The sequence below is a fragment of the Sylvia atricapilla genome, chromosome 16 (assembly GCF_009819655.1).
Source record: "Sylvia atricapilla isolate bSylAtr1 chromosome 16, bSylAtr1.pri, whole genome shotgun sequence".
NCBI classification, from domain to species: Eukaryota; Metazoa; Chordata; class Aves; order Passeriformes; family Sylviidae; genus Sylvia; species Sylvia atricapilla.
Genome location: NC_089155.1, coordinates 7,747,209 through 7,808,156, shown reverse-complemented (window position 1 = coordinate 7,808,156; position 60,948 = coordinate 7,747,209). Strand labels below are relative to the sequence as shown.

Below are 60,948 nucleotides of genomic sequence, written 5' to 3'. Positions count from 1 at the left end.
CGGTACCCCGTGCTCGGTGGCCGGTACCCCGTGCTCGGTACCCCGTGCTCGGTACCCCGTGCTCGGTACCCCGTGCTCGGTACCTCGTACCCGGTGCCCGGCGCTCACTCCGGGGCCGGGCGTAGTGCAGTGCCACCTCCTGGCCGGCAGGGGCCGCTGTGCGCGGGCCGGGCGCCGCGCGTCCCTCCGCGTGTTTCCGGCCGGGCGGGTTTGGCGGCGCACGCGGGGGCGGGGCGGGGCGGCCCGGCGGGGTTTGCGCGCTGCACCGCGGCAAGATGGCGGACAGGGAGGAGGCGCTGAGGGAGTTCGTGGCCGTGACCGGAGCTGAGGAGGAGCGAGCGCGGTTCTTCCTCGAGTCCGCTGGCTGGGACCTCCAGGTACCGTTGCTGCTGCCCTCCGATCTCCCCGGCCCGGTGCGGGGATCGGCGGGGCGGTGGCTCAGGAGGCGGTGGCGCTGGCGGGGGGCAGCGCTGGGCCGGAGGTCGGTGTCCTGCAGGCTCAGGCCTCACCCCCGTCCGTCGCCGGGCTCAGCCCTTGCAGCGGGGCCGCGGGCTGGGTGAGACTGAGGCTCCCCCTGGTTCTGTCGTTCACTTTCTAGCGCGAGGTGAGGATGGTGGGTCTGGAGTTTGCCGAGGTTATGTAGGTTTCCCTGGAATGCTGGTGAGCTTGTCAGTGTTGTGCTGTTAGCGCTGTCAGCAAACAAACTTAGGGGGAGTCAGTCACCATTCCGACCTGCTCCTGTCCCTGCTTCTCAAACTAGCTGTGTTAAATTTCATGTCTGCTCATGGATGGCACAAAAGCTGCTGTTTCAGAGCATAATTTTGGCATAATTCCCGTATAAGTGTTGCAGAAAAAGGACCTGACATTCCCTGACAGGGAGGGTGACATCCCTGCAGCAGTGAGTGTCCTGCCATGACACAGCCAAATAGCACAATCTGCTAAGGCCTTGTCTTTGCCAGGACCTGCAGCAGGGGAAATGACATGAAGTGTCTTTAGTGTGAGGTGTCTTTAGGAGGTCCAACGTAACAGATGCTTCAGCTGGGTTGTTTGTGCATGTTTTTCCTGAGGAGCTTTGGTGGTTTTCCTTTCCAGATTGCACTTGCCAGTTTCTATGAGGACGGGGGTGATGAGGACATCCTGACCCTTCCCCAGCCCACACCCAGCTCCATATCCAGAGGCACTGGAGCCAGGTGAGGAGGGAGCTTCAACTTCATGCTGGAAAGCTGACAAAACACACACTCTCTAAAGCACTGATTGTGTTAATTTTCAGGAGAAGTAGCTCTGTGTTTAGGTTTGCTTCACCTTGGGTTGCTCTCTAGAAATTGTGAAAACCTGAGCATTTGTACATCACAGGCATGGGTGTTATTGCACAGCTAAGCCAGAAGATCAGTTAGGACAACTTGCCTCATTGCTCAGGAAAAGCTTGATTTATCTTTTGACATTAAAACCAGTTTGGTGGTGACCTTTCATTTAAGCAGATCATATCTCTGCAGGCGAGATATATAGATATATAAAATATCTCTGCATATTTTCTCATCTTGTGTGACACCTGAGCTGATCAAGCCGAGCATTTTACAAAACAAAAAAGTGAATTGTACCTTACCAAATCCCTTTGAAGTAAGAGAATGCTGTCCAGTTCCAAAGAGGAGTTGCTGCCTTTGTCATGAAGGAAAAGTGCTCTCGGGTCAGGTGTTGTTGGGCAGAGCCCACCTTGCAGAAGGAGCCTGTTGCAGTGTGGAATGTTCCAGCTGGGAATGTGTCTTGAGGCTGACATCCTTCTTGCTGGATTTTTGCAGTGACCATCGAGTAACCTCATTCAGAGACCTTGTGCATGCACAGGAGGAGGATGATGAAGAGGAGGAGGGACAGAGGTAAGTTTGCAGCTGAAGGCTCAAACACTGGGTGTTTATCCCTTTCCTTCTGGGAGGACTTGCTGCTTGTGTACAGCTTCTTTAACAAAAACAGGTTCACACGGATATGGAGTTCCTGTAATGAAACATTTGAGGTTTGACAAGACAGGTTTGTCAGTGCAAAGCCTGTGCACAAGCACGTGCTCAGCTGTGTAAGCACCAGCTGTCAGCACTGAGAGAAAGCCTAAAGTGGGATGTGGAAACCTTAGGTTAAGAATAGAAAACAGCCCAGATCTTCCTTTGGGTCTGCAGGGATTGGTTTTCTTACTGCTTAGGGTTTAGAGGGTTTATTTTGGTTGAGGTTTTGGGTTCTTTTTTTTTTTCCCTTAAATGTTGCTTAAGGGTAAAGTAATGGAGTGTGGAGTCAGAAATAAAAACGTAGGGCCCCTTTCCAGGGGGAATGTGGAGTATTAGTAGGACAGTCTCCTGCAATGTCAGCTCTAAGTAGTTAAATACCCTTAAGGTTGACGGGCAAGGTAAATGGAATGGAACTGATGTATCTGAAGGGGTGGCTCAGCCTGGATGGGCCACAGTCTGCAGGCAGCTGGGAGCTCACTCTGTGTATTACAAGCCATCTGGAAGCTAATAAACCAAATCTTCCAGAAGTGCTTAATTGCACTTCACTGACTGTGCATCCATTGCTTCCAGTTGAGATCCATCCTTTGTGTGGCATGAACGTGTGCCTTCCCTCAGAATTCCAGCTGGATGTTGCTCTGAGGGGTCAGAGATTTTCTGGAAGCCTTGCTCAGCTGAGTAATCGAGCTGGTACTGGTGTTTAAAACTGGGCTTGTCCCTCTGGGCTGTTCTTCTTCTCAGGTCCGAGCATTGTTACCACTTGATTGCTGTTGATCCACGGGTAATTTACAGCAATTGACATAAAAATAAAGTCTCTGCAGCACATGCACGTGGCTGCAGTGGGAGACACACTGTTGGTAGCTGTGTTTGTGCATCCAAGGGGTTTCACTGAGCTGCACGAACAAGTGAGCCCTGATCCAACCCCTGGCTCCTGCAGAGGCATTGGGCAGGGCTGACAGGAGCTGGGTGCTTTCTGTCAGGTTTTATGCCGGCGGCTCAGAGAGAAGTGGGCAGCAGATCGTGGGTCCTCCGAGGAAGAAGAGTCCCAATGAGCTGGTGGAGGATCTGTTCAAGGGAGCCAAGGAACACGGCGCGGTGGCGGTCGATCGGACGGCCAAGAGCGGTGGTGAGACCAGCAAGCCAAAGGTGAGGAGGGAGGAGTTCTTTCTTCTGTTCCACATTTCAGTTAAGGTTCCCCTGTGCCAGCTGTTTGGTACTAAGGAGTCCTGGAATTATCTCAGCAGCTAAGTGTGGACTCCTTTCTTAGCGCAGCTCCATTTTGTGTGTGTCAGTGGCAAGAAAAGCCGTTCCGTTGTGCCACACTTACTAGCTTGCTGAAGCTGTCACTGCCTGCAGGGCAGGAGGTGCTGCTGATACTATGAAGCCCCTGCTCACATACAGGGCTGGTGGGGACAAGGAAGCAGCTTTTTGGATCTGTGTGGTTCTGTAACCCTGTGCCTGCTTCTCTCTCAGCCTTTTGCAGGGGGAGGATATCGCCTTGGGGCTACTCCAGAGGAGGAGTCGGCTTATGTGGCAGGAGAGAGGAGACCCAACTCTTCTCAGGATGTGAGTATCTCTGCTTGGGTTTGTAGCTGTCACTCCAGGGATTTCTCTGCTCCAGCTACTGAGCTTGCCAGCTCTGAGAGTTACAAAGCTTAATAGAAATTCACAAGGACAGAAATATGGTAAATCCTGCTTCCTGTGGGATTTCCAAGTAGAAAATAATACATGATTAGATCTCGGGTAAGCAGTTTCTAGTGATCTTTTAATTAAAATCTGAGCCTTTCTTAGAAGTGCAGATTGGCAAAAATAATGTGCAAAGAGCATTGGGAAATCAACTCTTCTTTATTCATTATTATATATATCTAATATATATCCATAGATGGGAGCTGACAGCATCAGTTCAAGATTCCCTTGTGTGTGGTTTGTGACCATACAAGGTCGTGGCTGTGGTGGGAGCCTGGTTTAGGCTCCTCACCCAGCACATTCCTGGATCTTCAGCCATATTTACCCAAAAGGGGACCATGGACCGTGGACCTTCTAGGAATTGACACCTGACCATTACATAAAAGCCAGTGCTTTGGGTTTTTCCCATAGCTCAGAGAAACCTGCCGGAATATTTCTGCACCTTGAAGCTCCTCTTCCCATCTGAAACTTTTCACTTTGCTTCAGTTTTTGTTGTCAGCAAGATGCTCACTGAGGCTGATTGTTCTTTTGGGGCTGCTGCAGGTGCATGTTGTACTGAAGCTGTGGAAGAGTGGTTTTAGTCTGGATAGCGGAGAGCTGAGGAGCTACCAGGATCCATCCAATGCCCAATTCCTCGATGATATCCGCAGAGGGTATGTAGTGAGAGGGGACAGAATGGACAACTGTTTCCTGAACCATGAGTGTTTGTGGAATCCAGGCTTCTGAATCCATGGCACATTTCACCTGAGCATTCTTGCAAGAAATTAGTTGCTCTTAATATGGAACATTTGGTTCAAGTAAACGGGGAGTGGGTTTGGTTTATTTGGGGCCTTGAGAGTTTGAAGTAAACAAACACGTTCATATTTTGTGTTTAGAATTTCTGATGCATTGTGTCACTGCAGGTGAGGGCCAGGGAGAAGTAACCTTTAATTTATGTCTGTCAGTGGGAAGGTGTGCATCTGCCCTGTCAGTTAAGCAAGGGCTGTCTGTGATTCCTGAAATTCCAGACATCCTGGGCTTTTTATCCATGCATTCCTTCCTTGCTGCTTCAGGCAGCTGCCTTAGAACACTGTCTTTGCAGGGAAGTCCCAGCTGAGCTGCGCAGGTTAGCACGGGGTGGACAGGTGAACTTGGACATGGAAGATCACCGTGATGAGGAGTATGTGAAACCTAAAAGTGTCTTCAGAGCTTTTACCGGAGAAGGACAGAAGCTGGGCAGGTGAGAAGATGGTGACACTGGTTTACTGCATGTAATGTGAGCGAGTCATTCGAGCTTTGCGAGGTGGAGCCTTCTGATTCATCTTTCTGAAAGAAAGGCATTGGCTGCCTGTGGGATGGGAGGTGCTCCTCTATGAAAACAAGGCTCACTGACATATACTGTGAGGTGGCCCAGCCAGAAGCTGGATCCCTTGTTTGGAACCTCCATGGGCGTGTTGTATGGGAGCAGTGTTTCCAAGTCACACTTTCCTCTGTAAACTAGTGGGTGTGAGGACCTGTGGCAGCAAAGGGGATGGTAGAGTTGAACTTCTAGACAACTTCCTACTGAGTGGCTGACAAAAAATCTGACTTCCAGCTTGCTTGTGGAAGAGCCCTGGTAGTTTGGCCTGGCAGGCAGTGAGCTCGCTGCCTCATCTGGTACCCTGCAGCCAGGTGAGTTTGGTTTCTAACAGCTCACCTTGCGTCTCCCTGTTGGCAGCAATGCACCCCAGGTGATGGGCACCAGCTCTCCGGCCCAGCAGGCAGAGAATGAAGCCAAAGCCAGTTCTGCCATTGTGATTGATGAGTCGGAGCCTGTCACCAACATCCAGATCCGGCTTGCTGACGGCGGGCGCCTGGTCCAGAAGTTCAACCACAGTCACAGGTATGAGCACAGCAGGGAACACAGGCAAGGCATAAATGGCCCTGCAAGACAGGGCACTGGTGGACCAAGTGTTAAAACCCTGGATAGACTGCCAAAAGGAGCTCTGGGCATCCTTCTATACAAGTGAAAGGGAATAAAATTGTTGTGGTGGTTTTAAGAGGGTTGCTAACTGTTGGATAGGATTTTCTTTCCAAACTGGGATAGATTATAGTCAGTGACCCACAACAACTTGGGAGTCTAAGTGTTATCAGCAGAACTTTCCTTGATGTCGCCTCTAAAAAACTGACTTTCTTCTAAAGGCTTTGGAAACTGGAAGATAATTAGGAACCTGGTTCATTTATTCTGACTCAATTTAGACTTTTCTATGGGGCTGTTCCCTGTGCTGAATGGAGCACCAAGGGATGCTCTTACCACAGTTCTGTTCCTTTTGGCAAGCAAAGTTGCCTTAGATACACCACTGCTTCTTTCAAAATCTCTTCAAATCCTTCTTACCTTCCTGATCTCATAATTTATACTCATTCCTCCAGTTTCTATAAGGGTCAAGCTCAGGGCAAAAAGTTACAAAAACCTCTGCCTGTGACTGAGTTCAGGAAATGGATCCTGTGTGGCTGTGTGACTGCTCACAGGAGCTGAAATCCTCTGGGTTTCAAGCTTAGAAAGTGTCAGTTTGTTAATTGTTCATCACTAAGGGTTTGGAGGCTTTTAGTTTCAGATAATCCCCTGACAGCACAAACAGAGAAGACTGAGCTGAGTCTGTAGCCCAGAAAGCAACTGGTGCTGTTTCACTAAATGGGAGCAGATTGAATCAGAATAGCCTAATGTGGCCTGTGGTGGGAGCTGGAATACAAATGCAGAGCTGCACACTCAGGGCAGAGCAGTCACTCATCCAGGCTGTGCAGTAACAGCATCACCCTGTGTGTTTGATCCCTTTGGACAGGATCCGTGACATCCGGCTCTTCATAGTAGATGCTCGGCCAGCGATGGCTGCCACCAGTTTCGTCCTCATGACCACCTTCCCCAATAAAGAGCTGACTGATGAGGACCAGACCCTGAAAGAAGCCAACCTGCTCAACGCTGTCATCGTTCAGAGGTTGACATAAAGGACCCCAGCTCTGGCCACACACGGGGTCGTCTCCTCGTGCGCCGGCGCTGTGCCACGCAGGCCCACATCTGCTCATAGCTCTGGGTTCTTAGGTCTTGGTTGGACTTTTTCTCTTTAGTTGCATTTCCCATGGGGTTTTTTTGTGATGATGATCAGTGGACTTCAAAATAAATAAACGAAAGTAATTCGTTTGGAAAGGAGCTGCAGCCTCTGGTGCCCCAGATTCCCCCAGGAGAGTTCAGTTACCTTGTGGATTGAGTTACTGCACTGGGAGAGGGGAGGAAGGCAAGGGGGAAGGGAACTCTAGGGAGCAGTTTCTGTCAGTGGACTGCTCACCACAGTCCTTTCTCTCCCCTCCAGGGACTGCTGTAAAGTACTGCCTTTTTTTCCACACATTAAATATAAACTATCTGAGAACAGGTGATCTTATTGTCAGGATAATGGTTACACTCTTGTAAAAGCATTGTGGGGGAAGTCTTTGTGAAAGAGCTCAGTGTGGGGAAAACTCCAACTTGTGAGGTGCAAGGTTTAACACTTCCCGTGCTTTTCCAGAGAGAAATCCCTGACTTTCCTTTCCTCAGCAGAACTTTGGGGCATTCATTGAAGTCCCCACCTGCTCTGCCTTCGCTTTTTCCGACAGGCCAGACTGGCTGCAGGTTTAAATTGCTGTATTGCATTTCTCTGAGAAACCCTCTTGCTGACTTTTCTTTCCAAGAAGGCACAAAGCTGAAACAGCTTGAAGTGATTGGAAGTAAAGGGCAATCAGAGTCTGTCTTACTGGAAAGCAAGTTCTGTCCTGAGAGGTGAATTACCGAAATGATTGCAACAGCTTGGGTGGAAAAACTCAAGGCTATAGCACCCTTTGATGTATTTCCTCTCCTCTGCTGAGGACCAACATAGCTGAACTCCTGGAATTCTCCAGCGTTGATCTGTTCTGTTTGTGTTTTGGGCTCAGGTCTCCATCTCTTTCCCTCCTTTGAACAGAATCCTGTGGGTTAATTCCTTATGCCCAGACACGAGGCACTGGTAGCGCTGGCACAGCTGCCATGGAGTATTGTGCCACGGCACTTTGCATTGCATCTCAGCTGCTTCTGTCTCTGTTCAGGGCTTCCGAGCAGAGCCCAGAGCTGTGCTGGGTCGTGGGCTGCAGCCACTGGCTCCCTGGGAGCGGGTCCTTGGGAAAGGCTGGAATGCTCCCTCCTCATCCTGCCTTAGGCACACCCGTGCCCCGCGGCCGCTGCACTGTCACTCCACCCCGCTCAGCGCTCAGAAACTTCCAGGTCCTGCCCTTGGTGCGAGCAGAGGGAGCTCGGGAGCAGCCTGGGGAGGGCGGGCAGGTTGGGCAGGTTCAGCGTGAGGAACTCACTTGGCAGCCGCTGGAACACAAACCAGCAGGAGCAGAGAGCAGCCCTCAGCAAGGGCATTCTTACAGCAGTTTCTCAACTGAGAGCTGAATTAACTCATATTTTTCATTACTAAATGGACATAGAGTGTGTGCGTAACAACCAATTTGTAAATTATTGTGAAAATTGCCATTAAAAGCCCACAAACAGGAAAACAGCGTTCGACCCTTTCTGATAACAGCTGCCATCTGGTCTCAGATTTTGGATCATGTTCACTGAGGGTGTCTCCTCTTTGGGTTGCTCTGTGAACAGACTTCCTGTGCTGAGCTGTCCTCTACTAAATGAGATTCAACTTCTCAGCAGCATTTTTAAAGATTATTTTTTGTGACGGGAGAGCTTGGAGTTCCCCTGCCTGTGCATCACTTGCTGGTGCATTTATAACCAGTGAGTAACCTGTGTGAACCAGTGCAGGGAGAATTGAGAAAGAGAATTTTCCTTGGAGCTAGAGCCACAACTGCCTTGTGGAGTTTTTGAATCCTGATCTTCACATGTGCCATTTTGGGGACATGGGACAGCATCTTCCAGAGTGCTGGACAGGATGCACCCCTAGACCCAGAAAGAAAGTTTATCCAACAGAAAGGGTGCAAGTTACTTGTCTCCTGCTTCTGCATTTGTTGGCCAGGGGTATCAGAGCACCGAGGTGGTGCCCAGCTGCTGTCCGTGGTCTTTGGATGAAGTGGGCATGTTGCTGCCCCCAAATGCAGTGTTGGCAGCCAGACAGCAATTCCTCCAAGGTTCTGCTGTGCAGATTCTGCTCACCGATGGGAACTTTCACATCTGGCTTTGCTGCCAAGTCTCCCCTTGCCGGTGGGAGGGAAAGGGGATAAACCCAGGGGCTCAGGGACTTTTCCCTGGCAGGAAGAGGGAATTTTCCCTGGAGCCGGACGGTGGCAGTGCTGCAGAAAAGCCGCTCTCCCTCGAAGGCTTCTTTGAGGAGCTCTGCCGACTCCGGCTGGAAGCTGCACCTCGTGCTCTGGGGTGTCTGTGAGCACCCCCGGGGCACCGCTGCCAGCTCCTCCTGCCTCTGATTCTCTCCTCGGCTTTTGTAAGTAATGAGCAGTGCTTATCTCCTGGTGAGCAGGTCAGTTCTGCCCCACTGCCCGAGGGAGCGCTGAGCTGGGATCAGTGTCCAAGGTAGACCTGTCTTCTTCCAAACCTGACAAAAAAAGCCTGGGGAAATTGGAAGGGACACACATGCAATCTCCTATATTAAACTGTCTCCTGTGAGCTGGTGAAGTGTTTCGCTCTCAGATAAAATAAGCTATAAAGCAAAAATGATAAGCAAATTAACAAAAAGAGGTAATACACCAGAACAGGAAAAGAAAGAGAAGGAAAGAGACACCTTCTTTTGTCACGAAAATCACCTTGTTACTTGCACAGTCGAATCCCTGGAAGAGTTCAAGGGCAGGTTGGACAGGGCTTGGAGCAACCTGATCTAGTGGAGTGTCCCTGCCTGTGGCAGAGGGTTGGAACAAGATGAGCTTTCACATCCCTTCCAACCCAAAACACTCCTTGATTCCATGATTCTATTTGATGATGTGCCACTGCAGTAGACAAATTCTTATTTCTGACACTTCTGTAGCTTTTGATTATTAGTGAGTTTGACTTCCTCTTTAGTAAAATCTCTTGCCTTTGTTATTCCATTTCTGTGTTCAAAAAAGTCATAAGCCAAGACTGGGCTTTTCTAAAACTGATATTTATGGTCACAAAATTGTCTTTTTTTTTCTCCTTCTTTGCCTGAAAAGTTTTTCCCTGCAAAATTTTCCTTTTTTTTTCATTGATCATTCTCCCACAAGGAGGTCAGGCCTGTGTTCCTGGCCATTCACACCCCAATGTTAAGGCAGTGCTCCACATCTCACATAAAAACTTCTTTTCAGTTTCTGGGTTAGATACAGCTCAGTTTCAGGACTGTGCTGTTCTATCCGGGACTGATGTCTCACTGTATCCAACTGTTTTCTCCAAATGCTGCATTTTAACAGTTTTCCTCAGCTGAGTAATTGTAGGACTTCCTGGGATTTTTTTCCCTCATATGCAGTTCTTTGTTTTCTCTTCTTTCCTTTCACATGTCCTTGTTGCTAAGGTTTAGTTCCTGTGTTTTCTGATAGCATTTCACACCACTTCCTGGGAACTTTGCCTCCCCCTCTCTAATGCTGCTTTTGCTGTGGGATGTTTCCTGGTCTCTGTTTCTTACGTGCTCAGTGCTCTGCCTACCTCAGGAGGTTCTGCTATCCCAGGGCCTTGTAGTTTTTCAGTGATCCTGGTGTAGGAACACCCATTTCTAGGTGTAGCTGTACCTTCAGCTGCTTGTTCAGGCAAAACAAAATTAACAGCATGAAGCAGCAAGTTTTGATTGGCTTGTTTTGGCCACAGACTCAACTAGCTCAGCTGGCAGATAAATGGAAGCAGTGTAAAAGATATGGAGAAAGAAATCCCAGTATCCCAGTGAGCACAGCAGCACTACTAGAGGATGACTGGAAATGTAGGCTTTTTTTGCCTTTTTAATTTTATTTTTTTTCTTTTTTTGTTGCTTTTTGTTGAAACTGGTGATAATCAATTTAGGCTTTTCTTCTCATTTCTGAACAACCCTACATCCGTCCAGAAGGAAAAAGTGACCTTCTGCTTCTTGGGTAGGTCTTCAGCTCCCTGTGTCTTGACTTAGAGGAGTGATTAAAAGGATGTCAGTCTGCTCCTGAGAACTTATCTGGAAGTTCAGTCAGGAGGTTTTCTCTGAAAGCAGCTCTGCTTTACAGATCCTTTGTTACCAAGAAAAAGAACCTTGAATTGATGTTTCTTCTGATTCTGTAGTTGGATTGGAAAATGTGCTCAGGGGATTGATGTCAGTCACGTAAAACAAGATGCTGTGGTGTTCTTCAAAGCCCAGCACCACGAGGGGAGGAGCTGTGATACCTGTGTTAATCCTTGGGCAGGAGCTGCTGTCTGTGCAGGAGTTTGCTCTTCAAGGTACCTGCATGAAGCATTGCTGGGCTGTGAAAGCAAGAGAGGGCCAGCCCCATACTGCTTCTGAATGGCCTTGTTGGTGAACCAGATGGAGTCTGGTACTCTTAAATGAGCTGTAATTATGCAATGAAGTTGCTTTTCTTACCAAGTTGTGAGTTTCCATTGGTGTTTGCGTGGTAAACATGGCATCCTCCAGGGCAGGGTGTCTGACAGCTACTCCAGGCAGGGCTGGGAGATGGAGCCCACATTTCTCAGCTGTGCCTGCTGCCAGGAATGCTTTCCTGGCATCCCAGCTGCATCTCCATGAAAGAAAAGCCTGACAGCTCCTCTCATGCTGTGAGACTCAGACCAGACTTCTCTGAGCTGTGTTTCTGTACCTGACCTGCAGACACACGTACACAAACACTCACATCACTGCTCTGCCTGGTGTGAGGAGAATCAGCCATGGCACAGTCACTGAATCCTGCAGAGTGGGATCTCCTCACCTACATGCTTGTGAATGAGGTACCACTGCCCTGCCAGCTTTATGGTGTGCTTTGGGAAGTCTCATTTTACCTCAGGAAGGAAAAAAGACTGAAGTCATTTGATGTCTGCTGAGAGTTCAGCTGCAAGTCTCCTCCTCGCTCAGGTAAGTGGTGCACGTGCTGCCCCACATGGTGTGGCCACACAAGGCTGGCACTATGGCCCTGGGAGCTGGTGGAGTGTGTCACTGTGGATCACTTGGGGACTTCCGTGGGTTCCAGAGTGCTGAGTGCGTTCCTAGGGCAGCACTGATGGATAGCAAAGCAAACACACACCATGATACCAAGAGAGTAGCTCACTGCAGGTGCACGCCAGGTGATGGGGCTGCCAGAATCCTGCAGGATTCCACAGAAATGTGAGGTGAAATCCTTTCTAGTTACCTGTAAACAGTTTTTCCAAATGAGTCTCGTGTTTCCCAATTACGCAGCTCTACAGAGAGTAGTACAATACTAATGATGCCACAGGCCCTCATCTTTGGCAGTTGAACAGCTCCAGTGTCAAGCACCTCTCAGTTTACTAATTTATCATTTTGTGACTTATTTACAACATTCCTAAATGCTTATCTTATTTACTGTTCTGTCTTGTCTGTACTGAGCCTGTCAGTCCCAGTCCTGGGAGTTCCTGAATAGATTCCAGATGTTCTTATTTACTCAGGTACATTTCATGACTCCTCCTTAAATTAACTCTTTTAATGGCTTATGGGGCCTACTGTGGCAACAGGTTCTCTCCTGCCTCGTCCATCTTGGTGGCTGTTAAGTCCTGGCTCCTGTTCCACCAAGAGAAGGCAGCTGTGCTAAGGGGAACCCAAGAGCCTTTCGCTGTGCCTAAAGCAGTGAAGGAGAGATAAACCTTTGGTGGCCTTGTTGGTTGAACACATCTAAATGCTACCACTTGCTGCTGTGTCAAAAAAAAAAAATATCCTCATTTGCTGGCTTTAGACTATGTTTTACTTTATTTGTTTTCAGTGGGGCTTCCTTGCCTGAGCAGCCCATCTCTAGGTCACAGTACCCTGAGAAAGCCCTGTTCAGCCAGCGTGGCTTGGGTGGAAGCTGTTGGTATCACACATTCCTGGGCCCTGGGCTGAGTGGACAGGCATCTTATGGTTCTGCAGCAGAGGAGAGGGTTCTGGGGAAGTTCCTTTGCAGTGAGTAATTCCAACAGGACCTTGTTTCTCAAGCTGCAGAGCTTTGGTTTCTCTGAGCCTTTTGCTGAGTATCTGCATCAGAACATGCAGTGTAGCTGCTGTGTTGATGAGTATTTCCCTTTTCTTTCAAAACATATTTTTAAGCAACTGACAGAAAAAGATCAGTTAGTTATGGAAGAGGCATCATCCTTTCATTCTAGCCCCTTGGTGAGATTTCAGGCCTTGGCACAGAGTGTTACTGAAGAGCTCACTGCTTGCAGCCAGTGTAGAGCAGTGATTAACACTGGGACTGGTGCTTTTCACCAAAATCTGCCTTTCCAGCACCAAGCTGAGCCCTGCTGTCACACAGAGACGGGCTGTGAGCTCCCCATGCTGCTCTGGCAATCGTGACATCCTGTCGAGCTCCAGTGGGTGCCGCTGCCTCCTGTGAGGCACTGAGGGCACAACAGAGGCTTTGGGAGGAGCTGAGCAGGGCAGGAATAAAGCTTCCCTGTGTTTGGGGATAATTGTGCACTGACTTAGCCAGGAAGCAAGAGCTACTCAGCTACTTGGAGAGGTAACTCCTGGTCAGATCTTTGCTTTCTAGTCTGTGAGCAGCAAATGCATCTCTGTGCACCTGGGGAGTAAATGAGTGCCAAAGAGCCAGAGGATTAAGTGCTGAGTACAATTTCCAAAGTACCTTGTGTCTGTCCAAATGTAATTGTGTGGTGAGTGGGTAGAAAATGGCCTAGGAAAAAAAAATAAATCAGGATTTGATATTTCCTTTTGAGCTTCCTCTTGAATGGGGAGAGATGTATTTTGCTTTCTTACAGAGATGTATGCCAAGATATGCTGGTGGGAGATGGGGATTTGGATCCCACCACACTGGCTGTGGTCCAGCGTCAGTGATATTTGTTATTGGGGATGTCAGTAAAACAGCAGTGAGGAGAGATGCCACTGACTCACTTGTACTGTGCCTTATTAACCAAGTTCTGACTCAGCCTGTGAAATTCAGGTGGTTTAGATTAACCCCCACTGGACAAGGCAAGGCTAAGCTGAAGCAGACACATTGTAATGAACCTTGCAGAAAGGGTGCTCAGATCCCCTTGGATACAGGATGTGGTACAAAGACATTAACACAAATCTAATGCTTCCACTGGGAGCAGGGAGAGGGTTTTGCCTCTGTTCTTCTGCCTTGGCTGCTGCAGATAGGTCCAGTGTCAGGGACTGAGGCAGGATCTACTTTTAAGGAGCTGCCTGATGGGATTAGATGTGCCAAACAGACGATTAGCAGGCAGAGCGGTGGTGCCATCCCTCCCTGCCAGCCTTTTCCAGTACCTTCTGTCCTCTGAAGCCAATTTCTCCCTCTGCTTTGCTTTGCCCAGCACTTGCAGCAGTGCTGGCTGTGAGCTGTGAGCACAGCTGCCTTGGGAACGCTGCTGCTCCCACACACCCAGCGCCAAGGAACTGGGCTCCCACCGCTCTTCATGCAGGAGTAATTTTTGGTTTGTGGTGCAGAGGCTGGTGGATGCTCTGGGCTACAAAAGGACTGTGAAAGGGAACTGAAATGTACATTTCTTGTCACCAGGTTAAAACACTCTGTGACGTCTGCACTGTTATGGGAGATCTCTTGGGAGCTCACAGGCTGAAGGAGGCTGCAAATTGCAGATCTTCCAATATAAAGGAAAAACGTATCCATTTATCCATATGGATGTATCCACGCTTCCCATGCTCACTGACCTTGTCCTGGGACTTTGCACAAGTGCCTGGAGTGACAGGACAAGGGGTAATATCTTCACACTGACAGAGGGCAGGGTCAGATGGGATATTAGGAAAAACATCTTCCTTGTGAGGATGGTGAGTCTCTGGCACAGAGGAGCTGGGGCTGCCCCATCCCTGGAAGTGTCCAAAGGCAGGCTGGATGCAGCTTGGAGCAACTTGGAGCAACCTGTGGCGGGGGTTGGAACAAATGAGGTCTCTTCCAACCCAAAGCATTCTGTAATTCTGTGGATAAGGAGTCCAAGCTGGGTTCCAAGTTTTCTTTGGGAGAGAGGGGTTTTTGTTGTGGAGTGACCTGCAGCAAGGATCTGCCTGTTCCCACTGCCCTCTCCCTGCCTATTGCTGCTACTCTGCCTGCCTACTCTGGGTTTTACACACTGGTTCTTTGCAGCTGGTGGTTGCTGATGCTGAGGCCAGAGTGCTGGGCTGGCTCCAGTGTGTTTCTGTAGTGCTCTGGAGCTCAGGCAAAGGCCTTATTCCACACATCCCTGAGATCTCATTGTGGGAGCAGCCTGGGATGGGGAACATATGCTGGACACAGCTTGTCCTTTGGAGTGCAGTAGATTTCTCCACTTGATTGCAGAAAGCCTGGGAACTACTACCCCTAGTACATGCTGCACTGTGAGCCCTGACAGGGTTCCTGCCTCTGTGGGCAGGGTCCGGCCACACTCCTCCCGTAGGGCAGGTCATTTCCCCCATATCAGCTCCCCCTGGAGCCTCACAGATGCTCTACCTTCACTTGTCAAACCCCCAGCCAGCTCAGATGTGCATTTGCAGCAGCTACTTGATGTGCAAGGCAGAGTCTTCCTCACTCCAGACAAGGAAGGCTCTGCCTCCCGGCCACGTGCAGGATGCAGCCGTGTCTGCCGTCATGATTCTGGGCATCATGAAGATGCTAAGCTGCACAGGTCGACCCAAGGGAGCTCTCCCAGAGAGGAGAGTGGTCTGCAGTGAGGTAAGATCAGTGTCCCTGGGGGCTGCTTTCTCACATGCAGAGGCGCATTTTCACACGTGCAGCTCACCCTCGCGAGTGCGCTCGCCCACGCCGAGCCTGCCCGGCTGGAGCCACAGGCTGTGGGGGTGGTTTGAAGTGTTTATGACTCAGGCTCGAGAACACATTGTTAAAGCAAAGCTCTGCGTTGTGGTGTTGTTGCTGACTTTCAAGTGAAATGGGCAGAGCCGTGCAGAGCGCTGTCCTACCTGCTGAGAGCATCAAGGGAACAAAAGCTACCACAAAACCGTGCAGCCCTGAGAAATGCCTTTGTAATTTTAGAAACATAACTGCTGTGGAAATAAGATGTTGAATGAGTAAGTGCTCCTCGGTGGTGCAAGCCTAATGCCTCAGCCATCCCCGCGGGACAAAGCTTTTGAGATTGCAGGCTTGCAGTTTGGAATACAAGGGACCTGACTCTCGCTGCGGGTTGTTAAAGGCAGAAAGTAAACTGGGACCAGAAGCTGAGAGGCAGGAACAGGCTGGCACAGGGAAGGCAGATACTCTGCTCCCCTGGGTGTGCAGGGAGAAGCAGGGCCTTCCAGCCTGATGGGCAGAGCGGCATCAGTGCTTTTCCCATGGCAGGGGCTGTGGAGGAGTTATTGCTAATTGCTGCGTGAGAGAAATTCATTCAGTGCCTTCTGGAATGCTATTTTTTTGGGATTGTGCCCCTGATTTTGTACACTGCTCCCTAGTACCATAACCATGAGGGTCTGTCATCCCTGAAGGGCAGCTGTTACTTTGACTGATGTTAGCGGCACAGAAAGCTGTCCCCAGCCCAACCAGGTCAGAGAGCTGGCAGGTTTCCCCCTCACCCTAAAAGAGACAAGGGAAGTGGGAATTTGAAGCATTCCTTGACTCAGTTTCCTGGTTCCCCAGCTGTCCATGTGAACCTGCAGCCTGTCCCTCAGCCCAAACTCTTATACAGTAGTCCTGTGCCCAGTGTTCATCCCTCCTCATTCTCTGCAGGGCTTTTCTGGAGGAGCTCACAGCTCTCCCTGAACCAGGCCTGGTGCCTGAGATGGCCGTGTGCCCCACAGGACGAGGGAGCCTTCTGTGTCTTTCAAAAGGTGCTGTGGATTTTCTGAGTGCAGGACAGAGCCCACCTGCTGCACTGGAACTGCTCAGGGATCAGGAAAGATGAAACGTGGTGTGACCCAGAACCTGAAGTGCTCACAAGCTTGTTAGCCCTGAGCATCATCCAAGGTGACTGAGAGGGGAGATCAGCCCTGGTCTGCACTGTCCTGACAGAATGGCCTTGGGACAGGTTTGCTTGTAGGAGAGCGAGTGTCACCAAGGCCACACACTGCTCCAGCTGAGCCTGCATGAGCTGTCCACTCTCAGTGTGGCCTTACCCTGTATCCCACAGGATACTCCTGGTCTTGTTTGATGCTGAGGTGTATCACATTAGATAGCAAATTTGGTTTCAGGCTGGGGGGAAGTCAGTGCTGTAGGTTGTCTCTGGGAACTTGCCAGATACTTGAGATCAGTGTGGTGTTTACTGAAGTTAACCACATTCAAATAAAAGACAGGTTTTGCCATCAGCCCTTTTCCTGCTTGCACATTCCTTGTGCTTCCCCTGCTGATCTATAGAAATCCCCTGGGCTCTGGGCTCTGGTCTCTCTCCTCACTGCCTCTATTATAGTCACTTTAAGCCTGATGCAATTTGTACTTTTTAAATGTTACAGAACTTGAAGCTCTGGATTGTGGTTCAATAGAACAGGAAAGGACAATGTCAGAGCTCAGCAGAGCACTGTGTCTCAATTAGATCTGTGTCTCATTTGTTAGCAGCCTCTCATCTCCTGCAAAATATGCCTTGAGGAGAATCAGGGGAAACACCAGAGATGTGACCCTGTTGACAAGACAAGCCCAAGAGGAGCAAATGACACAGATGCTCACTGATCAGCTTTTGCCTTGGAGCTCGGGCTGGTGGAGGAGTGGGTGTGGGATCAGAGAAAGGTTTGGTTTGAAATGGACCTTAATGCTTATCTTATTCCAACCCCTGCCACAGGCAGGGACACCTTCCACTAGACCAGATTGTGCCAAACCCCACCCAACCTGGCCTTGAACAATTCCAGGGATGGGGCATCAACAGCTTCTCTGTGCCACTGCCACAAACAGTGGGTTGGAGCAGGAAAAGAAGCTGCCAGTGTGCCTGGTCCCTCCGATTTGCTCTGCAAGAGACTCTGAAGGCTCATGAACATGGAACACCACCAAGCAGGACATGGGGATCCAGGCTGACCCAAGGGAGGGTTGTGTGTTGGAAGCACTGCACCCTGACCACCGAGATTCCAGCAGCTAGGGAAGTGCCCCACAGCACCCCAGCTGCCACAAGCAGCTTGCCTGTGGGTGCTATGTGGAGCAATGGCCAGCCAAAAATAGGTCTGTTTGTCTTGGAAGGTTATGATGTCACTTGGGGTTTAAATCATTCTTGGAGACAAGCAGCAGCTGTGGTTTAGCTGTCAGCTAGAGGAGTGTATCATTTCTAAGGTGGGATTGTTCCCTGGAGTCTTGGCTGTGGGAGAAGCCAGGATTGCCCTCTGCACAAAGGCTTTGCTCTGTTGCTGGGCCATTCCCTACCAGATAACAGGCTGTGGTTTTTCTTCCAGGCCTTCTTGCTGGATGTTGTGCAGGTAAGTGGCCACATGAGATGGGGTTATCTGCAAAGGGGTACAGCAATCTGGGGCAAAGGTAGAATTTGGTAGGTAGCTGAAAGCCATCAGAAATGCATTCAAACTCACATGATCAAAATCATGGATCAAAATCACATGATTGTAAATATTGGCAGTGGATATGTTTCTGGGCCATTTCAACACTTGGAGGGGTGTCCAAGGAATGCAGATGAAACACTGGCTGGAACAAGCTGCATCGTGCTGCTGCTCACAGCCTTTCCCCAGGACTTCTTTCGCTTTCAAACTGTTGTTTCCCTTCCCCCCTCCCCCCCCACCCATCCCTGACTGGAGCCATTCCACATCTCTTTGTTCATTTTCCTTGGAAGAGACTGGGGTGCAGTCTGCTACTGGCTTCCTGGTCAGCAAGAGCACTAGGAGAAATGGCAAAAAGCTGGTCCCATGGTGAACGCCTGTGAAGATACCTCAGGAAGGTCTTTGCTGTGTTTAAATTCCTTGAGCACAAGGAGAAGTGTTCTGAAGGTTTTATTCTGATTTTTTTTGTTTTCTTTCAGTTGCTGTTTAAATAAAGTTTTCTTTATACCCTTTAAAGTTTAAACCTGCTTTGCTCTCCTGTTGATTCTTATCTCAAAACAGAAAATAAGTAGGTAATTCTAGTGGGTGCTCTGGCATTTGGCCAATGCTCAACCTACCACATTATTTAGTGCATTGGCCGGGAAACTCAAATTGGCGAACCAAAACCACTACACTAAATCGGTGAGACACTCCACTGGGAGGTGAGGTTTTTGAGGGATTCAGTGCTCTGAGAGGGTGTGGTGGGACATACAGAGTCAGTTGTGCCAGCAGGTCTTCTCCAGGCTCTAACTGGGAGCAAATCTTGCATGCAGAGGGTCACTGCTGCCCCAGGGTTCTGCTGCAGGGCAAGGACTTGAAGCAGTTAAGCAAGAAAATAAGAGATGTTAGAAACTCAGACATTACGTTTTCTCTCAAATGTTACTGCTTCCTCTCTCAGATCTTGATCTCGCAGAGCTGGGCTGTGGTTTGGAGGCTGGGGAAGAGGCTGTACTGTGTAGCTCAGCTTGTGCAAGAAGCAGTGTGACCACCTTATCTGAGGGTTGCATCTGGCCAACTCTGCTTCCTCCTCAGGGCTGCTCCAAGCTCTGTGCTGTCCAGGGTGCTCTGCTACAGCATGGTGTGATCCCTACCCCACCTCCCTGAAATTCCTGTAGCACCTGTTCAGGTACAGCTCCTTCCAGACTGTAAGGAACATGGTGCCTGGGGCTGACTGTCTCACACACCATCCTGTGCTGTGAGGGATGAGGGATGGGGCACAGCCAGCTGGGGATTCCCAGCCTCTCTGGTAAGGGACCTGGAACAGAGCCTGGGAGAGCTGCAGCTGGGGAGTATGAGGGATGGATGCAGTTTGAAGCCACTGCCCACTGTCCTACCCCTGGCTGACTTCTCACCAAGGTTTCATGAGCACTTGGGTTCCTTTTAACCTATGTCAGGTAGAGTGTGGCAGCTGGGAATAAACCCAGGCTGGAGAGGCTGAGCTCATCCAGACACAGATTTGCTGCACTGTCAGGATGTGCTGCTGTGCAGGAAAGACATTGCTTCCTGTTGCTTCCTGTTGACTGTCCCAAAGGCCTGGTTTGTGTCCCAAACTCCTCCCTCTCCCAGCTGGCAGGCACACAGAGGGGGTCCTGCTGCAGCCCCCATCCTCCCACCTCACCAGAGCTTCCAGGGGTTGGCCTGGCAGGTTCTGATAGATCTGGGCAGATCTATGCTCTCCTCTGGACTGCAGTGCTGGGAGGAAGGGCCCCCACCAGCCCCAGAGCAGCACTGAGACATTGGGTGGGGATGTGTCACTTAGCCTGGTGGGAAGACAAGCAACACAGGGGTTGTTTTTGAGAGGAAACTATTTTTGACCAGTTTTTAGGGAAAATAGTGCTGAGATAGTGGGTGTCTTTGTGCTCAGGCTGCCCTTTCAAGGGGAAAGGTTTAGAATTTCTTTGAACAAAGGTGAAGTTGAAGCTAGCAGTGGGTTAAAGCACGAACAGAAACAACACCTGGCAGCAAGGGGGTGGGAGTCAGCTCTGTCCACCTGCCTGGGCCATGTCACCTGAGTCACTTCTGGGAAAACAGGAGAGAATGGGCTGTATTGCCTTGGGTCAGCAGCTTGGAGGGGTTGGCAGCTTGTCCTGGGTTTTGACAGCTTGGGAGGTTATGGCAGAAGTGTCAAATTAATTTCAAGAAATGCTGAACTTTTATATCGTAGCACATAGCTACATCTCCCACAGCAGCATCTTCAGAAGCGGCTGGCACCCCCACATCTCTCCTGGCAACAGTGAGGAGGGGAAATCAGCCATCCTGGGGCTGTAGTGCTGGGCTGGGCTCAGCCTTGTGCAGAGGCAGAGAGGGAGGCTGGTTATTTTTGGGCTGGAGCTGGATCTGACCGTAGGCTGACCTTGCAACTCTCCAGTCTGGTGCACACTGGCAGGATTTGAGCAAATTGCTCCCCAGTTGTGTGATGAATTAATGCAAAGCCTTAAGTCTCATGGTGCAACGCTGCGATCAGTGGGGCGATGGTGTTTGAGAGCGACGTCAGGAAGGTCACAGCAGCCCTGGTTCAAAACCATTTCTCTGACGCACAAAGAACCTCATGTTTTTCTCTTTTTTCCCTTTCTTGTTGATTAGTTTTCTGGAGAGTGAAGGCTCTTCCTTGGGATCACCTGGCTCAGCCTGGTCAGGTGTTGGGATGCGCTGCACTCTGCCACTGCCCTGCTTCCAGTCTGGCTGCCTCTGGATTTAGGAACAGTACAGGAGCAGGGTCACTGCCCTGGTCCTGCTGACCGCACTATTGCTCACCCAGGTACCACTGCCCTTCTTGCCCACCTGAGCACACACAAGCTCATGTTCTGCTGTTGCTGTCCAGCACCCCCAGATCTCTTCCCAGACTTCCAGCCACTTTGTCCCAAATCTGGAGCACTGCATGTGGTTGCTGTGTCCTGAGGGCAGGACCTGGCACTTGTTCTTGTTGAATCTCATACCTTTGGCTTTGGACCATCGATTCAGCCTGCCCAGATCCCTCTGTGGATCCGTCCTTCCCTCCAGCAAATCCGCAGCTGCTGGTGTGTGTGGTGCCTGCCAGACCACTGCTGCCTGGGGTGGTGTTTCTGTAGCTCAAATAATGTCCCTTTTATTTTTTACAGTATTAAATCTCAATGGTCATGCTTGTCCCTCTTGGCATTTCTGACTTTGTGAGTTCTGTCAGCGGATGATCCTGAGGGCAGGGAACGATTGGGGCAGAATTCACTAGTTTTCAAGCCTTTGTGCTTTCTCAAGAGTTTAGGCACTAGAACGTGACCTGAACCTGGGTCTGACCAGCTGGACCCTGAGCAGTGAGGGGTTGGTCAAACCTGGCTGAGTTCCTTGCCCCTGTTGAAACACCGCTTGTTGCAGTGACCTTGCTGCTGGTAAGATGAGCAGGTTATACCAGAGACTTAAAAAAAAGCCCAAACATCCCACCCTGAGCGAGAGCTGCTGTGCCTGACGTGTGCAAGCGTGCCTGTGCCAGTGTGCCATGGGCTCCAGCGTGGGCATACATCCAGCAGCATTTTTCCCTTTCAGATCCTTGTTTATCACTAGTTCTTGCAGAGAGAGCAGGCCCAGCTCTCGGCAAAAACATTACTAAGGTAGGGATGAGAACATGCCCTTTTCTACCCTGTTGTTTTTCACCTTGACTCAGGGCCTTACACATCTGCCCTCCTGATGTGGAAAATCAGGGACCACTGGCACCTTCAGTGTGTTGGAGCTTTAATGTAAAAAAATGCTATGGCATCAAACAAGAAAAAAACCCACCCTTGGTATTCCAGTATTTAAAAGATACAAGCAAGGGACAGAAGCAATTAAAACTTGCTTCATGCTATTATCTGTTATTTTAAGAGTCTCCTCCTCTTGTGTCCCATTTTAATGCATTTGTTGAGAATCCTGGCTTTTTATTGGTCTCTTGGCTGTCCTTGGAACTTCTCTGTTCCCTTGTGGAGGCTCAAGTTCACCTCCTTGAAGTAAAGAAATAGGACGCTTTGAGGCAAAAATCCTGTGCCTGGAGTGATTCTTTTTTTGACCAAAAAAGAAAATAGCTGCTGCTGTTGCCAGAAAAAGTCCTTTTGAGTGTGGAATTGTTCAAACCTGCATATTTTTTGCTGAGCCTGTCCCAGCGATGCGGGGCCAGCACTGACCTCCATCTGCACAGTGGGGAGCATCATTAGTCACAGAATTGTTATGGTTGGAAAAGACATTTAAGATCATCGAGTCCCAGCATGAACAAGGCCACCACTAAACCATGTCCCCAAGTGCCACATCCACATGTCTTTTAAATTCCTTCGGGGATGATGACTCCACTGCCCTGCACAGGCTGTGCTCATGTCTGATCACCCTTTTGAGCAATTTTTCCTCAATATCCAACCTAAACCCCCTGTGGCACAACTTAAGGCATTTCTTCTTATCCTTTCCCCTGTTCCCTGGGAGCAGAGCCTGACCCCCACCTGGCTGCACGCTCCTGTCAGGGAGTTGTAGAGAACAAGATTCTCCCTGAGCCTCCTTTTCTCCAGGCTGAGCCCCAGCCCAGCTCCCACAGTGGCTCCTGGTGCTCCAGACCCTCTCCCAGCTCCATTCCCTTCTCTGGACATGCTCCAGCCCCTCAATGTCCTCCTTGAAGTCCTGGTCGCAGGACTCGAGGTGTCTCAGCAGTGCCGAGCAGAGGGGACAGGCACTGCCCTGGTCCTGCTGGTCACACTGGGGAGGGCACCAGCCTTTGTTGGCCTTTGGGGCCCTGGAGGAGCCCTGGGTCTGCACTGCCGCCTTGACTGTCTCCAGTTCAGTGGAACAAAGGACAGGATGAGAGGACATGGTCTGAAGATGCACCAGATAAGGTTTAGGTTGGACATTGGGTGATATTCCTTCACAGAAAGGGTAATCAGACCTTGGAATGGCCTCCCCAGGGAGGTGATGGAGTCACCGTCCCTGGAGGTGTTTAAATAAAGACTGGACGTAGCGCTCAGCGCCCCGCTGTACTCGACATGGTGGAGTTGGGTCAGAGGTTGAACTCACTGATCTCAGAGGCTTTTTCCAAACTGATTCTGTGGTGGGCCACGCAGGCCGCAGCAGCGCGGGCTGGAAATGGCGATAAAGGGGCAAAGCCCGCAGGGTCCCTCATGGCCGGGCCCGCGTTCCCCCGGCAACGGCGCTGCCGAGATGGCGGCGGGGCGGGGGGGCGGAAGATGGCGGCGGCCAGGGCGGCACCGCCGGGCGGGATCTATGGAAGGTCGGGCGGGATCTTTGGAAGTGACGGGCGGGCTCCACGGCAGGGCGGGCGGGCTCTATGGCGGTGACCGCCGCGGCTGCGCACACGCGGCCCCTCCTCCGTCGGGCTGCGGGCGCTGCGGGTGCGAGCTGCACCGGCACCGGCATGGGCGTGCATGTGGAGACCATCGCCCCCGGCGACGGTGAGCCGCGGCGAGCCCGCACCCCCCTACCCCTTCTCCCTGCCCTCCCCGCGGGTCCCGGTGCGGATCCCGGTGCCGATCCCGGTGCCGCGGGCTGATGGCGCGTGTCTCCCCGCAGGGCGGACGTTCCCCAAGCGCGGCCAGACCTGCGTGGTGCACTACACGGGTGAGTGCGGGGCGGCCCCGGGAGCGGAGGGGCGGGAGGGTCGGACCGGCCCGGACCCCGAGCGAGCGGGGCCTGCCGCCCCCCCCGCCCGCGGTTGCCTGCAGGGACCCCGGCCGCGTCGGCTCGGATGGGCCGCGGCGCTCCGTGGGGAAGAGCGGGGTCCGGGCTGCCGCGGGGGCCTTTCCCGGGGGGCGCGGGTGGAGGTCCTGTCGATGCCCCGTGGCCGTGGGGAGGCCCCTTATCCCCGTCTCTCCCGCAGCCTTTTCAATGAAGGGGTCTTTCCCAAGCATCTCCAGCCTTCTTTTTGGGGGTGCACCGGGGAAAGACCCAGAGGGCACGCTGGGGCGCAGGCAGGGCACCCCGGGTGGAGCCCTGGCGGTCCCAGGGCAGCCGAGACCCATGGGCCGGGGGGCGGCCGGGCCCGAAGCCCTTATGAGCTCCACGAGTCACTCCCCGGGAGCTTTGGGGTCCGCTTCTTCAGAGCGAGGTCCCTCCTTTCACAGCATGAGTGCAGTCCCCCTCCCCAGTGTTGCCCCAGTCCCTTCTCCCTTGTGGGGTGACACCAGTGGTACCCGTGGGGCCGCCCCAGACCCGCGTCCTGGGGTTTTCTGGGGGGACCCCGGTGCAGGGCTTTTTAGTTTAGTGGTCGGGGTAGTGCTTTGATGAGGGGCTGCCCCAAAGCCAGGGAGGGTCATGTCCTCCAGCAGTCTTCTGCGAGCTGGGGGTGAAAGAAACCAACCTTGGGACCCCAAAAAATTCTTTGAGGGTCACGCTGGGGCTCTTGTCCCCCTGGGCTGCCTTTTGTACAGCGTTGGCTCATCAGCGTGGTAAAAGCGAGTTAATGACTCATTTGTGATCGTTTTTGCTAATAACCAATTCCCTTCCCGCCCCAGCGCTTTCTGCCTCCCCTTGCTCGCCTTGGGGGGCCGGGGGTGCCCCTCTCTGCGGAACGGGGCCGGGCCTGCCGGGAGGGCTCGGCGGGCATCCAGCCCATCTGCTGCTCCTCCATCTCCCCCGTCCTTCCCGTTCCCTCGTCAGCAGGGAGAGGAAGCCGCTTGGTCTGCCCGGCCGCCCCGTTTCCTCCGCCGGTGGAAGAACAAAGAGAGGCTGGCAGGCAGTCAAGTGGCTCCCGGTGGGCCAGTCCTGCCGCCTGCCAGCCCTCCCGGCTCCCAACCCTCTGGCTCCCTGTGCCGGCTTTCCCCTTCTACGGCGCTGCTGGAGCTTGGCTGCTTTCCCCAGCTCCGTCCCCCACCCCGGCAGAGCTGTTTGGGGGTCGCCAGCATCCTGTCCCCACGTCACGGTGGTGCTTCAGGCAAAGTGCTACGTGGTGACTTGCTCACAACAGACCCTCCCCAGCAGCAGCGATCTGCTGTGCCTGGGAGCGGTTCTCCAATTTCCTTTATTTTATTTTTTTGTTACTATTGTCTCCATTTGTCCTTTATCCCCACCCCCGTTCCGTCTGCAGGCAGCTCCTGCCCCCCCGCCTCGGCAGGCAGCAGGAATCAAACACCTCCAGGCCCTGATGCCATTTCCCTGCGTCGGCAGTGCAGTTCCTGCAGCAAGCCCTGCCAGAGACAGGAGCAGGGCTTGGCTCACGGGAAACCTTACAAACCTTTGAATCCCGGCCCAGCTGCAATGCTCACTCATCCCAGAGCAGCATCAGGGATGGTGGCAGAGTGCAGTGCTGGAGGTGCCGAGCTCCAGGACTCCTTCCAGAGCCCTTCACTGGCTCCGTCCCCAGCTGCCCTTTGCTCTAGTGCTGGGGACATCCAGCCTGTGCTGTGCAGGAGGCAGCTCTCCCTGTGCTGCGTTATGGATGCACAGTGGTTTGGGGAAAAAAATACTTGGGGGAAAAAAATAGAAATCCAAGAGTGAGGGAGTGTGGGGAGCCAGCTTGGTCAGCCAGCAGCTGGTACTGCTTCTGCCTGTGCCCAGGCTCCTGCCCCATGGGCCATAGCCCTGCTGAGAGCATCCCAGGATGGACAGACAGCCCTGGTGCACCAGGGCAGTGCAGAGGAAAGAGGTGGAGAGAAGAGCAACCTCTCTGCCTCCTCCTTGGAGATGCCAGTTGCTTTATGCTGGGATTGCAGAGATGGAAATGTATGGGGGGAGCTGGTGGAATTGAACTTATTGCTCCTCCTTCCTTCCAGGTCTTGGGTCTTTTTGAGGAAAGCAGTGCCACAGGGTGTCCAAAAGAGCCCTTGATGTGAAATCTGCTACGTAGGGCTCTTAAAGGAACTAGATCAAGGATAAAGTTCCCCGATGTGCGCAGTGTGTTCTGCACTTTGCTTTGCTTGCAGCAACTGACATGGGATGGAATGGAGTGAGGGAGTGAATCCGTGGGGAGGGGATGTGGATTGGGGGCCAACAGAGCTAAGCCCTCCTGAGTCAGAGCAGGGAGCAGAGTGGGGGTCCTGCAGGGCTGGTGCCAGGGGCACAGGTTGTGTGGGGAGACTGTGGGCACCCCACTGCATTTCAGGAGGGGAAATGGGGGGCCACAGTTATTCGGGGGAGTGCCAGGACAGGAGCAAGTCTGACATGGATTGGCCAAACAGCTTTGCCTGAGTGGCAAAGCACATTCAGCATGTGGGGTCTCTGAGGCAGTTGGGTTTGGAGCAGAGAGGGATACTGGAGAAAACTGCCTTTCTCCAGCAGGATAGCACCAAGGGGACCGCTGTGCTTCCTAGCACCTGTGCACAGTCTCTGGGGCAGTGGTGCTGCTCTGAGTGCTGCCCTCGATGCTCTCCCTCTGCTCAGCCAACACCCTGTGGTTGTGAGCCACACAAAGTTGTGTTTCCTCCCGAGGCGTGTGTCTGCCGGTCCATGGGTTGTGGCAACTGTGGGAGCTCAGCGCCATCTCCTGCACCCCCTTCCCTGCCTGCACTGGGGTCCTCTGTCCTGCCAGGCATCAAGGATGGTGGGCAGAGCCTCTCCCCATCTAGCTGTTGGTGATAATGTGGTGGGCTTGAGTGATGGAGAATGCTGGTGGAGGCAGGATTGAACCTCATCCAGGCATCCCTGTCCTCAGCAGGGGTTTGGAGCATGCTGGGTATTCCAGGGCTTCTAGGAAGGGTTTTCCATCCTGTCCCAGCTGCCTGCCTCACTGCTCTGGTCTCTTCCTGCCTCTCCTTGGGAGACTGGCTGTGTTCCGGAGCCCCTGGGCAATGGCCGTGCCAAGGATCAGCACCCCAGAGGGGATGCAGGGGATGCGGGTGGGGCTCTGCACCCCCGGCAGAACCCGACCTGGCAGGTTTGTCCCAGGGCTGACTCTGCCTGCTCCAGCACCGCTCTCCACCGCCTCTGCCCGCCCAGGGGGCCTGGAGCCAAGTCGCACGTTGCAGCCGGCGTCTCCCAGCTCCTGCCTGCCAACTGTGGCAGAGACCTGGCAGGGCCACGCTGCCTGGCTGGGGCTGGGGCTGTGCTCCAGAGCCCCCACTCCATCCCATGGCTGCTGCAGCCTCAGCTGTAGGGCTCTCTGTCCTTCCTCACTGTGATTTCCTGAGATCCCTTGGGGTCTGTGTAGCCCAGCTGGGATCTCTGGGGGCTCAAATCCTTCTGGGTGGGAGATAGGGCAAGTGGGTCTCCATAATCCACGTGTGAGCTCTGCCCTTCCTGTCCAGGGCTTGGATGAGCTGGGCTGTGCCAGGGGCTGTGTGCTGCTCCTGGGGCTCTGCTGGGGTAGCTGCTTTTGCCAGAGGATGCTTTGCCTCCATAATAGCTTTAAGATCTCGTTATCTCCTTGCTCAGGGATGGCAGGGATAAGGAAATGGTTGCTCATACTTGTCCAGAGCCGGAGAAATCTCCCAGGAGGCTTGTGGGCAGAGGAAGTGCCTGAGATGAGGATGCAGTCTACAAAGGATTGGAGCCTCTTTGTTTTCCCTGCTGGCATGATGGGGGAGAATGGCAGCCCTATGCTGGGGAGCAGGGACAGGCTCCCACATGACCTTCTCCATCCTGGTTCGGGAGAGCTGAGTGATCAATCCCTCGGGCTGCTGTCATCAGCACAGTCCATCAATCCCTCTCTTCTGCAGCCAGGGAGCTGCCAGCTCTGAAACAGTTCCTGAGGCTGGACTGGGACAGGTGAGCTTGGCAGTGAGGTCAGGCAGTACTGTCCACTCTTGTGCAAGGTTGACAGCGTCTCCTGGACTGCTGCTGATGCCTCTGCATTCCCTGGTCAGAACATCAAACAGGATGCACTTCTGCAGGCTGCAGATGCCCTGGGAGCATCCCGGTAGTCCCTTCTTGCTGTGACAAGCAGAGCGTTGTGCTACGTGGCCCCTGGGGTTTTTCCTTGGTGGATGTCCAGGGAGAAGGGTGGCAGAGAGCTGTCCTGTCTGTCCCTCCTCAGCCACCTCAGCCCTCGGTTGCTGCACCGGAGGGCTCGGAGCCGAGTCGGGGTCAGCTGGGGCCGCAGCCAGGCCGCGCTGCTGGTGCCAGCCAGCATGGCCTGCCCTGTGTCCCTGCTGCCAGGCGGGAGGAAGGCCAGCGGACGGGAGCGAGGAGCGGTGCCAGACGGGGCTGGAAGCAGGTTCAGCGACAAGAGGTTTATCCTGGAAGGAGGAAATGAGAGAACTCCGGATTTACAATTCCAAAGTCCAGGGCTACAGCGTGACTGGCCGAGCTGATGCTTGAGGGTTTTTCTCCAAAAACCCCGGAGAAGGGGTTTTTGCTGTCTGTTAAATTAAAAGCTTAATTCTACTCCCTGAGAGGAGCCCACATGTCTCGGTGCTTGTTGCTCCTGCCCAGGTGATGTATTTTCTCCCATTCCCTTCTTTCCATTCAGCATTTCCCATCACCATGGCTGCTGGTCCCTGTGTGCCATTCCCTCTGGTCACTGCAAGCAGGGGCTGAGCTCCCCCATCCCATCTTTTTCACAGACACATTTTCCCTTGCACACATGCCCTGGTGAAGAGAAGTCAATCTGCTCCATGCCATCCTGAGGAAGTTTAGTTTTTCAAGACTGTAGAGCGGTTTCCAGCCAGGATAGCAGGATTTTCTGGCTGTTTTGGGAAGTGAAAAAGTGTTTTGGAAGAGAGTTTAATTTTGCTCTTATCACACAGGGTTTATTGTAGAGGGCAATAGCTATTAATTAATTAATGCAGAGCTGGAGCTGTCTTATAGGAGCTGACTGGTGGAGTTACTGCTCCTGTAAGGCAGCGCCAGCTCCAAGATTCCCCAAGAAGGTCAGGCAGGGAGCAAGGGAGGGGAGGAAATTCCTCCTTAGCTCATGTTGGGGAGTTATATTTAGCTCTGGGGATATCAGCCTGGCTCAGCCCGTGCTGGGGAACGAGGGCTGCCCCAGGCACACGCATCCAGCACTTGGTGCTGACTCTCCCTATCATCATTCCTGGGCCCGGGAAGGATTTGGCTTAGATCAGCTGGACACAGGCAGGGGCCAGTCACAGCCTCCAGATGGGGCACTGGAGTGTCATCAGTGTTTTGGGTGCCTGAAGGTGGAGGCCTGGTAAGGACTGAGATGCTTGTTTTCTGATGGGATGGGAAGCACAAGGTCGGATTCTGCTGCCTGATAAATGGCTGTCAGTGGTGCTGCAAGGTGGGCAAGATCTTCTTCCCCATCCATCTGCTCCCCTGTCAGTCCTTGGTCCTGGCACGGAGGAGCATTTCTCTTTGGGCCAAAACAGTTAAGTGTCATCCTTCCCTGTCCCCAGATGGGTGAAGCTGCAGGGGTTTCCTCTCCTGTACAGGTTTCCCAGGAAAAAGCAGGACAAACTGAGACACATCTTTGACTCAGAGCCATGTGACTGTCACCTGCTCGGGCTGCCAGGTCACAGCATCTCACGTTGCTGCTCATGGCTCTGTCCCTGTATCACCATCATCTCCCTCTCTCTCCCCAGGTATGCTGGAGGATGGGAAGAAGTTTGATTCCTCTCGCGACAGGAACAAGCCGTTCAAGTTTGTGATGGGCAAGCAGGAGGTGATCCGTGGCTGGGAAGAAGGAGTCGCTCAGGTGCCCGGAGCTCCTCTGCCTCACACTCCCCGTGCCAGGCTGTGCTGCGCCAGGAGCTGCAGCGTGGGCAGGAATTAGTGTGCATGCAGCTCATTCCCCATTTTATTATTTTTTTATTTTATTCCCCCTGTTCCACCCCCTCGGCGCTGGGAGGTGTGGGTGTGAATATCACCTTCTGCGTTGCCACCTGCCAGCTGGCAGGAACGGAGCCGGGCCAGGCCCCAGCAACACCTACGGCACGTCGGTGACTCAGCGGTGACATTTCTGCACTGAGTCAGCTCTGAACGAGCACGGCGGGAGCGCTCAGGCCTCCTGGGCTCTGGAGCCCACGCGGAGGCAGGGCTGGTGGGCACAGCACAGCTCCGGGCTGTGATCCCACGCTGTGGGCACAGCACAGCTTCAGCTCCTGCCTGCATGACACTGCTCACTCTGGCAGCACAAGCACAAGGATGCTGGTGGCTGGAGGGAATGGCCTGGCATTCCCTGCCTTCTCTCGTGTGAAGGACATCTTAAGCCCTGCTCCTTTTCCAGCCTTACGTTTTCCCTCTGACATTCTTCCCATTCCTCTGGATTGTGCAGCCTGGGTCCTTGCTCTTGCCCATGTAGGGAAAGCAGTGGGGACAGGTGTGTGTCCTTCCTGTGTCACTCACCTGGCAGTTGTGCCCATCTCCTGACATCCATGTGTTTCTGTGTACCCCAGATGAGCGTTGGTCAGCGGGCAAAGATGACCATCTCCCCAGATTACGCTTATGGTTCCACTGGCCACCCAGGGATCATCCCACCAAACGCCACTCTAATTTTTGACGTGGAGCTCATGAAATTGGAATGACCCATCCCAGCATCCTGTCCTTGGGTAAGGAGGGACACTTTCTGTCAGAGACTGTGTGGATGGATTGAGGACAGCTCAAGGCCCCTGTGTTTGATTTTGGGACAGTGTGGGGAGGTGGGATGGGGGCGAGAGGAGGGCTAGGCAGTAGTGGGGAATATGAGGACAGGGCAGGTCTCTGGCTGTGGGTAGAAGTTGCTCTTGGGAGTCTGGTGAGCTGGGGTTCAGATCACTGCAGTGCTACATGCAGAGTTCCCAGCCTGGCAGAGCAGGTTCGTGTAATGGAGGTTTTGCAGTGCCAGTTCTTTGTGCCTTGAGTTCTGAGTGTTGTTGCTGCACCAAGGGGACTTGGCTGCCACACCCCCTCCTGCCTCTCATGCTGCCAGGGCATGGGGCTGATGATGTGGGCAGGAGGCTGTGACTATGACCCAAGGGTTGGAGCACTTCTGCTATGGAGACAAGCTGAGAGCTGGAGTCACTCAGCCTGGAAAAGAGAAGGCTCTGGGGAAACTTTTAGCACCTTCCAGAGCCTAAAGGGGCTCCAGGGGAGCTGGAGAGGCGCTTCGCACAAGAGCCTGAAGTGACAGGGCAAGGCAGAACAGCTTCACACTGACAGAGGGCAAGGTTAGATTAGATAGTGGGAAGAAATTCTTCCTTGAGAGGGTGGAGAGGCCCTGGCACAGACTGTCCAGAGAAATTGTGGCTGCCCCATCCCTGGAAGTGTCCAATGCCAGGTTGGAAGGGGCTTGGAGCAACCTGGTCTAGTGGACAGTGTGCCTATCTGTTCCAGGAGGCTGAAATGAGATGGGTCTTTAAAGTCCCTTCCAACCCAGCCCGTTCTGTGATTCTGTGGGGCTCTGCTGGGGTGTGGTGTCCCCACGGTGTGGGCAGGGTGGGGCTGTTCTCCCCTCTGTGATTGAGGCTTGACTGCTGCTCTGGGGGCCTGATATGGTTTGTGTGGAGGCTGCCATGCCCTGGGCACATTGCCTCCTCGTCCGGCGGGCAGGCAGCTCTGTCATGCTGCCTCTCCTCTCTCCCCACAGGTTTGGCACATGGAGGAATCCAGAATCTCAGCTTCAAGAAGAGTGCACATGACTTTGTACGGAGCTTTTCCTGATAGTCCACTACACTCATTGTATAACCTTACACCTTGATTGAATGCCTTTGGTCACTAAGCTTTGCGTCTGACTCTTCCTCCTTGTATCGTGTTTTTATGTCTTTTTAAACTATACGCCGTAAACCTCAACTCTTTTTGGGTCAAGTTCTTAATCTTATTTTTGTTCCAGGTGTAGACTATGTTTTCCCAGTAGCACACAGATGGGCTGACCTTAGATAGGAGTTATTTGAACAAAAGGAATCCTGTTAGTTACTTGTTTTGGTGCAGATTTATGGTGTTTTCAAACCAGAAATTGCTGCTGCTGCAAAAGCCATAGCAGAGTGAGGTTGTTGAGGCTGAAGGGATGCAGAGAGCAAGGTAGCACTAGGATTGTTTATAGGAATTCTGCCTGGAATGGGACAGTGAGGGAGCCTGGCCTTTCCCTGCTCCCTGGGGAGCATCACTGCGGGCATTGTGGGTTTGCTCTGGGAGAGGAGGGCTGCTCTGCCCCTGCTTCACCCTGCCATCTCGTGGTGGGCCTGCCTTCCCCTCCAGACCACTTTTGGATTTAGGGAGTTGGGTTTCCACCAGAGCTCCACCACACGCTGAAAATCCTGTAGCATGGAGCTTTCTTTTAAGAAAAAGGAAAACTGGACAAAGGGAAGGTGCTGTCTGCAGGGGAGGTGGTGGGGGCTCAACTCAACAAAAACACCTCTGTCCTCCTTCCCCGTGGAAAGGAACCTTTAGTCCCCCACTGTCCCTGCTCTGAGCACACCTGCCCATTCTCTCCTGCCACCTGATGCTGGTCATCGCTGCTTGCCTGGTCTCACAGGACGCATAGCTGTCCCCTGTGCCCCCTCCCTCTGCCCTGCCCAGTCCGTTGGTAACAGAAATCCCCGCCGGTCACTTCCTTCTCCGCCGCACAAAGGCATCCAGTTTATTATCGCAATAAAAACGCTTTATGCTGGCTTTTCTCAGCCCTGTGTCCTGGAGGTTTTTCCCTCGCCCGTCTGTCGCTCAGCAGGGGCTGGTCTGGGCTCGGGGTGCTATGTTGGGTGCTGTTCTGGGCTTTTAGGGTGCTGTGCCAGGCTTACGGGGTGCTTTGGGTGCTGTGCCATGCTCATGGAGTGCTGTGGTTGCTGTGTCAGGGTCTCAGGGTGCAGTGCCAGGCCCGTGGGGTGCAGTGCCCTGGTTGTGCTGCTGTGCCTTAGTGTGAGGCTCAGGTGCTCAGCCCTGGGAACACAGTAGGATGCCTGGGGCTGCTGTGCTCTGTGGGGAGGTGATAGTGGCCTGCGCAAATTTGCATAGTAATTGCCTCACCATAACCTATTAAGCATTGCCCTCACAGCCTCGTGCCCTTGTGGCTGTGACTCAGCCCAGACTGGAAGCATGAAGGATAGATGGATGCATGTTCCCATGGTCCTTGCAGCTCCAGGGAAGCCTTTCCTTGCATCTTTCTGGATTTATTCCATGGTTTTTTTTGAAAGCTGGGCATAGTACATGGGGCACAGCACATCACCTGCTTGGGGCATTGCTACTGCAGCTGTGGGTGTTGTGTGTAGGACTTGCTCAGGCACCACTGTGGGCTGGTGCCTGGCTCGACTGCTGACAACCTTTGATCAGTGTGCCACAACTGATAACACAGCCACAGTCAATAACACAGCCTGTCCCAGCTGCCAAGCAAAGTTTATGTGCCCTGGAGGGAGCAGTGGCCGTGGGGCAGGAGCAGCTCGGCCATTGGGATGCATCCAGGAGCACCAGTGATTACAAGGGGCTGTGCAGGAGTCAGCACTGCCCTTAACTGCTGCTCAATGAAGCAGAACAGGAGCTTGTGGGGCACCAGCAGCCTGCTCTGTCCTTCCTTTCCTGTGGCTGTTTCTGGGTGGAAGCTTGAGGCCAGTTGGGGTTTCTCTTCCTGCAAAGCTTTTTGCTTTAATTATTAACTGGTGCCAGGCAGTGCCATGGCTTCTGGCTAGGGCTAAGCCAGGGCACGGGGGAAGCTGAGGGAAACCACCTGCCCTTGGGCCCTCAGCCCCTGCACATCTCCTGCAGCACCCATGAGTGCAAGTGGGGTGTGAGTCCTTCCAGCTGTGCTTTGGTGGGGATGAAGGTTTTAGGGAATGAACAGACTCCAGAGAACAATCCTCTCTGTCTGTGTAGGGGACTCTCTGCCACTGGTGCTTGGGCTGTTCTTGTCCTGGGCTGGTCAAGGCAGCCGGGCACCATCCAGCTAAAAATAACACCAGTAAATAAAGCACTTCCTCCTGGCCTGGCACGCCGGAGCCGAGGTACAGGGAGCAGGATGTGCCTGGCTGCGGCTCCACAGAGGGACTGGCCCTATGCCGGGGAGCTCTGGGCGGGTGCCACCAGGTCCAGGCTGGCCCAAACACCCTCAGCACCTCCCTGCCCAATTTCTGGGGACACAGTGGCCCATGGCCTCCTCAGTACTGACAGCAGAATGTCACCACCAGCTGCTGGATCCCCAGGTGACATGGTGATGGCCCATGGCAGCAGGATGCCATGGCCACCCCATGCTGAGCTCTGTGCTGGCTCAGTTTCTCCACCTGCACCATGGGACTCCCACACCTGGCACGTGTCCCAGGAAGGGTGTGGGACACGGGATCCCGGTCACGGCCACGTCAGTCCCACGCGCCAGGACAGCGAGGTGTCAGCAGGAGCCACCGCCCACGCAGGGGATTACAGGGGGAAGCCCCTTTGCCCCCCCAGCAGGCCCTAGGGAGCCCAGGAAGGATAATAGGGGTGGGGGGAGAGCAGTCGAGGGGCCAAGCCATGTGCTGGGGGTGGCAGGAGAAGTGATGCATTGTGTGTAGGGAGGGAAGCCACGGGGGGGTTGCAGCCCCTATCCCTGCTCCCCCAGGATGCCCAAACCTACAGAAAGCCATCCCTGTCCCCATCCCAATCCCTAACTCATCCCTGCAGTACCAGGGCTCTGTGCATTGTTGCCTGCACCTTCCTCTTCCTCACCTGTGCCCTACCTGATGAAGGTGCAATCAGCTGAGGCTATCTGGCCCCTCCCTGGGCTGGGCCTGGCTATAAAATCCAGGGGCCAGGCAGAGGGTGTCACAAGGATCTCGGAGCTGTTGGCAGGTGAGTCCAAGGGTGCCGGGTTGGACTTGGGGGGGGGGTCTTGTCTGTTGAATACTGCTGCTATCCCTGGGCTGTAGGTGGGATCCTGCCTGGTTCCCACAGGGCTCAGAGCTGGGTCTGGATTTGGCCCCTACACCATGAGTTTTGGATGATGCCTTTTGGGGCACAAGATGCCATAGGGTAGGTTTGAAGGGCACAGCCTTGGACACAACATGAGGTGCAGAGGGGGCTGATGGTGTGTACAAGGGCTGTTCCCATGGGACATCTCACTGCTGTGTCTGGGTAACGTTGGAATGGCCTCACTGGCCACCTGGACATGGGGAGCAGAGGGGTCTGATGAGGGACAAAGGGGCCATTCCCATGGGATATCCCACTCCCCCATCAGTGTGGTGTTGGGATGGCTCTGTGGGACAGGTGAACATGGGGAGCAGGATCTGCCCGGCACACAGCCATCCATGTCACAGCCACCAGGAAGTGGTGGTAGTGGTGGCCCTGGTGACATAGCCTTGAGTCACACGGGAGATTCCAGGTGACAGCCCATCTCCGGTGCACGGGCTGGGAGGGATGCTAGGAGAGAGGCAACTCAGTCCTTGAATTGCCCCATCCCTGTCCCCAGACAGCAGCAGCGATGGCAACACTCTACCCCTCCCTGGAGGACATGAAGGGCCATCAGATCCTGCAGGTCAGTGCCAGCTCAGCAGGGTTACAGGGGGTGAGCAGACTCCAGTGGGTCCCTGTGGGCTCTCACCTCAGAGGGTCCCCAGGGTGGGGGGCACAGCACTGAGCACCCTGTCTCTTGGCAGGCACAGGCAGCAGCTGGGGTGAGGACCCCTGCCACCACAGTGGTCACAGAGAAGCCAAAGCTCACCTCGGGCACTGGTAAGGTGGGGTGTGATCAGTTCACCCTGTGCAGGGGCTGTCTGGGGGGACAAAGATGTGCGGTGGGAGAGGAACTCAGCTGAGACTTCCCAGAACTTGGTGCATGGGTTGGGGATGGGATTGTGGGGTCTCTTTTTGCTGGCCCAGGGTCCCAGGGGGCTCCTGGGATGGAGGGGACAATGGCTGTGGGCTGGGGAGGAGGGTGGTCCCAGGAGCTGAGACCACCCTCGGTATGTCCCTCAGAGCCACCTCTACTGTACCCCAACCTAGCCGAGCTGGAGAACTACATGGGGCTGGCACTCTCCAGTGAGGAGATCCAGAAGAACCTGCACATGGAGGACAGCACCGTAGGTGTCTGGGTTGGCAGACCCCTGCCCCATGTGCCTCCCTATGCTATAATGGGGGTCCCTCTGGTTCCTCATCCTGCCTGGGAAAGGGATGCAGCACTCCCAAAGGCTGAGGTGCACAGGGCCCTGTGTCCCCCCTGTCCCCACTGACCCCCAGCTGCCCTACAGGCACTGACCCCCGCCGGGCCCTCCCCAGGCCAGCTGGTTGCCCCTCTGAGTGGGAACAACGCGGGGCTGCGGCGGGCAGAGATCAAGCCGGGTGTGCGGGAGATCCACCTGTGCAAGGACGAGCGGGGCAAGACAGGGCTGCAGCTGAAGAACGTCGACCAGGTGAGGGGCTGGGCATGGCACAGGACAGTGTGTCATGGCATAATGTGACATTGGCATAAACATGACAGTAGAGCACAGTGACATGGCAGTGTATCATGGCACAGAAATGTGTGGCACTAATCGTCACAGCGTGCCACAGCACAGCAGGGTGCAGATGGCATGGCATGGCATGGCATGGCATACCATGGTGCATGGCACAGTCACTGGTCCCTGCACCAGCCCTGTGCCATCACTCCACTGTGTCCCCAGGGCATCTTTGTGCAGCTGGTGAAGGCCAACTCGCCAGCAGCGCTGGTGGGGCTGCGCTTCGGGGACCAGGTGCTGCAGATCGACGGCAAGAACTGTGCAGGCTGGAGCAGTGACAAGGCACAGCGTGCCCTCAAGAAGGCGAACCCAGAAAAAATTGTCATGGTGGTGCGGGACAGGTAAGTGGGTGTTGGCACCAGTGGTGGTGGCAGTGAGGTGGCAGCACTGATGGTGCTCTCCCCACAGGCCTTTCCAGCGCACTGTGACCGTGCACAAGGACAGCACCGGCCACATCGGCATTGTGGTGAAGAAGGGGAAGATTGTGTCGCTGGCCAAGGACAGCTCGGCTGCCCGCAATGGGCTCCTCACCCACCACTGCATCTGTGAGGTGAACGGCCAGAACGTCATTGGCATGAAGGTAGGGCCGTGCCCTGGTGGTGCAGGACATGCCTGGGGAGTCCAGGATGTGGCCAGAGAATCCAGGAGGGAGGGAGATACTGAGCAAAGTTGGACACCCCATGGACCCCCCTGCTCTCTCCTGCAGGATAAGCAGCTTATGGAGGTGCTGGCAGGGGCTGGGAATGTGGTGACACTGACCATCATCCCCACTGTGATCTACGAGCACATGGTCAAACGGTGAGAATGTGGGGCTGCAATGACCCCCTCACCTCACAGGGACCCCCAGGTTCCCCCCACTGACCTCCCTTCCCTCTGCTCAGGCTCTCATCAGGGCTGGTGAAGTCATCCATGGACCACTCCATCCCTGACCTGTGACACCATCGCTGCTGTTCTGGGAGCTGATGTTGGAAGCGCAGAGGGCCTGCTGAGGGGACCCCACAGCACCTCCAAAGGAGCTATTTTAGCAAAAAACCTCTTATCACTTCAGAGTCTGGTGGCTGCTGTGTGATTCTTCCTCTCTTCAGCGGGGATGGGGCAGATGTCCTGTGCCAGGGTCCCATTGTCCCCGTGTCCCTGCTTGGGCCACCCCCATCAGGGCGGATGCCAAGGGCTGGCTCCAGCCAAAGCAGACACAGACCCAGCGACATTTATTACATCCACCACAGAGAGCAAGTACAGGACAGGGGAAACAAGAAGAGGGGGGTTACAGCTTTTTCAGTTCTGTATTTAAAAAATATATTATATAGATTTGTCTTTCAAATATAGTCGTTACATTTATTTCTTGGCAAAGCTTTGGATAGTCTAACAGACGTGTACACAGATCCACAAATACATTGCACAAGAGGCGAATATCCCAGCTACCCCGGCTGCCTGGACACTGCTGCTCCCCAGACCTTTCCCCCGGCATCTGGTGCTGTGCTGGTGGCAGAGCTCCTGTCCCCAGTGCCCCCCAGCACGGGCAGAGCCAGCGGCAGGGGGATGCAGGGAAGTGGGGCACACAGGATGTGGCATGTGCCCCTCTGGAGACCGCTGGACACCAGCGTGTGGAGCATCACCGGCTGCCGGGGCACCTGGCCAGTGGCACCCATGGGTGGGGAAGTGGGCTTGGGTTGGGGTTGGGGAGAAACACTGTTAGTTCAAGTCACGAAGAAACCACAGACATTCGTGGGGTGGGAGTGCGGCACGCCTGGGGGAGCCCCAAGTCCCGCACCCCAACAGCCCCGCTGAGCAATCCTTGCTGTCTTTGTGTTTCAACAACAAAAAAAAAGGCATTTTTCTGGAGGCCACCAGCAAAGCGGGGGTTTGGGTGGGCCGGAGCAGCAAAGGGCTTGGCTCTGCCTGCACGGCACTGCCCGCACCCCAGCAAAGGCACCCGAGCTCCAGCACATGGTGGGATCACCGGCACGACGGCTGACGAAACTGCAGGAGCCCCCGGTCCCGCTCCCCGGCAGCCAGAGTCCCAACAGCCGGGCTTCAGTCTGTACCCCCAAAAAAGTGAATATAGTGCAAAGCAAAGGGAGGGAGAGCTCATGGCTTCCTCGGGGGGCTCCGTTCGTGAGCTGCAGCCCAGTTCCATCCCCGTGTGGGAGGCATCTCCTAGGGAATGGGGGGGCTGGCCCGAACCGCTCCGGAGCTGATCCCTGTGTCTGGACAGGAACTCCCCATCCCCCTGCCCACAGACAGACACTGCACCTGGAGCAAGGAACCGCTGCATCCCCAGCGCCCCACGCTGCCAGCGGCTCCTTGCCATCACCCGCGCGTGGCACGGCCGGCTCCGGGGATAACCCGGCGACAAACAGAAAACGAGTGCGATGGAGGGAGAGCCGCCCTGGCGGGTGCAGCCCCACAGCTCCCCGCAGGCACAGGTGTCCATCGGCGGGGGGTGACGCTGGGTGCCAACACCCGTCTTCCAACAAAGGTTCTTTCCCTCCTCCAGGACAAAGGAGCTGGGGGGAGCAGCACATCTCGTCGCACCCACAGACCCCTCGGCCCCTTCCCACCCGCCAGTGCCACGCCGGGGCTTTACAATCAGCAGTCGGGTCCGTGGGGGCGGGTGGAGGGCGTCGGAGGGGTCAGGGCTGGGCAGTGCCTCCGGGGCCGGGGCTGGCGACGGGGCGACAGCCCATCCTGCGAATGGAGTGCAGGGCGACGGTGCAGCAGCCCCGCAGAAGCGAGCTGATGTTGTAGATGGGCTGGCCCTGCCGCCGCTGCGAGCGGCACAGCCAGGCCACCGTGGGCACCGCCGGCACCACCACGGCCAGCAGATCCACGATGAAGTGGCGGCTCCAGTAGCTCTTGGAAGGGTTGGTCTCACAGCCGGTCACCTCGGTCAGCTCCTCCTCCGCCACGCAGGCGATGGCCACCGAGGGGCTGGCGCTGGGGGGCTGCCGCACCGCTGGGTTGCAGGGGACACCCCCCTCGGCACTGGCAGCCGCCGTCGCGGCGTCGGGCTCGGCCACCATCAGGTCCGTGGTCCCGGTGGGGTTGGAGAGCTCGGGGACGGGCATCGTGTCTTCCATTTCGGAGACCCAGGCGGAGGTGGGGCTGCCCAAGCTGCAAGCCTGGGACTTCATCACCTTCTCTAGGATGGTGTCCAGGTCGGGCTGGCAGGGCACGAAGTCCGTCTGGATGGCCCGCTCCTGCATGCAGCTGGCCTGCACCCCTGCCTCCACGCTGCTCCGCAGTCCCAGCACCTTCTCGTAGGTGTTGCTGGGAGGCAGGCGGCTGCCGGGGTCACTCCCCACCTCCGGCGAGTCCGTGTGGCCAGGAGCCTCGTCCATCCCCACGAAGCCGCTGTCGGCCCCCTCATCCAGAGAGATGGTCTGCGAGCCCCCCACGTTGCGGTCCCCGGCTCCCTGGTCGCTCAGCTTGGTGTAGGTGGAGCTGCGGGTGAGGGATCGGGCCGGGGACCCCCCGGCCGACTCGCCGGCGCCCTCCTCCTTCAGCGCCCCGTTCTGTGCCACCTCCATGCTGTGCAGCAGCGTCTCCAGCTTCTTGTTCTGGATGTTGATGTCCACAAAATACTTCTGGAGGCCTTTGTCCTTCTCCAGCAGGTTATTCTTCACTGTGTCGATGACCTGCTTCAGCTGCTTGATCTCTTTGCGAGCCTCTTTCAGCGCCAGCTGGGCCTCCACGCGGTGGCACTCCTCCTCGATCCAGTCCTCCTGCATCCGTGACAGCTGCGTCTTCAGGTCCTCGATCTCGGCATCCCTGCGGAGACGGGAGGACACCACCGCGGCGCTCAGGGGGCTGCAGGGACAGCCCTCTCCTCGTGTGCCCAGCACTGGGCTGCAACCAGATCACCCAGCAACACTCCCAACTGGGAACAAGGGATGGATCCAGTGGCTTAGGGACCCTCAGGAGTGATGCTCAGGGACCCTCAGTATGATGCTCAGGGAGGCTCAGGAGCAATGTTCAGGGACCCCCAGGAGCGACGCTTAGGGTCTCTTAGGAGTGACACTCAGGGACCCCAAGGATGGATGCTTAGGGACCCTCAGGACTGATACTTGGGGACTCCCAGGATTGATGCTTGAGGATCCTCAGGACTGATGCTCAAGGTCCCCTTACAGCACTGTTCAGAGCAATGGGAGCTCAGGGATCCCTGGAAGTGATGCTCAGCCCCGAGAGGGTGCAGTGCCCAGGTCTCCTGAGGGCTGTGAGGGGGTGGGCAGGTGCCCCGGGCGGGAGCGTGGCAGCTGGCACGGCGGCGGGGCTGTGCCTAAGCCTGAGAGGAGCAGATGGGGATTAGCCACCCTCTGACGCTGAAATTCAGCAAAGGCATGGCAGGGACTTAGACAGGGTGAGGGGAGAACACAGCTACTGCAGGTGGGATGTGGAGCTCTCCAGTTCCCAAATCTGCAGCTCACAGGTTGGACAGGCAGCAGTGCCACATCCCACACACCAGCAATGCCATGGTACAGCTGGCAGTGACCTCGGTCCCAGGGCACAAGTACAAGGAGCCATGCTGGGAACTGAGACACTCAGAAGGACCAGTCCCAGACAGAAACTGTCACAGTGGGTGGCAATGGCTGGTGCTGGCATGACATGCTCACCTGTCCTGCAGCCGCTCCTGTGTGTCCTTCAGGCGAGCCTTCAGGTGCCGGATGCAGACCTCCTTCTGCTGCAGGGGAGTCAGGTACTGCTCCGGTGTTGGTGGCTTTATCCCATGGTTGTCACTGCAGAGGTTGTACTTGGACGAGCGCCTGCAGGGACACAGATGTCACCCACTGCCAGTGCCAAGGTCAGCACAGGCTTGACCCAGGGGTTCAAAGGCCTGCTCTCAGGGTGCAGCCCCATAATACATCCCAAAGGAGCCCTGAGATCAGGAGGGGCAGGGTGGGTGCATGAGAGTGCTGTGCCTTGGTGAGAGGGACAGGGTGGGTGTCTTGCATGTTGTGACTCTGGCAGGACAAACAGGGTGGGTGTCTTTGGTGCTGTGCCTTGGCAGGAGGGTGAGTGCAGCTCCTGGACACACCAGTGCTGCTGTCAGGTGCTGAGCCCTCTGTAGTGCTGGGGCATGATCACAACCAGGGACACTGAGGTCTCTGCGTGCCTGGAGTGACTTTCCTGGAAACAACTGATGTGGATGGAGACCCCAGGGCAGGATCAGCTCTGTCAGAGTTGAAGGCACAAGATGGGGAATGGTTTGGGATGGAGCAGGTCTTGAGATAGTGGCTGTCCTGCCCATGAGGAGCAAGCCAGGGAATCCAGCATCTGCTCTGGGCTGGCCCAGCAGCACATCTGGACCCTCCTTGTGCCATCACTAGCACTGGGGCAGATGAAGTGACATCTCTGGCCCAGGGCCTGGGACAAGTGTGGAGAGCAGGGCCTGGCCAGGAACAAGGCTACATGGCCAAGCTGGGAGGCACATGGAGAGCTGGGAGCTGCATGAGTGGCTCTGGCACAGCAGAGGGAGAACCAAACTCCCCAGGTATGGAAAGGAGGCATCCCAAAGCCCCCTGCATGGTGTCCATCAGCCCACAGCCTTTAGCCACGTCCAGAAGCATTGTGTTAGAAGCATCCATGCCTTAGAATGCCCCAAGGTAGCAGGATGGCCACTGCCCCTGGCTGCAGCACACACAGAACCTGCTCACCGCATCGCCCTCGGGCCCCTCAGATCCTCCCAGAATGATTCCACCTCTGGGAGCTGGCAGGGGGCAGAGAAGAGGCAGGTGATGAGCAGTGCACCATGGGCTGCTGTGCCTGCAGGGCTGGTGCCCATCCCACAGCTTGGTGTTGGCTGTTTGTGCCCCAAACACACCCGGAGCTCCCTGCTGAGAAGCCAGTGGGCCACCAGCTCTTGCCAAACCTTTGCTGGGCAACACAAGGGGATTGAAGCGAAGCTCTTGCCCTCGTGCCTTTGGTCTGGAAGGATCCGGGTGCTCCTTGGAATGCAGGAGTGGCAGGAGGAAGCGTGCAGCGTGCAAGCCACAGCCACAGCAGGACGGAGGGAAGAGGACGGGGGATCCCTGGGTGGCAGGCGAGGGGACAGGGAGGGAGACGACACAACGGCAGCGGCGGAGAGGTTTGGAGGAGGAGGGTAGTGAGGGTCTGTTGGAGACACACCAGCAGCTCCGCCAGCTCCGGCTCCCCAGCCACCAAGCGCACAGCCTCGCTCCAGCGGCCCCTGCGCTCCTGTCCCCGCTGGGCACCGGCACCGGCAGCACGGGGGGCTGCTCCCCCTGCCCGGGGGCACCCGGCAGCCGCCCTGGGGCCACGGGTGATGGGTTACCTTGGGGTGGGGCTGCTGTCGCTGCCCTTGCAGGAGCCAGAATTGCTGCTGCTGCTCAGCGAGGAGGTGCCGTAGGTGTCCCTCCCGGGGGGCGAGGGGCGCCTGGAGGCAGGGAGAAGAGGCTGTGTCTCAGGCCGAGTGGCTGAGGGCGCTGAAGACTTAAAGAAGGAGGCAAAGCCACTCCGTCCATAAACCCCGCGACTGCCAACCACCACACCGAGAACACACAAGACAAAAGGACAAAACAAACAGCAGGGATCAAAATCGCACGGACATGGCGACGGGCACAAAGGCAGGGCTGGGGGGGATGTCCACCCACTCCCCCTTCCCTGGCGTGGCAGCCCATGGATGCTGGCACAGCATCCTTGCACCCTGAGGACCTTGGGAGCCCCTGGGATCCCCTTGTAAGCCCCTTGAGAGCCCCTTGAGAGTCCCCTGGGAGCATGGCCTCGGCATAGCTCGGACCACATCTGCCAGAGCATCACCTAACGTGGGCAGCTCTGCCTCTTCTCCCTGCCCACGCTGAGCCTGTACCTCCATAACAGCAGTCCAGGTCATGGAGACATTGGGAGGGGAATAAATGCTTTTTCCCTCTTTATCACTCAGCTCAAGGAGACATTTTCCAAGGGCTAACATACCTCCCAGTTTCATTGCCCCAACCCAGTGCTCTCCACCACTGCCTGCCTTCGCCTGGACGGACGGAGGGGTCGGTCCTGGCTGTGGCACAGACGGACAGAGGGACGGGGCGTGCAGCACTCGGGGAGCTGCATGCACGGACAGGGAAGTGCTGTGCAGCGGGCAGCGCCATGCAAACCCCTGAAAGCTGGACTGGGGGTTCGTGCTGCGAAGTGGCAGCTGGTGGTGGAGGTGTGGGGATCGTGGGGATCGTCTCATCCCGGCTGCAGGCGCTGGTGTCCAGTCCCGAGGCCAGAGGCTGAAGCATATTCACCTTCGTGATCCTGTGGACGCGCGTCTGCTCCCCGGCACAGACATGGCCACGGTGCCACAGGTCCTGGGCACAGGGAACTGCGGGTGAAGGCAACAGAGAGAGCAGGTGAAGGCAGGAAAATAGCCCCGATGAGATCAGGACCCTGTGGGGTGAGCCCAGGCACCAGGGCATCAGTATATTCCCCAGGGCCACCAGTACAGAGACAGATGAGGACAGATGAGCATCCCTTGCACATCTGAGCTGTGCTTCCCATTTGTCTCCCATAGCCCAGAAATGCCAGAATGCTGCATGCCTGTGGTCCCACCACGATCCCGTGGGCACAGTGTTCTTTATTTAAAAAGCAGAGCAGAAGCAGAGCAGGTGCCTGCCCACGGTCTGGAAGCCCTTTATCATCATGGGACAAGCTTCTCCCTGCTCCCAGATCCCCATCAGGGAAGCAGAGTAATGCCACAGGGACACAGAGTGCCTGCAGTGGTGCTGTTACTGGAGGCAGAGATGGTACAAGGGCTCTGACCCAACCATGGAACTCCCCAGGCAGGCAGCTCTCCCTGCAGTGGGCTGGGTGCCTGCTTTTCCTTAATTAAGTGCAAATCCCCCATTCAGCAGTGAAATCAGGTGAGGAAGAACAGATCCCTGCATGATGAGGCAGCAGCTGCTAATCCCTAGGGAAACACAGAGCCTGCTTTCCTGTAAATAAATAGGCCAGATCCAGAGGCTTGCAGCACCTCGGGCACACGCAGGATGTGAGGGAATGAGGAAAGCATCTGCTCAGCACCAGCACCCTGCCGAGCATCCCATGGCACCGTTGGGATCCCCACTGTGCTCCCACATTGCCAGAGACCAACAGGCCAGGGGCAGTGAGGGGGGGACCCATCCCCAGGCCTATTCACAATGCCAGCATTTATCTCAGATTTTGGCAGAGCAATGCAGGAGATGGGACCTGCCAACAAATAATCGATGGGTGACAGGAAACACTCGGTGCTGCTGGCCCTGCTCCAGGGGAATGTGAGGAGTGGGACAACAGGGGAGACAGAACAGGAAGGGAGGCACATTCGCTTCAGCCCAGTGCAGTCTTCCACAATTACAACCCCAGGATATTTTTCTTCCAGGATGCCTCAAAGCCCACCCTGGGCAGCCCAGGCCCCTGCTCTGCCCAGGATCTTCTGCTCCCTGATCCCCAAACCAGGGCACTAAAGATCCCAGAGCACTGGTACTGTGAAGTCCCAAGTCCCAGCAGGCACAGTGCCTCATGACAGAGGGGTGCCAGCACCCCTGGGACACTGCAAGAAAGATTTGGGATCCTGCTGCTCCCACCTAGGATGGATTTGCCCAGAGAAGACCAGGGCAGGAGAAGGCAGTGTTGTCCTGCTGGATCACTGCTCCCAAGTGAGCAGTGAGCTCTGCTACTGCAGCAGCGTGAATCAGCATCCACCAAGAGCCGTGTGTGGCCTCAGGCTGGCAGGAGCATCCTCCAGGATTCTCCCTCACCCTCCAGCAGTGCCACATGGGTCCGCAGTACAGCCTGGACTCCAACAGCTCTCAAGCAGGGATTTTGGGAGATTGGAGAGGGCAGATTCCTCATCCTCTCCCCTGCAGTCCAGTAGTATCTGGTATTATCCCAGGGCCTGCGGTGCCCATCATCAGCTCAGCTGTACCTGGATCTTTCTCACTCATGCAAAGGTCACCCTCATGCCACACTGCTCTCTGCAGGGATCCCTCTGTGCCCCACTGCCACCAGCATGTGCCAGCACTGCAGATGGCATGTGTGGGTCCAGCACATGGGGCTCCTGAGAGCACCCCACAGCACACCCCAGGCACCTCCTGCCAGCACTGCAGCCTGGAATGGCTCTGTGGGGACACTTGGATTTGACCTCATGTCTGGGGACCTCAATTCCTCCTCCTCCCACTGCTGTAGACTTGCCTGGTACCCACACCGAGGCTCCATGCCTTCCACAGCACCCAGGGTGTCTGGAATTTAATCAGTGATAATAAATTGTCATTATTCCCAAGGGCTCCGCGGGCCACTTCAGTCTCCCAAGAAGCCTCACTGTGCTCACAGGCTGCCCAGGACAGGAAGGGTGAGCAGATTCAGCACCAAAGCTGAACAATCCAGACTGTCCTACAAACCACCCGCACGTGGTCCAGCACCCTGCAAATCCCCTAAAATGAAGCTTGAGTGCTGAGCAGGGTGGGCATTGCCCATTGCAAAGACCAGCATGTTGCTGCCAATAGCAAAACTCCCTGTGAGTCTTCCCAGCACATGGGGAACAGAAGGGCAGAGCTTTTACAAACAACAGTAGGAACCAGGGCTTGTTCCATGCAGTGGAATTAGCCTGGAGAATTCCTGATAAATAAAAGCAATGGGCCTTGATAAGGAAACAGCTGGAGCTACAGCATGAAAAAGCAGATCCCCCACAGAGGGCTGGGATGCAGAATCAGCACAGGTCTGGCACATACTGCCACTGTCCTGGGGTGGGTGATACTATGGGACTCATCTCCTGGTGGGTCCTTGGCTCCTGCCAGCCACAGAGGGGACCTGGGGCACTGCTGACCTACTGATCACACCATGACAGTGATGTATGGCAGAGCAGTGACAGAGTGGGGGCTCAGCCTGGTGCCCCAGAGGAAGATTTCCCCAGGCTCAGCTGGATCACTGCCCCACAGAGATGCTTCTTCATCTCAAAGACTGCCACTTCCCCACTCCTTGCTGGATGCCCTGGCTGTGCCAGTGATGGACAAACCAGGCTGGGCAGTTACGGCTCTTCCTAGATGCTCCTCACATGGGAAACAGGGACACAGGACCCTTGGAGAGACACTCATCACTGGCTCAGTGAAGCCTCTGATGGTTCCTCAGCTTGTTCCTTTGAGGGTTTCATGGCTGCAGGCTCAGGAGTTTGCTCCCATCAGCTTTCAAAGCTCAGCTTCTGTGGGATTCAGAGGGATCCAGCTGCTGCCAGCTCACCCTGTCCTCACAGGGAGCATGAGAGAAGGTGAGAGAGCCCACAGCTCACTGCCAGTGTCAACCCTCAGCACAACACTGCTGTGCCAGCAGCCGCCACATTTCCCTGGATTTCTCGCTCATTGCTTCCTTTGTCGAGGCTCCCATCATCCTGCCTGCTGCCGGATTTTGTGTTTCCCTTGGCACATCCTGTGTGAGGAATATTTTGCCATGGTGGCACTGAGCCCAAGCGTCTGAGAGCAGCTTCACCCACTGCAGAGACCTGGGAGAGGAACTGTGGTGTCCCCATGGGTCCTCTGGGAGATCTTCAGCTTCCCAGGATGAACAAGATTAACAGCAGAGGGAACACCAAGAAGGAAACCACAGCTTTGTTTTTCCAGAGGCCAAAAAGGGCTCCCAGGGACCTACCCTGCCTTACTGACACCGGCTCTGCTTTTCTACAGACTAAAAATAAGTGAAGTGCTGGATGTGGCCAACAATCAGCAGCTGATGTGGGGCAGAGCCCTTGTTCCTGGACAGTGCCAAGGCCAGGGCTGCTTGCACTGGAAAAGGGACTGGGATACAGCTGGGTTGCAGTGGGAAGGAGGAGGATGTGGCAGCCAGGATGTGGCTGCCAGTCAGGGCTGGCAGAATTCCTGGTCCAGGAAGGGGTCAGCACTGGAGCCATCACCTGGGGGGCAAACATCCCTGACTCTGTCCACTCCTCCTCCTGCCATGGGGGATTTTAGGGATACAGGGATTGCTTTGTTTTTGCTACAAGCAGATTCCAAGGATGTGGCAATATCTCTAGGGAATGGGAGCCTCCGCTCCAGTGTAGATGGATTCACCCCAAAGCTTCACCTGGGTCCCAGGCAGAGGGACATCACAGAATCTCAGACCCATTTAGGTAGGAAAATACCTTTAATACCATCAAATCCAACTGCTAACCCAGCACTGCCAAAGCCACCACTAAATCCAGCTCAGGGCAGAGACAAGTGCTCGGGGCACAAGCAGAGACAAACCCCATGGGGTGTTTATGCAACACCACCAGAAAATCAATGTTGCTAGGAGTGGTTGTATCCCATTCCAAAAGGCAAGAGCATCTCCTTTTATTCTCCTATTTGTTATAAAACGCTGAGTTGACATCCAGAGATTACAGGAAAACAGACACCATTTGGAAAGCTCGGGTTATGCAGTTCATCACTTTTCCAGCTGACCTGGCCACAACTCCAAATGGGGAGGTGGCAATTACCAGACCTCATTAGCTAAAAATAAGGTGTTTGACCAGAGGGCAAATGCTGGGCTCTCACTGGGGACTCTGAAGCCAAAGGGAAATGGGAAAAGAGCTCCATGACAAGTGCTGTAGCAGCATGAGAGCAGGAGTGGGACCCCCAGGATGCAGACCCTGTGGTCTTACCCCGGGCCAGGAAGGTCAGCAGGATGGGATGGAGGTGACATCCCGCTGCACAGCCCATCCTGCAGACGATCCTGCCAGGAGCCGAGCTGAGCTGTGTGAAGCAGAAGGAACAGCCCACTCCTTTGAGATACAAAGGCAAAAAACCTGGAAGACAAACCCAGCTTCCAGTGCAACAGCTCCTCCTCCCCTCTGTGCCTCGGCGCGGCGGAAGCAGGTCTCCCCTAACCACCATCCACCTTGAGCGAGGGCTGGCAATGACGGCGGTGCCGGGGGATTAGCCCTGCTCCTCACACCGCTGGAATGGCCTACTTTAACCACACACCATATCTCCTTCCTCAGCCCACTGCAGCACTTCCAAGAGGGGAGCACGGGCACTGCCCCTCTGACCCCCACCCTGGGACCCCTGGACACCAGGATTTGCATCTCCTGGCACAAGGTCATAGCCCAACGTCCTTTTTGCCCAGAGAGGGTGGGAACGCTGGGGTTTTGTAAGCAGAACAGGCACCCAGCAGTGGGTTCTGTGTGACAGCCACAGTGCTGACCTTGTGGGGAGGAGAGAACAGAGCACCCGGCTCATCAACCCACTTGGGTGTCCCTGTGTCCCTTTGGAGATGGAGCATGAAGCCATTAAATAATAAAATGTCAACTGCAGAGCAGTCCTAGCTCCTGCAACGCCCCATGGTGCCGGAGACACTTTGGGATGCTGCACGCGCAGATATGGGACTGGTGCTTGAAGGGAGAGTCTGGTGCATGAGACGTGGGTTTGGGGCATGCAGGGAGGGTTTGGGGTGTGCAGGGATGGTCTGGTGCATGTGATGTGGGTCTGATCCATGTGACATGGGATTGGTGGATGCAGGGAGGGTCTGGTGCATGAGATCTGGGTCTGGGGTGTGCAGTGAGGGTCTGGTGCTTGCAGGGAGGGTCTGATGCATGTGACAATGATGCAGACAAGGGTCTGGTGCATGAGATATTGGTCTGGTGCATGTGATGCGGGACTGGGGAATGCAGGGAGGGTCTGCTGCATGAAATGTGAGTCTGGGGTGTGCAGTGAGGATCTGGGGCATGCAGGGAGGATCTGAGGTGTGTGATGTGGGTCTGGGGCATTCAGGGAAGGTCTGGTGCATGTGAAGTGGGTCAGGTGCACGAGATGTGGGTCTGGCTAGCGCAATGCGAGGCTGACGCTGCTGTGTGGGTCTAGTGCGTGTCATACAGGTCCAGGGCTCTGAAGCAGGACCGGTGGGTGTGGTGGGGGTCCAGGTGGGTTTGCAGCGTGAGTCAGGGTACATAAGATATGGGTCTGATAAGTCAAACGTGGGTCCAGTGCGTGCCACGGGGGTGCAGCGCATGCCATGGGCTCTAGTGCAGCAGTACGGGTCTGGTGTGAGCCGCGGGGGTCTGGCACACGCAATGCGGGTGCGCTGCGGGCCCGATGCGTGACCCGCCCCGAGCACCCTGTGCCCCGGGAACCCCCCCCGCTGCCGCCCCCACGATGCGGAGCGGCGCCGGCAGACCCGGCTGCGCCCCCCGCCTCCCCCCAGCCCCAATCTGCAGCCAGAAAGGGATGAGTCACGGCGGCCGCGGGGCCCCGCACCGCGCCCCCCGCACCGCGCCCCGCACCGCTCACCTGCGCGGGGCCCCGCCGATGTCGGGGGCGGCAGCGCCGGGGTTGGGGGGGGCTCAGCGACCTGCCGGGGAAGGGAGAGAGCGGACGGTGAGCGGCGGTGGCGGCGCCGGGTCCGGTGGGGTACCCGGTGCGGTGCCCGGTGCGGTGCCCCCCGCCCCACCCCGCACCCCGCGCCCTCCCCCGCCTCCATCACCTGCGCCGGCCTCCATGGGTGCGGCGGGGCGGCCGGGAGCGCTGGAGGGATGAGGGAGGGATGAGGGAGGGATGGAGGAGGGATGGATGGAGAAGGGAGGGAGGGAGGGAGGGATGAGCCGTGCAGCTGCGTAATTTGCTCCCTCCTCTGCGATCTTAAAGCGACGGCGCAGCGGGTGCCTCCCCCCGCCCTCCCCGCCGGGTTTCCCCCCCGTTTCTATGGCAACTCCCCTCTGCCGGAGCGGCACAACCACCTCAAAAAAAGAAACCAGCCGGGTTTTGGGGTGCCTCCCAGTCTGCGAAGCCCCCCGGGTGGGGTGTGCCTTGCGCCCGGTGGCCCTGGGCTCTTCGCCCCGCGTAACCCCGGAGGAGGAGGAGGAAGGGGAGGGGGGAGCCGGGGCGGCCCCGCGCTGCGGCCACCCGGCCCTCGGAGTCCCCCCAGCGTCGTAGTTTTAATTTTAAGCAGTCCAGCCCTGAGGAGATCCCTGCCTCTAATTAGTGACGCACTTTCATAAAGTCAAGTCATTAAATAACCGGAATATTGTGCCCCATTTCAATCCCTCTGGCTCAGCCCTAATCGCCGGGGCTGGGGTGGAGAAGCAGCAAGAGCCACCCCGAGCTGCTGACCCGGTCTGTGACTGGCGTCCGGCAAGTTTGGGAGATGGGGCTGAAGGCTGACACGGCACGGCACGGCACGTCCCGTTCTCCAGCACAGCCCGGTTACTCATGGCACTTCCCACACGCTTCCTGCTGTAACTGTCAAGAGCAACCTTTCCAAATTATTTGCCGAGGAAACGTCTCGGGAGCCCCCGCGCCACGTCCTGCAGCGCGGCGCCGGCTCCTGGGGAGCTCCGTGCCCGCGGCCAGGAGCGCGCAAGGTCGGCTGCGGACACTCCCGTGGGGACCAGCAGCGTGAGAGATGCACACGTGTCTGTGTTACAGACATCCAAACAATATCCAGCGTGTGTGGATCCACATACGGACTTATGGAGGGAAGTGTTAATGTGGGAAATATTCACAGAGTAGAACCTGTGCCCAGTTTGGGTCTGGACCCGAGGCCCATTGTGCTTCCCAGACATTCCCAGCTCCCTTTGTTACCCGCCCATGGTTATTTCAGAGTTTTGACAAACCTGTTTGGTAAATACATGTCAGTCTTTCTTCTAGCACTACTTCCTGCATGATTTGTACCTCATTTTTCCTGACACACAGACTGTTTTCAGTGTATATATATATCCTGCCTCCCATTTATTCCTGCCCGCCTCCAGCTGCCTTTTGTTTCCCTCTTTCCCGGTGAATCCAATGCACAGCCTCTCTCCTTGAAAGGAAAATTAATGAGTTATCACATCTGCTGCCACTGGAGCAGCTCTGACCATGTGGCACAGGCAGCAGCTCTGCTGTGAGATGCAGAGTCATTCCTGATGGCTTTTGGGAAAGAAAAATGGTTTCTCCTTCCCTCTGCAGTCTGCAGTGCTTGGTCTCCCGGGGTACTCTGACCTCAAGAGTGGGAGCAGCACTCCAGGGAGATTGGCCCTGCTGCAGGGAGAGAGGGAGAGGTTTTCACCAAACCCAAACCCTTTTCCCAGGTCAGCATCTGGCTTTGGAAGCACCAGGCCTGCCATAAGGAAAAGATGAGCTGCACTTGGTTTCAGTCTTGGCCAAAGCTACGCTCTTGTTCCCACCCCAAAAATAGCATCTTTGCAGAAAACAGAGAGGTTTTTACCATACAGGGATGCTTTTCCCTGCCTTACACCCAGAAAAAGAACCCTTCAGAGAACAGCAGCAAAAGCCCATCACTTATTTAATCAAATATTCCTGTTCAGAAAGGACACTGGACTGGAACACCCCCACAGCCAGTGGCCACCCCTGCCCCAGGCTGGGGCTTCACCTCTTTTAAAGCCTTTTTACTCCCTTAAACAGACCCTCAAAACCAAACCTCCCCGAGTCATCTGTGACAGGAACCACACACATTAGTGGGCCCAGAAAAATAGAAGTGTCACTGAGGTGAGTGAACACCTGGAAGTTGGGTGACAGTATCATTCATCCTTTCCCATTTTAAGTAAAATCACCGAGTCCCTGACTCTGAGATGAACCCATAGGATTTGATCCTTCAGAAGAAACACCAACAAGCAAAGGAAACATCTTCTGAATTTAATTGATTCTACATGAAGGAACAGTGATGTCCTCACAGCACCAAAGCACCTGAGTGGAGCACAAACATTCCTCCTCCAGGTAGGGAGCAGAGAGAAACCAAAAGCTTCAGAAAATTACAGTAAAAGGGATAAAATTTATCCGAAATTAGATAAAAATGCAAGGAACTAATATTATTTCAATAAACATCCATTTTAAAATAGGTCTACACATGAATAAAGGTGTTAATAAGTTAAAAAACCTCTGTGAAATCTGAAAATACAGGATTCTAGCTGCAAGAAATAGACAGCTCAGGTGCAAGAAATAGAATTTCCTGCTGCAGCTTCTGGACTATTCTAGGGCCAGTGTAACCTCTGTGTGCCTGAACACACAAAAGCAACACTGGAGGCAGTACCCAGATCTTAAAATATAAGATCCTGAACATTCTTTGACAGGAACAATTTTAAATAGTCTAATTTTTTTTTTTTTTTTTTTTTTTCTACAGAGAGTAAACAGGTAAGTCTTACTGCTAGTATTGGAGAATTAACAGACACAAGCCTTATAAAAAATAATTTAAGCTCCAAAAGTAGTCTCTGAAGGTTTTGAAGGACTTTTATAAAACCCTTCACAATGGAAATCTCTTATGCAGAATATATATTTTAGTGGTATTTAATAATATATTGTATAACTATCATATAACTCATCATGTAACTATAAATATTAATAATAAGCCCTGTAGGGATCACCTGGGGCAGGACCCCTGCAAAAGCCATTACTGGGTGTTGTAGAGGACAGGGAGCTCTGCTCATCTCCCACAGTTTGACAAGACATTCCATCCTTTCTCCAGGAAAACTATTTGCTGGAAAATGCAATCTAAGCTGTATTTTGATCAGTTTATCTGATCTTGTCAAACATGGGCCCAGCAGTGGCTGTGAGGTCAGCAAAGGGCTCGTGCTGCCACAGCTCGAGGACCAGCTGCTTCTTCAGCACCAGGAAGATGTAAAACGTGGCTGCAGCTTGTTTCCGGTTGTTTCTCCGGCAGAGCTCCCGAAAACTGAAGGAACACACGCCTGATCTCTTCAGTTGCTGCGTGAGGGAAATGACAAATCAGTCAAATCAGCTTCTCCAGCAGTAAAAGTGGAGCCTCTGGAGTCCAAACAGAGAGCACTGCATATTCTCTGCCTGAATGCCCCAGATAGGATTCAATCTCCATAGAATCATGGGAGCACACACTGGTTTGGGTTGGAAGGGACCTGAAAGACCATCTCATTCCCCCGCCCTGGATACCTTCAACTAGACAAAGTTGTTCCAAGCCCCATCCAACCTGGCCTTGAGCACTTCCAGGGATGGGGAGTGCACAACCTCTCTGGCTATCTTCCATCTGTGTTTACAGAAGTGGCTCTTAACATTTTAATGCCGTAATAGTGTTGGTATTTATGTGTGTTACTAAAATCTACAATTCCATCAAGTTCCATTGCACCACTGGAGTGCTTCCATTGTGCTTTGTGATTGGTAACAATAAATATCCTTGAGCAATTCTATAGTTTCAGAGTTCTCTCTTGTTTTTTAAAGGCTGTACTCAGGTGTAAATATTTATTTATTATTTGCACAGAACCTTTGAAATACGTTTTTAAAAAAACAACATCCAGTAAATTCTAGTAATTCCAGCAGCTGTGGAAGGGAACACCACATACCAAGCACCCAGAATCCTGATTTTCCACAGAAATACCAAAAAAAGCACATTCTGCAAGTGAGAGGCAAAGACACAATGGACAGTAGAACGAAGAGCTTTTCTAATAGGGTCCAGCTGAAATCAGCACCACCTTTTGGTATCTAATAACACAATCCAGCTCTGGTACCTGTAAAGTTTTTTGTAACCGAAGAGTTCTTTTGCCCCATCTTATTTCTTCACTGTCTTTCCTGGTCCTTGGTTGCTCCTTGAGAGGAAGTAAACAGATGGTTAGTCAGGGTGTATAAAAACACACACCACGAGAAAAAGGGCAGGAGTTCCAGCCTGACTGAAAATCCAGCTGGAGCTGGGCATCTGGATGGCCAAACTCAGGGAATCTGGAGCCTCGGACACCTCTGTGCTCACACAAGGTTGTGTGAAACAAGGGGAAGGATGGGACCTGTGTGCTTTGTGCTACAGAGACAGCTCAGGTGCAACAGGCCATGGACATGGTCCCAGTGAGGCAGCTCCACAGCCAGGTACTGCTCTGTGGGACCGGGATTCTGACAGGATTTGCACTGCCCAAGGGCTTAAAGAGATGTTCAAATATTTGGCTTGTGATTTTGGGCTTAACCTCTGAAGTCTGCAGCTGACTGCTCTGGTTTCAGAGTATTTGAGCATCCCCAGAGTCAGCAAGGTTGAAATTACTTCCTTCTCACTGGAAGCAAAACTCCCTGTAAACTCCTGATGCTATTTTTTTTTTTTTAATAAAGAAACAGGGTTCTCTTTTGAAACAAGGCAGGGCCATCAGCTTAGGACACACACCTTTGGCACCTCCACCTGCTGTGCTTCAGCTTCCTGGCCCAGGGAATTTTTTGAGCTCTCGGAAAAGGCTGCTCCATCCTCCTGTGAGCACAAAAAAGACAATCACTAGGTCTGCCCATTTATGCACACGATCCAATTCTCATTACACAGTTCTGCTCAAAGAGGTTATTGTAAGGAATTTTTCCAAAATTAGTTAATAGGTGCTATTTCTACCATTTCTTTCCTGATACAAGGAAGGACATTGCTGTAGGATTTATCCTACAGCTGAATATGCACCTGTGGGCAGAGTTCAGGCACATGCTTTCTGATGCCATTAGCTCCAATTTCATCACTTTTCAACATTAATGAGCTTCATATTCTCTAAAAAATACCCTTTAGCATAAGTGAAGATGGAAGAGATATTGCTTAAGTATTTCCTCAATATTTCCTCAATATGAGACACGAAAGATAAATTTTATTCTTTATAAAGATTATATTTGTCTCTTCAGTACTACATTTCATATTTAGTATTAAGCTCTCATTTATACTTAGTGATTAAACTGTAATCTATGCTGATTAATAAACATTTAAATTAATCATTCATTCATTGTGGGAGTTTACCAAATTATAATTAAACTTTCATCACACAAGCTACTTAATGTTCTCTTGACTGGTTTTAGCATTCTTTCCAAACATTAGTCATTTCTTAACATGTTTTAAATGGAACCTTAGCAAAAAGTGGAATACACACAATACACACTTAGGTCTCTAATACTAAGGGAAACTGCTCACTATAATTTCACCACAGTTCTCAATGGTTTCGTTTTTGTCATTATGTGATGTCAACATGAAGGAATCATCTCTAATTTTTCTCCCAGTCTCGGAATGAGCTGGCTCCTGCAGGTAACTTGGCTCTTCCACTGGCAGCATCTCTGTATTAATAGAAAACCAAGGTTGTAGAGGCAATTACTGTGAATCACTGTCCTTAACAAAAACCCACTGAAAACCAAAATCACACCCAAGTTCACACTCTTTGAGAGGAAGAGCCAGAATAAGCAAATATTGAAGAAACATCATTCCCAACAGGAGCATGGAAGAAGAACCTTCCAAGGCAGGTTTTCCTTTTCTAAAAGTTGACCTTTATGGAGTCACAGGAGGTGGGTTTGTTAATTAATTTTGAGGCAGGTTAAGTTCCCAGCAGAGCAAAGGAGTGAAAGTGGATACATCCTTCTCAGAAGATCTAAAATGGAACATTTCTTCTTGCCTGATACTAACCAAACACATCTTCCAGACACAAGTAGAACTATTTACAATAATTTGGAATTTTGGAGAGCAGTTTGATTAAGCTTAGAATAAGTGGAAAGCTTTTTTTAAAAATTATATTTTAAAAAAAACTCCATAAGCAACATTACCCAAATCTGCAGTTTCAGAGATAATTAGAGAAACCAAAGATGAAAGCAAAATATCTCCTTATGCCACAAGGAAGAAAATACTTGGGTTTCATTTAATGTCTAAGAAACAAAAGAACAGCAAAGTAGTAATTTGTGGCATACTGCATGCAAACACCTCTTGTGTCTCTCAAACATTGTGTAGAATAGAAAATACTTTCTAACAGCTAATTCTGCACAACATAATTAAAATATTACCTGTAGTATCTTGCTCTTTTCTCGCTTCTTTCATTTCAGACATCCTCTGTATTCCATTTGCTCTCATCTTAAATCTGTCAGTCTTGAAGCATTTTTCAAACAACTGAAAATAATTATTTTTTCTATGTTTGCTTTCAGAATATCATGTCAGATTATTTGCAAACATCAACACAAAGATATGAATATGAGCTGTATGTTAATGATTGCAACCCAGAATTTCAGTATTTGAATTAGGTCACTGAAAATCTGCAATTTTTTTGTTGTTGTTTTTAAGCAATAGCCTTCTGCAGCTCTGACATGAATTCCGTGGAAAAAACATCTTAGGAGCAGCTTGGATAATTTTTCTTGAAGCCAGCCAGTGAGGAAGGATGAAAGAAACATCTGCAGTTTTCATTCTCTTAAAGAGCAAGTTGTAATTCTACAGCTGGACTCTAAGTGGTGAAGCTGCGCTGCTGCAGTGAACCCTTCCAAATCCATTACAACACTCGAATAATAATGTCTGATGTACCTTTAAAGTAAATATAAACAACAGATGCCTCGAATTGATGACAAAGAGGAAATAAAACAGAAAACAATACAACAAAGGAGAAAGTATAAGAAATGGACAGAAAAGTAAGAAGTTGTGTCTCAGTATAAGATCAGTCAGGTGCCAGCGTGTGAAATGAAACCAGTTCTCATGTTCCTTTTCTAATTTTTCACTTGTTGGCATGCAGGAGGTTAGGCCATGACCCCACAGATGATGAAACAATTAGTGGTGGGTGTGCAAACCATCAGATGTCCAGCTCACCTGTACTGCTGAGCAATGCTCAGTGCACACCTGCAGCCAGCTCCAAGTTCAGATCAGAGTCTGCAAAACCTCTCTCTGTCAGATCCCAGCTCTGCAACAATCCTGGAACCTACACAGTGCCACAGACCTCACAAGGAACTGATCTTTACCTTTTGTAGCTGAGCATGAACTACAGGCTGTGCAGCCTGGGACAGGAGTTTATCCACACCTCCCCACTCCTTCCACATCATCGTTTTCTTGGTTGGGGGAGCGAGGTCCAGCATGGCCAGGAGGTCTGTGCAGTTGGTGAGCTGCTTGTACATGGTCTGGCAGCTGAGCTGCTTCTCTACATCCACCAGCAGCTTCCTCTTTCTTTGTTTTTTTCTGCTCTTGGTGACAGCTACATAAAGCAATTATTAATAACAAGTCTTAAGGTCTACTCCTAGGACATTAGGCACACAAAAAAAAGCCCAATGAATCAACCTGACCGCCAACTTTCTGAACACTGCCTAGACTTGAAAATCAAAGTACAAGTGCACAAGCCATTCCTCCAAAAGTTTCTATGAAGTTTTCACTCTTTGTACTCTTTTACTGGAAATTCCCTTACGTTTAATTGCGGAAGACAAATTACTCTTTTAATACAAACCTGGGAACAGGAGAACTTAATGAGAACACATGATAGAGCAACAAGACTGAGTAAGCTGTCTTTAATCCATCAGGAAGGTAAGTGCTCCAGGAACTGCTGATGCACTCAAGAGGTTTCATTACCTCATAATTAATATCTGTATTTGTCAGTTTAATCCTTTAGCAATTTAATCAAGATGTAAACACAAAAGAAAGACACAGATTACTTATACAGCCATAACTTCCTGGATATTATTTGGGCATGCCAGAAAATTCAAATATTGTAAATATTGCTGTCAACATGAGCTTGTTTATTCATAAACAGCCACCAATGTGATAGGGGACATTTAGATTTCCTCTACAGCAGAAATGTAATGCTTTTCACCTTGGATCTTGTTAAAAGTTCACAAACCAATGTTTTCCAAAGGCTTGAAAGTTTTAGGATTGTGAGTTTAAATATAAAAGTCACTGATGTGTCACTGGCAATTATAGTTTTTCAGGTGAATCTTCAGTAACACCCCTGAGGCCAAGCTTGCAATGCTACCAGAGCTGAAGAGCAACAAAACTTGACTTGCTACATGGAAGCAACTGCAAGCAGAAATTTAGGCAGTTGAGATAAATAACCTGAACCTGGGTTTGTATAATACGTACCGTAAAATGGAACTCTGATAGCAGGAGCAGATGAAATCTAAGATGGGAATAATCTATATTTGCAAGTATTTTTACTACTAAGAAGCAAACCAAACCTAGTTAATGCAAACATTCCTCAGAAACTGATCAACTTCTGACCTGTATCATCAACTGGTTCAAGCACAAATTCTTCATCCTGGAGCAGAATGGTTGTCTCACTCATTGTGTGATTTACATCCTTAACCATGGTGTCTGCACAGTTGGACTCAACTGCAAGAAAACCCAGCAAATAACCCAAATAAAAGAAAAAATTACAATATGGACTATGTTCTCAATCACACGACAGAGAATGACACCAGACAAAACCAGTGAGAAATAGGAAACTGTAGTTTTGTTTATAATCTCACTTATGTTCACCAGTTCCTTCTCATACTCTGCCCTGCACACTTCCCTTCACTGATCCCAGAATGACCAGGCCATACAGAGACAGAAGAACTGATCTGGAGAAAAACCCACACAACAGAAAGTGTTTAGGGGCAAAGGTGTTTAGTTTCAATCCCTATCTGTTTCCAGTCCAGGCAAGTGCATGGTAATGTGGACATTTCTGTCAACAGAAAAGGAACAAGCAGCACCAGCAATAGAGCAAGGAGAGGCAAGAGCCACTCTATCCCTTTAAAGCTGTTCCAGAATTCTCTGTTTTAAACTAACACTCTGATGGGGAAGTAAGGATTTAAGAGAGCAAATTTTTCTCTGAAATAGTTATCAAAGCTTAATTTCTTTCATCAACATCAAACCAAAAGAAGATTAACAACACCTTTATGAGCTACTTAAGTGTCATTTGTCACAGAAACATGAAGCCAGATATAGAAGCACAGAATTGTTTCTGTTGGAAAAGACCTTTAAAGCTCTCACTAGGAAAGTTCACTGTTACAGAACAGCCTTATTTGGGTTGCTTTCCCCCTCAAAAGGGACATCACACTGTGAGCAGCAGGGTGGACCAACAGCGTATCCAACAGGATGTCACATGAAGGTGTTTCTAAGCAATGTCAAGTTACATATTTGGAATCCCTAAATCAAATAAAATTATCCTAAAATGGTGGATGAAGCAGTTTAGGGGGAGAAAAAAGGCAAAATAAATGAAGAAAGGAAAAGGCACAAGGACACTACAAAAAGCTGAATGTGAGTGACATTAGGCATTAACACAGGAACAGAGGGTTTATGTGAGATGGAGCAGACACTGCAAACTCACTGGCTGTGCTGTTCTCTGGCAGATCTTGTGACAAAGGACGTGCTTCCTCCACATCAAGAATGTCTTTATCTAGGGCATTTTGCTCATCCCTCAACAGGATTTCTTAAATACAAAACACATAGTTCTAATCATTCTAAGCCTTAGAAGTCATGAAATAGCCTGATACAGCCTAATGTTAGTCAAGGTTAATACTCTGCAAAGAAAGCAAGCTCAGCTTCTGCAGATGGCCGTCAGTGATACAGCTGTCTGCAACAGCACACAAAGGAGGGGATTAGTCCCAAGTTTGAGATTTCCACCTTTTTTTTGAAAATTATGGCCTTGATAGTGTTAACAGGTATCAATCTGTAAGGTTTATATAAATACTCTAAGCCATAATGATGTAGAAGCTACTTTGCTGCTTTTGTTATTATGACAGTAAGGATAAAAATGCTGCACTATTTCACCTTTGAAAATAGAAATTAAATTGTTAAACATTAAGCCTAATGCTAACTAAATTTAATGTCTTTAATTCTAAAATAATGAAATACAGCCTTTAAATCAATTTGATTTGGCAGTTTCTAAGTGATCACAGATTTAGTGACAGGTAGGAAAAAAATACGTATGAAAACAACAAATAACACAGAATTTATGTTTGACAACAATCGCTTTCATGCTGTCTTGACTGTTTTCCTGTAAGAATAAAAACATTTGGAATGGAACTTATTCTGTTTGCCTGTGGCAAACCCTACCAATCATATCTGCAGCATCATCCTCATCCCCAAAATGGTCATCCTGGAAGCAGTAAACATCTTCGTGCAGCACAGATTTGTCTCCGCTGGTGCTGGCTGAGTTGGGATCGGCCACCAGACTGTTACTGCTCGTCAGGACACTGCCCTCAAAGAAGCTCTGTCTCCTCAGTGCATCTGCTTCTTCATCTGAGGGAACACACAGTTCCTGATCCCTCATCTGCATGAGTTTTGGAAACCTAGATTTGTTAGTTTCCTAATTTTTTTAAAGTAATTTTTAAAAGATTGTGAGACATCCCATACCTCAAATGGAATAAACAATAAACAATGTTATCTAATTTAGTAAAAGCAGGCAACATTTGGTTTGGTTCCTAGTCTCTGACACCAGATTATATTGCTTACACAAAATTTTAAACCTAAGGCATCATGATAGGCCCCAATCAGCAAAAGCAGGAAACAAATGCACTTTTAATCACAGCTTTTTCACACATGGAAAGGGTTCACATAAAAGCTTCACAGAAAACACACTTCTCATGAAATACTTCCAATTTCTCAACTTCTCTCACCAAAGTTTCTATCACAGAGAAGTATACTGCTTTCATAATCCTCTGCAAGTGTGATTTCTTCAGCTCTTCTCTGATTCAAGGTAAAATGTTCAGCAACATCAATGGCCCTGATGAAAAAAATATTAAAAAAATATATAGGGTGAATTGAAACCCACTGAGCATTCAGCTGGAATGTGAAAACTTGTTTCTAAACAGCCTTCAATCCTGACATTTTATTACAAGCCCCCATATATTTCCACTCTCTTTTGCAAGTATACTTGGGGTTTTGTGATTTTGTTTTTGTATATCTACCTTGTCAGAAGGCAACTAATTAGTGAAACATCGTTTAAATCAAATGACACAACTCTTTGGGCGGGCAGAGAAAATACCTTTACAGAGT

The 60,948-nt window shown here is 52.7% G+C and overlaps 5 protein-coding genes across 5 annotated transcripts in view; 3 read left to right on the top strand and 2 right to left on the bottom strand.

Moving 5' to 3' along the window:
* The first annotated feature begins 223 nt into the window (after positions 1 to 223).
* NSFL1C (NSFL1 cofactor) lies at positions 224 to 6,834 on the top strand. The gene is made up of 9 exons (XM_066330774.1): positions 224 to 377; positions 1,093 to 1,190; positions 1,797 to 1,871; positions 2,966 to 3,131; positions 3,459 to 3,551; positions 4,215 to 4,324; positions 4,753 to 4,890; positions 5,368 to 5,532; positions 6,470 to 6,834. Exons 1-9 carry the CDS (start codon positions 276 to 278, stop codon positions 6,630 to 6,632), a joined length of 1,110 nt encoding a protein of 369 aa, XP_066186871.1. The 5' UTR covers positions 224 to 275; the 3' UTR covers positions 6,633 to 6,834.
* A 16,570-nt stretch (positions 6,835 to 23,404) lies between these two features.
* FKBP1A (FKBP prolyl isomerase 1A) lies at positions 23,405 to 32,580 on the top strand. The gene is made up of 5 exons (XM_066330773.1): positions 23,405 to 23,547; positions 23,666 to 23,713; positions 29,569 to 29,681; positions 30,382 to 30,534; positions 31,551 to 32,580. The coding sequence occupies exons 1-4, from the start codon at positions 23,424 to 23,426 to the stop codon at positions 30,508 to 30,510; spliced, it is 414 nt and encodes a 137-aa protein (XP_066186870.1). The 5' UTR covers positions 23,405 to 23,423; the 3' UTR covers positions 30,511 to 30,534; positions 31,551 to 32,580.
* Positions 32,581 to 34,541: 1,961 nt separating this feature from the next.
* On the top strand, positions 34,542 to 37,672 carry SDCBP2 (syndecan binding protein 2). Its single transcript, XM_066330771.1, has 8 exons — positions 34,542 to 35,393; positions 35,515 to 35,590; positions 35,834 to 35,937; positions 36,106 to 36,267; positions 36,517 to 36,692; positions 36,760 to 36,931; positions 37,058 to 37,149; positions 37,233 to 37,672. Exons 1-8 carry the CDS (start codon positions 35,340 to 35,342, stop codon positions 37,285 to 37,287), a joined length of 891 nt encoding a protein of 296 aa, XP_066186868.1. The 5' UTR covers positions 34,542 to 35,339; the 3' UTR covers positions 37,288 to 37,672.
* A 1,102-nt stretch (positions 37,673 to 38,774) lies between these two features.
* SNPH (syntaphilin) lies at positions 38,775 to 43,658 on the bottom strand. The gene is made up of 4 exons (XM_066330772.1): positions 43,282 to 43,658; positions 42,644 to 42,844; positions 40,965 to 41,114; positions 38,775 to 40,122 (listed from the first exon to the last, which is right to left on the bottom strand). Exons 1-4 carry the CDS (start codon positions 43,584 to 43,586, stop codon positions 38,985 to 38,987), a joined length of 1,794 nt encoding a protein of 597 aa, XP_066186869.1. The 5' UTR covers positions 43,587 to 43,658; the 3' UTR covers positions 38,775 to 38,984.
* An 8,253-nt stretch (positions 43,659 to 51,911) lies between these two features.
* RAD21L1 (RAD21 cohesin complex component like 1) overlaps positions 51,912 to 60,948 on the bottom strand; it is a 12,314-nt gene continuing 3,277 nt past the window's right edge. The window contains exons 4-13 of the mRNA XM_066330770.1: positions 60,570 to 60,676; positions 60,007 to 60,192; positions 59,279 to 59,380; positions 58,189 to 58,299; positions 56,946 to 57,175; positions 56,010 to 56,112; positions 55,156 to 55,295; positions 54,385 to 54,465; positions 53,750 to 53,827; positions 51,912 to 52,976 (exon numbers count right to left, since the gene is read on the bottom strand). Coding sequence (XP_066186867.1) covers positions 52,785 to 52,976; positions 53,750 to 53,827; positions 54,385 to 54,465; positions 55,156 to 55,295; positions 56,010 to 56,112; positions 56,946 to 57,175; positions 58,189 to 58,299; positions 59,279 to 59,380; positions 60,007 to 60,192; positions 60,570 to 60,676 — 1,330 coding nt within the window. The 3' untranslated portion in view covers positions 51,912 to 52,784. The remainder of the gene's footprint in view (positions 52,977 to 53,749; positions 53,828 to 54,384; positions 54,466 to 55,155; positions 55,296 to 56,009; positions 56,113 to 56,945; positions 57,176 to 58,188; positions 58,300 to 59,278; positions 59,381 to 60,006; positions 60,193 to 60,569; positions 60,677 to 60,948) is intronic.

Excerpts from the sequence above, each read along its gene's own strand:
- NSFL1C (XM_066330774.1), top strand. The coding sequence starts at position 276 with ATGGCGGACAGGGAGGAGGCGCTGAGGGAGTTCGTGGCCGTGACCGGA. Across the intron at positions 3,132-3,458 it reads GTGAGACCAGCAAGCCAAAG|CCTTTTGCAGGGGGAGGATA; the intron begins GTGAGGAGGGAG and ends CTTCTCTCTCAG. Across the intron at positions 3,552-4,214 it reads GACCCAACTCTTCTCAGGAT|GTGCATGTTGTACTGAAGCT; the intron begins GTGAGTATCTCT and ends GGGCTGCTGCAG.
- FKBP1A (XM_066330773.1), top strand. The coding sequence starts at position 23,424 with ATGGCGGTGACCGCCGCGGCTGCGCACACGCGGCCCCTCCTCCGTCGG. Across the intron at positions 23,548-23,665 it reads GACCATCGCCCCCGGCGACG|GGCGGACGTTCCCCAAGCGC; the intron begins GTGAGCCGCGGC and ends GTCTCCCCGCAG. Across the intron at positions 29,682-30,381 it reads GGGAAGAAGGAGTCGCTCAG|ATGAGCGTTGGTCAGCGGGC; the intron begins GTGCCCGGAGCT and ends TGTGTACCCCAG.
- SDCBP2 (XM_066330771.1), top strand. The coding sequence starts at position 35,340 with ATGGCAACACTCTACCCCTCCCTGGAGGACATGAAGGGCCATCAGATC. Across the intron at positions 36,693-36,759 it reads GTCATGGTGGTGCGGGACAG|GCCTTTCCAGCGCACTGTGA; the intron begins GTAAGTGGGTGT and ends CTCTCCCCACAG. Across the intron at positions 37,150-37,232 it reads TACGAGCACATGGTCAAACG|GCTCTCATCAGGGCTGGTGA; the intron begins GTGAGAATGTGG and ends CCCTCTGCTCAG.
- SNPH (XM_066330772.1), bottom strand. The coding sequence starts at position 43,586 with ATGCTTCAGCCTCTGGCCTCGGGACTGGACACCAGCGCCTGCAGCCGG. Across the intron at positions 42,845-43,281 it reads TGGGGCAATGAAACTGGGAG|TCGCGGGGTTTATGGACGGA; the intron begins GTATGTTAGCCC and ends GGTGGTTGGCAG. Across the intron at positions 41,115-42,643 it reads GACAGCAGCCCCACCCCAAG|GCGCTCGTCCAAGTACAACC; the intron begins GTAACCCATCAC and ends GTGTCCCTGCAG.